General features: G+C 47.6%; 1 protein-coding gene across 1 annotated transcript; it reads right to left on the minus strand.

Moving 5' to 3' along the window:
- Positions 1–3,535: 3,535 nt before the first annotated feature.
- On the minus strand, positions 3,536–32,945 carry WNT11 (Wnt family member 11). Its single transcript, XM_057408564.1, is given in 7 exon segments — positions 3,536–4,518; positions 16,456–16,748; positions 18,200–18,477; positions 19,172–19,407; positions 28,453–28,580; positions 28,582–28,678; positions 32,402–32,945. Coding segments are annotated over 7 exon segments (1,329 nt in total). The 5' UTR covers positions 32,524–32,945; the 3' UTR covers positions 3,536–4,343.
- Positions 32,946–51,730: the final 18,785 nt, after the last annotated feature.

A 51,730-nucleotide genomic window follows, 5' to 3' on the forward strand; every position in this document is an offset into this window, starting at 1 on the left:
ATTCCATTCCATTCCATTCCATTCCATTCCATTCCGTTCCGTTCCGTTCCATTCCATTCCGTTCCATTCCATTCTGATTTTTGCCTCCTTTCCTCACTGCCCTTCCCCTGAGCAAGAGCTTTTGTAGCTGCTTATGAAACACTCATGGGCTACTGCTTTAGTGTGATTAAGATACTTTCCATTTCACGGACTAAAACATCCAATGGGAGTTTTCTATGATGAATATCATTTGCCTACCTTAGAGAGAAACCTAAACGATATAAAACTGGAAGGGGGTGAGGACTGGACGAGGAATTCATCTAAACATATAAATCCAGCTGGATGCACATAAGGTTTAAATCCTCAGATATAGAAATAGAATTAAGTCCAAACTGGTTTATTAAATTGTGGCTATTTTTTCAAGTGAGTAAATGCTACAAAGCCACCGATGTAATACTTCTTGAGATAGCTTGTCTTCTTCCCTCAGGGCTAATACTGTAATAGTTGGAAATAATAGTATTTATGGGAACATATCAGCTGTATTTTCCCAACTAATGTAAATCAACAGAGCTGCGTAGCAGGACATGGGCCTTGGCCAAATTATACCAGCTATTAGGATCTGATAGGGGAATGTTATAAGAGAGAGAACTGCAGCATCACCTGAGACACTCACAGTAATTAAAGCCATTTCATTGAGAAGCTGAAAGACCTCAGCGTTTCTAAGCAAAGGCTTGAAAACTGGTTGCTGAGGGGCTGGGGGAGTGAAGGAGAGTGGTACATGAAGGTCTTGCCCTGCTGTTAGGGATATATTTTCCTTGCAAAACTGGGTTGTGACAAATGTTCTCCCAAATATCTTTCAGACCACACAGAAAATAACTTGGCAGCTACGGCCTGGAGTCCTGTTGCAGTTAGAATCGCAATTGAGAGCAAAGGCACCTCTCTTCTGGTCTCTCTATGCTTTGGGAGGAAAGTATCAGAGCAAGGTTGCAAGGAACAAGATGCACCATTAGACCTTCCAGAGTATGGTCTCGTGATATCGACTCTGTGTTATAGACTCTCTTTTTATGCCTAGTTTCTATTCAAAGGAAAAGAAAACAGAAAACCCTTGTCTTCCTCTTATACAAAGCTATTTTCTGGGCAAAATAGAAGGTGCCAGAGCATCAGGAGGGAGATGACCCTAGTTTGCAGGATGAAGCAGGGCTGTGTAACAAGGGAAGCTGCGGTTTATCATCAGACCTTGCCCTGTGCATTACTCTTGTCTTGGTAAAGCACATTGTCAATGCAGGGTGCAGCTGCTTCAAAGAAGACAAGGGCTCTGAAACTTAGGATTCATGGGAAAAGGGGTGTAACAATGTTAGTTCATAGACCAACAGCCTAGAGTATGGGCTGGGGACACACAGTGTCAGCTCAAAGCACAATTCAGATGAAGCCTATGATTAGTTATTTAGAGGAGCAGGTAGATTTTGAGCCTGGATGCCCCAAACTGCAAACCCCCAAAGAGCACAGCATTTCAGTTCAGCATCGAATCATGGAATCATCATAGAATGGTTTAGGTTGGAAAGGACCTTAAGGTCATTCAGTTCCAGCCCCCCTGCCATGGGCAGGGACATCTCACATTAGACCATGTCACCAAGGCTCTGTCCAACCTAGCCTTGAACACTGCCAAGGATGGAGCCCTGTGCCAGCACCTCAGCATCCTCACAGGGAAGAACTTCTTATCTCCAACCTGAACTTCCCCTGTTTCAGTTTGAACCCATCACCCCTTGTCCTATCACTCCAGTCCCTGACGAAGAAGCATCCTTGTAGCCCCCTTCAGATACTGGGAGGCTGCTATCTTCAGTAACAGACAGTTATGGGCAGAGGCAGACATAAAACATGAGGTACCACCATGGCTCAAGGTCTGCTGAAGGGTCATGTCCCACCAGATGGACCTGCAGATGCCTGGTAGGCTTCCCCAGATCTTCTCATGATCTGCAAAGTTTCTTCTGACATGAGAAAACCAGCTGAGGAGCACAGCTCTAACACAGGAGGAGCGAAACACAGCTGAAAGCAATGTGCATATAGAGCATTTCTTCCACCTCACTGCTTTTTTTTCGCCAAGCAGAAAGACTCAGGACATCAGCAAGGGAGCAAGAAAAGGAGTCATTACAGAATAGCATTGAAATGCTCAGATTTTTCTTTGCTCAGAACATCCCTGCCTTGCTGGCTCCATCAGCAACTGGAAATAAAAATTCCTTAGAAGAATGAAAGTGGACCGTTTCTTTACATCTCAACTGAAGCCAAGTCCTGGCTTTGGAGAGCAGTGGGATTTGTGCCACCAGCCTGTCTGCATGTCAGCCTAAAGACACCCACCGCTCATCACACCACACTGCAGAGACGTTTTAGTCCACCAGCTTTTATGGGGTGACAATAACACAAACCACTGACAAACTACCAAAGGCCTCTTTTTGCCTGCTCGTGGCTGGGGGAGGGAAGGAGGCGAGGAGACCAAATCCATTACAGCAAAGCAAAGTAGCTGAGGAGAGCAAAATATCTCTAATGTTGCTCTACAGCCAGCAATGCTTTTCTCCTCCAGGTCTCAGGACTGCTCAGGTTGATGTCAGAGGCAGTTGCCTCCTAGAAGGCAGCTGGGTGAGGGGGACAGAAGGGGATTTGGATGAAGACTGCAGTGTTATGGACATATTTCCCCATAGAAAAGAGCCACTGTTTCCCCTCATTTCTGTAGGAGTGATTTTCTGGCTGTGTACAGCACTTCCTTAGAGAATGGGGTTCCCAAAATGATCTGAAGAACCTCAAAGGCTCCACTGCCTTCTACTCCTCTAGCAGACACCCTCCTCCAACGTCCCCTTTCCTAAGAGGGACACAGAGCTGGCTGCCTATTACAAGAGTAAAAGAGCAAGGAATGGAACCTAACCCCTGCACAGCACCTTCTCTTCACACACAGGAGCAAACCACCATGAGATGTATTAGTCACGTTTGTTATCAGGCTCCTTTGGGGGCACTGAGGTGTTTTACTGATGACAATGATGGCTGATGCAAAGCAAGAACGGTGACTCTTACTTTCTGCAAGTGCTGTGTTTCCTTGCCTTGACTGTATCTTGGCTAATTCCATCTCCATCCTTGGGAAGGAGAACCAGGGTTGCTTTCCAAGTAGGAGAGTGAAACATAATGATCTAACATTTTGCTGTTGCACCAGTAACTTCAGCATTTATTTCATACTATTGTTAATGCTCGTTTATAACATAGCGATATATTTATGTAGGAAGTAGAGTAGACAAAAGCAGGAGATATAAATATTTCTGTATGTTCTCATACAAAATATGTACAGCCACAGATAGTGGTTCTCTGGTGTCTCGAGGCAGGGCCACGTGAAGGACTGACACGTTCCCATTCCTTCCTGCTGGGAATAGCTGCTGCCCTGCTCCCTGCAGCCGGGACCAGACTTGCTCCGCTCTCTGCAGTTTCTTGGGGTTGGGACAATAGTTTGTATAGGGAAAAATGAGGCAGCGACATAATTCCCTAAGGATTTGATAGCCCAGTGTGGCCCAATGTGACTAAGGGCATTGTACCCAGAGGGCAAGATAGAAAGAGAGCAGGAGCTGGTTTTGTTTCCACTTTCCCACTGGATTTTGCCTTCGCTTTGATATTTTATCCTAATGTCCCCACTACTATCTCACAGACCCAACAAATTCCTATTCTGCCTCCGTGATCCCAGGGGATTTTTTGCATGGCTGAATTCAAAACCCCATCCAGCCTGGGTTAACCAAGGACAGCTTTTCCTGCAGCAGTGAATTCAAAGTCTCAGACCTGTGTAAAAGAAAGGTTAAAATGAATTGTTCATTTCAGGGGATTGACCTGAAATTTTTCCACCTTTATCATCCGGGATGGATGCTTCCCTGCTAAAAGTCTTTGGCAACAAAGGCAGTTATTGCTGAGAAGTCGTAGCTTTATCCCCTTTGGGATGGTCCTAATGCAGACTGAGTACCTGTGCTGGAAGGTAAATGTGAGCCTTAGTTGTTTTCAAACAGGAGTTGCTTACTCCTTTTGTTTCTCAGAATACTAAGGCACTTGATGGCTGAACATCATTGGCGACCATAGGAAATATTCGGGAAGAAGATAACATCCCGAATGAGTTTTTGTCTTCTCAGAGAGCATTTTATTGGCGGGGGAAACATTTGGTTTTGGGGGTTTAAAGGGTCTTCTTTTTACTGGTGTGAATGCTTGTTGTTTTCCTCCTACCATCTTCCTTCAAGTCTGTGTCTTTACAAGATAAACGACGTCTAGCCGAGGAAATGATTTCTCTTCTCTGCATAGTGCCGGGCTGCCGCTGGCATCTCAGCTCCCGGGTGGAGACAGGAGGGATCTCACTTGCACACGTATCTCTCGACAGTCCTCTCGCACTTTTTACAGGTCACGTAGCAGCACCAGTGGTACTTGCAGTGGCATCGCTCCACCACTTTGTCCATGTAGGGGTTGTAGCCTCTGCCGCAGCACATCAAGTCACAGCTGTCGCTCCCGTTGGAGGTCTTGTTGCATTGCCTGCAAGAAAGAATAGGCAGTAAGCAAGTGCAAAACATAGAATGGTTTGGGTTGAAGGGACCTTAAAGCTCCTCCAGTCCCAACCCACTGCCACAGGCAGGGACCCCTTCCACTAGCCTCCAAGCCCCTGTGTCCAACCTGGCCTTGAACACTGCCAGGGATGGGGCAGCCACATCTTCCAGTGCCTCACCACTCTCACAGTAAAGAACTTCTTCCCTACATCTAACCTAAATCTCCTCTGTTTAAGCTTGACCCCATCACCCCTTGTCCTGTCACTACAGTCCCTAATGAAGAGTCCCTCTCCAGCATCCTTGTAGCCCCCTTCACACACTGGAAGCTGCTCTGAGGTCTCCATGCAGCTTCTCTTCTCCAGGCTCAACAGCCCCAGCGTTCTCAGCCTGGCTCCATACAGGAGCTGCTCCAGTCCCTGCTCATCCTCGTGGCCTCCTCTGGACTTGTTCCAACAGCTCCATGTCCTCCATATGTTGAGGACTCCAGAACCGGACACAGGGCTGCAAGTGGGGTCTCACGAGAGCAGAGGGGGAGGATCACCTCCTTCAACCTGCTGCTCACACTCCTTTCCCTGCAGGGCTTTCCAAAGCACTGCCTCGTGGTGGTGCTGGGATCTGACAGCTCTGCAAGGCGCTGGGTGAAGCCAGCACAGTTGCATCTCAGCTGCAGCCAGCACATGGCAGGGGTGAGCACCCAGCCAAGCAGCCCTTGACACCTTCAAAGGAGGTGGGGAGAACCCCAGGGCTCCACTCACATCACCAGCTCTGACACCCAAACTAACATTAAACTCCTGTTCTGACTCTCAGTTCGAGCTCAGCAGCATTCAGGCTCCCTGTCAGGCAAGGCAAGACCCAGCTCACGTACAGGCAGACAAGCAAATCATGATACCTCCACCAAATCAAAACCTCATAGTCCCTGCAATCTGCATCCCCAGGCAGGCTCCAAAGCCGTTTGAAAGAAGCTAGAAGGAGATGATACCTTAAAAACCAAACACCGGTGTTTGTCCAACACTACCTAACCTGCAAAGGATGGAGGAGAAACCCTGCAGGCACAGAATATTTGCACAGGCTCCATGCCAAAGATTCAGGGCTGGGAAAGCTCCCAAACAGGCTGTTACAGCCACTATCCAGCCCTGACACTATCAGGGAAATCACGACCGATACTGGCAGGGTTGGACTCTGCACTTTCTCCCTTCAAAGTGTCTCCCAGCACGGTAGAGCAACCGGGGAGCTGGCACTATAACACCCCGAGCGCTGACCCAGGGGCAGGCGGCACAGCGGGAGCACGGTGTAGGATGACAAGTCGCCAAATATCACAGGGACCTCCACTGCTTGTTTTGCTTCTGCTTTTAATTAAAGCCAGATTCATCGGGATAAGTCGCCCGTTGTGTTGGGTTCCCTCGCTTTGTTCACTTGCAGGTGGCTGGGTTGAGGGTTGCAGATGTAACTTGTGGATTGAGGATTCCCTTTCACTGGTCATGGATCCACAGCCATTCCTAGAACTGATCCATCGATCATGGATCCACAGTCATTCTCAAAAACCAGCTATTTCTTTCCCCTAAAATATGCGAAGTTGGGTCATTTGGACCCAACTTGGCATATTTTGACCCAGCCTTACTCAGCTGAGTCATTTGGATCACACTTGACATGAAAGGTCATGTCAATCATAGAATCATAGAACAGTTTGGATTGGAAAGGACCTTAAGATCATCCAGTTCCAACCCCCTGCCATGGGCAGGGACACCTCACACTAAACCATGGCACCCAAGGCTCTGTCCAACCTGGCCTTGAACACTGCCAGGGATGGAGCATTCAGAACCTCTTGGGGCAACCCATTCCAGTGCCTCACCACTCTCACAGGAAAGAATTTCCTTCTAATCCATCCAACCCATTTCGGATGCAATGACGCATGTCCTAGAGATGCTGCTTCTCTATGGGCTGTAAAAACAGCCCATGGTGGAAGTGTTCTTGTTTGGTCAGGTGCTTGGCTGGACACTAGCACTGTAGAGTAACAGGTCTCACTATGCACCCAAGACCATGGGGCTGTGAAATCTATGGAGTCTTGAAACTACTGTGAGAGAGGTGGGATGGAGAGTGGAGCAATTGCTGACATAGAATCATAGAATGGTTTGGGTTGGAAAGGACCTTAAAGCTCATTCAGTTCCAACCCCCTGCCATGCGCAGGGACACCTTCCACTAGATCAGGCTGCTCCAAGCCTGTTAAACCTGGCCTTGAACACTTCTAAGGATGGAGAAATCTTGTTCTGCATGGCTATTTGGCCAGAAACATTCTATGTCTGGTTCAGGGGCAAAGAAAGGAGAGAGAAGCATGAGCTGAGCACTCCATCAATAGATGAAAACAAATCCATGAGATTTATAGGAATTCCTCATGAGGTAATGCTTTAGGAGAAGTTACGGGATTAATGAGGTGTTGAGATTTTGTTCTCGTTCTTCCTTTCTTTTCTCCTGACTCAGGCGGGCCTCCTGTTTGTTATTCCTGACTCGCATTCCTCTCCAGGTTCAGCGTCTAAAGGCCCTCCCCTTTTTGCTCCCCCTCTTTTCGGAGCTGTGTAAATATTTACCAACCTTTGAAAGCCTCTGCCGAAGCCGAGGTCTGCAGCCACACTGAGCGTGTTTGCCGAACGCTGAACCAAAGGCGTTGTTACCGCCCCTGCGAGCCAAGGCCTCTCCGCCAGGAAACCTCCAAATGACTCCTCATAAATGTATCAGTAAATGCATTAAATATTCAGAGCACAGGTTCAAATATGGGCCTGTTGACATAAGGAGAGGGGAGGGTATTTGACATCCTTACTCAGCTTTACCGGTGGATGGAAAGGTGGATGCCTGGCTCTTCACCTAAGGAGGATGGGGAGTCTGCAGAGGTGTGGTGGTGGATGTGCAGTGCATCCGTGCCACCTCCTGCTGACAGCTCATTAAAATGGCCAAGAAAAGGAATAGATTGGAGCGCCTCTCGTATGAAGATAGGCTGAGAAAGCTGGGGCTGTTCAGCCTGGAGAAGAGAAGCAGCCCTGCGGAGAAGGACTTGGGGGTGTTGGTCCATGAGAAAATGAACATGAGCCGGCTTCAGTGTGCGCTTGCAAGCCAGAAAGCAACCGTATCCTGGGCTGCATCAAAAGGAGCGTGACCAGCAGGGCGAAGGAGGTGATCCTGCCCCTCTGCTCTGCTCTTGTGAGACCTCACCTGGAGCATTGTGTGCAGTTCTGGTGTTGCCAATATAAAAAGGACATGGAACTGTTGGAACAAGTCCAGAGGAGGCCACGAGGATGCTCAGGGGCTGGAGCAGCTCCTGTATGGAGCCAGGCTGAGAACATTGGGGCTGTTGAGCCTGGAGAAGAGAAGCTGCATGGAGACCTCAGAGCAGCTTCCAGTGTCTGAAGGGGGCCTATAGGGATTCTGGGGAGGGACTGTTCATTAGGGACTGGAGTGATAGGACAAGGGGTAACAGGTTAAGATTGAAACAGGAAGTTTAGATTGGATATAAGGAGGAAATTCTTTCCTGTAAGGGTGCTGAGGCACTGGAATGGGTTGCCCCAAGAGGTTGTGAATGCTCCGTCCTTGGCGGTGTTCAAGGTCAGGTTGGACAGAGCCTTGGGTGCCATGGTTTAGTGTGAGGTGTCCCTGCCCATGGCAGGGGGGTTGGAACTGGATGATCTTAAGGTCCTTTCCAACCCTAACTGTTGCATGATTCTATGATTCTATGGGTCCATTCTGACTCCAGTTCACCACTGAAACATTCATTTCTCAGATGCACAAAGCACCCAACAGTCAAATTTACCCTACTCATGGAGCAAAAGTCTTCTACATGCTCTGTTGGGACCTGAGAATCTCCCTTTCCTTGCACCCACTCCTGTAGTTTGTAGAAAATGAGTGGATCTACTATGAGATATTCCTTTCCATAGATGTCTCCATCCTACCCAGCCTGAAAGAAAAATAAAAAAAACCCAAACAAATCTCACTTTAAAATCCACAATCTTCCCTCAGTTCTGGATAAAAGAACAGGGACATTCTGGATGGATGGGTTGAATAGGCAAAACAAAGCTTTTGACCCCATCCTGAACCTCAATGGGCTTCTAGAAGACTTTCCCTACAATGCCACTCACCAGAGATTGTGTTTTCTATTTTAAAGTATAGGCCTGGATGAATTATCTTTATTTGTTCTTTAAACAAGCTGAAACAGAGTTACTTTCTCAGCTGTATCTACACACACAAAAAGCAAGTGGGAGAAGACAAAGGAGCCCAAAGACCAGAGTTTACCCACAGAAGCTGCCCTCGAGCATCTGCTTTCAGAGCCCGCGGCTGCGATCTCACCAAGCTCCCCGCTGACGGGTTAAGTTCAATCTCATTTGTTTTGGGCTTGGTCCAGCACGATTCCAGCAACTCAGAGAAATGCCCTCCTCCTGAGCCCCGGAGAGAAAACACGAAGGCAGGCGATTGCATCTTAACACAACACCGTAACCTCTACGAGCACTTGGAAGACCGGTGAAAAATGATGCTTCAGGCATAATCCCAGCCAAGGTTCTGGCTCAGGAATAGGCTTTCACATTGTCACAGTGCGTTTTCCTTCTTCATGTAAGAAGGGAGGAGGTCAGCCCTGCTGACTGGACAAATCCTACTCAATAGGCCTGTCCAAAATCAACCCCCTCCAGCCCTCATTTGGAGAAACATCATAGAGCATCATCATGGGGTGGCTCCTCAGAAGAGATGGGGAAGGACATCACAGCACTTCTAAGAGTCTTTCTCCAGGTGGAGAAGATAATCCATCTCATAGTTACCTCCTGGGGGATTTTCATTTTAAAAGCTATGGGGAGATCATAGAATCATTGAATGGTTTGGGTTGGAAGGGACCTTAAAGCTCATCCAGTTCCAATCTCCTAGCATTGGCAAGGACACCTTCTACTTGAGCAGGTTGCTCCAAGCCTCCTTCCAGCCTGGCCTTGAACACTGCCAGGGATGGTGCAGCCACACTTAGTTTTGCTGGGGATGCCAGTTCATTTCTGTCCCACCAGCAGATATAAGAATAGAGTTTTTTGGTTGCCCATCTGGCATCTGAGAGCCCCACTGAGACCAGGTCTGTAATGTTTCACCCAAAGTAATGGGCCAGATGTCCACTGGGACTTCATCCTACCAGTCCTATTGCTAAGTGGAAGCTGCTTATATATATACCTATATTTATATATATGCATATGTATACATAAAACTCATTCTGAATCACAATAACTGCCTGCCTGGCCCAATACATCTCCCAGTGTCTGTGGGAGAAGTTTTTTTAGGGAGGAAAACACAAATCCAGCTGCTTTCTGTAGTCCTTTTCCTCATACATCACCGGCACCTGGGCTGTTACATTAAGGATGATAGAAAGTATATTCCTGCCTAGGCATCTCAGTATCCCCTTGTGGACGACTTGGCCGTGGGCTTGTTTCATCCCTTTCTGACCTCAGGGAAACCATCTGCCTCCATGAACTCCAGCAGCCACAAGTCCCAAAAGACAGTACTGCTGCGTAAAGAGGTAATTCACTTTCTCTCTTTTAAATCAAATTCCTATTCATTCCTTTGGTGCCCCTTGCTCTGGTGATGTCAAGTCTTACAGCAGTATATAGAAGAAAGAAAGAGAAAAATAACTCAAATGTCCCTGGAGACGTGTAGCACAACGGACAATGCTAAAAATACATCAAAGTGTACAGCTTTACAGAAGATTTTGAGGGCAGAATCTTAACTGCTTTTAAATTGCTCTCTCATCCACAAGGAATGCCTAGAGACTGATGTTGAACAACTGTACCAAAGAGAGTTATCAATAGTACATGTCAGCGAGGAGATGTCGAGGGAGATCCGGGAACCAGGCTGTATTTTCATTAATGAGGAGTAGAGAATGAGCTTAAAAACTTGTGGATAAGGCTGGGGCAAAAGGAGCTGAGAGCATGGATTAAAATGCAAAGTAAGCAGCACAGTTTGAGAAAGATACAGATAAATGTGGGAGTGTTCCCAGGAGAACCAGAGGAGCACAGGAGAAAGAGGAAAAGGACAAAGGAACTGATGTAGGGAAGTTTGTAAGATGCCTCTTCCCATCTATAAAAGATCATTGCAAAAAGGAGAGAATAAATGTTCTTTATACGCAGAGGAAAGAAGACAAGAAATGAGTTTCATTTCAGATTAGTTTGAATTCAGATTAAGAAAAACGTAACTCTAAGGATAATAAAACCCTAAAACAGGCTGTTTGGGGAAACTTTACAACCAGAGTACACAAATATCTTCAGTAACTAGGTAATCTCAGTTCAGTCTTGCTCCTAAATAAAATCAGGCTTTGTGGAAAGGCATTCCTAACCCTGATATTCCTTAACTCTAACACTGGTTCGATGCAGAAGAGATTTAGGAGAGCTGGCTGCAATGTTTTGTTCATTAATTCACTGCCCACTGTAATTTTACCTTGTGAAATTACTCTTTCCACTGCTAATTTTATGATTCACCAATCTGTTTGGGAAACTTTATGGTCAAATCCAGGTCTCTCAAAGTGGGAAGGATTCAGACTTCCCTAGGGATTAACTACAAAAAGCCCCCAAAAACACAGCTGGCCCAAATACTGAAATGGGCAGTGGCTATGAGCGCATTGCCCTGGGAAAGCAGAAATAGCACTGCAGGTGGGAGGAACAGAAAGCTGCCTGTTTCTGACTTCCCTCCAGTTTAAGCTCCTAGGACACTCACAGAAGAGCTATTTGCTATTTGTTACTCATCATTTGTTGGATCCCATGAAAAAAAGGTAGCACACATGGAAACAGCTCCTGAAATGACTAAATCATCACACATTATGAGCTACTCAAAGGCAAAGCTCATCGCATCACTTCTTGCGCCCGTACTGAGGGACAGAAACTGAAAGAGGCTGTAACAAAAACCAAACACCAAATGCTGCTGTCTACCCATAACTACCACTATGTCGCCTAAATATGAGTGCTTCTGCTAAGAAATTCTATCACCCGTGCAATGCAAAGCATATCTTTGAGATGGCAGTGAACAAGTGGTAGCAAGGGCTGCCATCGAACTCTGAAAACCACCATTCTCTGCAGCATTTGACCAGCCCCACTGTTGGGGCCACCAAGATGCCAAAGAGGTACCAGCCATGAAGTCTTTGCAGTCATCATCAAGCACCAGTTGCATGCTCATGAGTGTTCCTATACAAGAAAATATACCAGCCTAAGACAGCTTGGGAGGCACTTAAGACTAATAATGCTGCAAAAAAGGATGAATACATAAGCAAGGAGCAACCACCAAAGAGCAGCCACATCCGTTGTCAGAGTGAATCACCTAAGGAGTGGTGGCTAACCAACCCAGATGAGCTGCAGCACAAGGTTGCAGCCCCATTTCTGCAGTGTAAGAGAGCTCCTTCCCATCTTCAGCAGGGAGGAAACAGCATTCACTTGGCTCCAAGGCTGCTCTGGGAAAGATCAGTAATAAGCAGCTTGGTTATCTCTGCAAGGCTTTTGCATGCATGGCAGAATTTCCCTTGCCTTGGATCCCTTAAGGGACCTTAAACAGCCTTTGAAACATGATACATTGCACCCAACTGATAAAGAAGGTTAATACTTTTGCTTCTTTTCTCACACAAGAGATCTCAAGTTTATAATCTGCTATTATAGAATCATAGAATCATTAGGGTTGGAAAGGACCTTAAGATCATCTAGTTTCAACCCCTCTGCCGTGGGCAGGGACACCTAACGCTAAATCATATCACCCATTTAGGGCAATAAATTACTATTTCTCATTTACTCAAAGCCAGCAGCAAAATTTCCAGGCAGGAGAAACTGAACTACCTTGTTAAAAGGTGAGCTATAGGGAGATTCTATCCAAGAAAGCTCTGAAATGGGAACATAGAATCATAGAATAGCTAGGGTTGGAAAGGACCTTAAGATCATCTAGTTCCAACCCCAGTGGCTAATTTGTTGTATGGGAATCTGTACAATCCACTCACTGCTCTGCAGATCAGCTCCTTCAGGTTTTAATCCAGACCATTCTTTCTTTGGCTGTGAAACCTTGATGGTGGCACAGAAGCACAAGGAGTTTGGCTGGAGTCGATGAGGGCTGTGGTTGCAACAAGCCTGTTTGCAGGAGCCTTGGACACCGGTTGCAAAACTCAGCTCCTTCATCAGATTTTGAGCACTTCAAAGAGGCTTCAAATCTCAGGTTTGGGTCCAGCTCCCTGACTTTGGAGTCTGGGTGCACCCCAAGTGCTTGGAGGCAAGCGGATTTCCAAACCATTTCTAATTTCAACTGATTGAGAAAGGGAAAGGCATCTCAGGAAACATTTCAGGCTTGCTCCAAAGAAGACTTTGAAATCCTCTCAGCAAAGAGCTCTGAAAGGCTTTTGTGCACCCAAGTGAACCTTTTCCAAGTGGATTTTCACGCGATCCCACTACAAGGTAACTCAATTCCCTTTCCTGCCTGAAAACCACACAAGTCCGCACAATTCAAGGGATAATTGCAGAGATGGAAGCTACCAATTAGATTATCCCTTCCACCCACCTGCCAGTGCAGGATTGTTCCCTGCAGTATACACTGAAAAGCAATATGTCTGAGGTGTTGCAACTGAGCCATCAACCGCTGTCTTCCTTCCAGCGTGCTTTGAGCAAGCACCAGACCTGGGGGAAAGGGTGGAGGGAAAGGACTTTATATGATGTAAAACTATCCATTTTTGAGGACAAGAAACAAGAAAGCTGGAGAGGGGCTTTGGACAACGGATGCAGGGACAGGCCAAGGGGAATGGCTTTAACCTGCCTGAGGGGAGACTGAGCTGAGCTCTTAGGCAGAAGCTCTTCCCTGGGAGGGTGCTGAGGTGCTGGCACAGGGTGCTCAGAGAAGCTGTGGCTGCCCCATCCCTGGCAGTGTTCAAGGCCAGGTTGGACACAGGGGCTTGGAGCAAGCTGCTCTAGTGGAAGGGGTCCCTGCCCATGGCAGGGGGTGGAACGGGATGAGCTTTAAGGTCCCTTCCAACACAAACAATTATATGATGACTGAGGTTGTTAATGGTGTCTCCTCCCCTCTGCCCCCCATCGAAGGCAGAAAGCGGGACTAAAAAGATGCTGGAGATGCCCAAACCAAAGTCTCTTGGACCGTGCTGATCAGGGTGTGCTCTGTAACACCCTGTGAGCTGATCCCTGCACCCACGCTCATGGCCAGAACAAAGCCGAAGAGGGAATAGGCAGGTGGCGGAATAAGAGAGAAAAGGAACTGAGGGACCACTACTAAAAAATCCCTTTTTGATTGCATTTGCCATAAAAGACCTTAACAATCGGCCTAGTAAGAAGCAGCAGGATCTCCCCACAGAAGAAATTAATGTGCACAAGGATAAAGTGTTAAAATGCCTCTGGGACTTTACTTATAAAATAAAAACCTGCTTGGGTTATTTCCATGCAAGTGTTTTACTTAGCAGAGTGAGCACGAGCCGCATTTCCCCCTGCCCTCTCTAACAGCATCCCTTTTGTGTTCCTTCTTCCTCATCCCTGTCATTAGGCGCTATCTGCAGCCCCACGGCTGGCTGGAACAAAGCCACTGCATTTAAAATACATTTAGATATCATCTTCATGAGAGAATAATTGTGAAGGGAAAAAGGCATCCATGGGAGGAGAAGGTTAGGGAATCATAGAATGGCTTGGGTTGGAAGGGCCCTTAAAGCTCATCTAGTTCCAACCCCCTGCAATGAGCAGGGATACCTTCCACTAGACCATATTGCTCATATCCACATCCAGCCAGATCCCCTTCTTCTTCCTGCACCCCTCAGAAAGCACCAACTGATCTGCAAACATGTTGTGTGCATTTTACACTTACTCCCTCTGCTATTTCCATGCAGAAAGGAGGATGCTATGGCTCGTGTTACTCATGCCAATTCGGAGACACCAGGCATCTTCTCAAGAGCCTGCAGATGCACTGTGATGAAAATGAGCGTTAACTACAGATGACCTTAAAACTTGGCCTGAGAGATGCCTGCAGCTCAGCACAGGACTATCTCACCCTCCTCCCCTCCCACAGCCATCATTGTCTTGAACATCAGGAGCATTTCTTGACAGGTTCCTTTTGAAAGCCATCCTCTCCTGCCTTAATATCTCGGGCCTCTAAATCCTCACTCAATCTCACTTCCTTTGGACCCTCGCCTGGCAGGCTCACAATCACTGCTGTCGCCCAGCTCAGGATAAACGGATGCCTGCAATACACATTTTCCTATCCTCAGAAGGGAAAAGAAAACAACACATCAGTCAAGAACTTGACATAGTTTTCATCCTTAGCTGGGATAAAAAGGCAGAAATCTGCAGTGAAATGAAATTAGATGAAGAAGCAGCCATGCCTCTCCCTTGAAAGGATTTCAGCTCATGGAAAATGTTTAGCTTGGCGAATCTGGAATGGATTCGGTTTGGTTTTGACACAGTCTGTTGATTTCACACAATTCCTATAAAATTAATTTCCAAATGACCTCCACAGCTCTTTTCATTGCAAAGCACACAACAAAGAGGCCTTTTTCGAGACACAAATTTGTCAAAATCCATACAAATCTACAAAAACACAGCTTCCACTCAGATTACATTTTTCCTCAGAAACCCCGGGTTGAACACACATATTTTCCCTACAGTCCTCAGTGACTCATAAACATCTTCACTTGCTAATCACTGCTCCACCACTGGGCTGGCAATGAGCATCAGCCTGGTGTTCCCACCACAAAGCTGCCAGACAAGTGCTGTTGTAGAGCAGTCAAGCCAGTGGTTTTTGGAGGATACAAAACTAAAACTGGCCTGAAACATCAGACAACATAAAGGAAACACTTGTCTCACTCAACTGTCTTCATCTCCTTATCAGTTCCAGCAGTTAAATGGTGATATATTGTCTACAGACTTGCAGTTCCAGATTAAATAGCCATTGCCAAAACAATAGCTTATAAAGTCCCCCACTAAATACTTTCTATGAATCAAAGATATCCAAAAAGTATCTTTTCTTCATTTGGGTCGTTTACTTCATTTTCACTACAGCAAAGCCTTCCATCCACTGAACCAAAGCTGTCCAATGACCACAATATCCAACAAGAGTTAGAATGAAAACACCCCACAAAAGGGCAGGCACATGCTCCTTGCATCTGGACTGTCCAAGTCTCCACCATAAAGTAACACTATGAGCAAAGATGAGTTATGAGAACTACGTAAAGAAATCCTAGCCAGCAGATAGCAACTAATGGGACATCTTGAAAACCACAGCTATTTGGCAGTCAAAGGGTCTGCTGCCTACCTAGAAACGCTCAGGCTGCTGAAGCATGGAAATGGTTTGTCTTGGGTGGAATTAAATGGATCATGGAAGAGACAAGAATGTCTGCTGCCTGTGAAAGGAGACAGGACCGTACCCAGTGGAGGCTGGGTAGGATGACCTTAAATCACTAATATTAATGAGATGAAGAAATTCCTCTGCAGAGACATAAAAAACACAAACACACCTGGATTTTTTAAATTAAATGGAAAAAAAAAAAAACCTAAAAAATAACCTTTGTAGTTATCAGGGCTTTTTAATGATGTCAAAGGGTGCTGGTCATAATGGAGTCAACACTTGCCTACTTAGAGGAGCCTTACAGTAGAGTAACAACTCATCACATCAGCAGTGATGGAAGGAAATGACTTGGAGAGTCATCTGCTTGATCATTATAAGCTGCTGTGGAGGTGTGTGGGATTTCAGAAGGTATCTTGTGCCTGCCTGTATAATGCAAGGGATTGCAGCCCTTTTTTTGACCACAGCCATCACTTAGGTATCCATAGACCACACCATGTGCTAGAGTTACCCTTGACCTGCACGCATATGGATATTTGCCTCTCACCCATACATGTTCCCCTCTTCCCCTTCCCTCTTTGGGCCTCAGAGCACAGTCAGCACCCACTGCAGAAACCCTCACCTGTCCTGGGTCCCGTGCGAGCCCACTTTTTCATTCTTCATGCAGAAATCAGGCGAGCTCTGCAGGTAAATCAGCTCTGTCTCTTTAACCGGCCTGATATCAATATCCTTTGGCACGAGGTATTTGCGTGTGCCCATGGGCCTGTGAACGACCTTGGTGGCTGATAAATACTTGTTTTTGAGGTCCAGTGCAATGTCTCGCAGCTCTTGAAGGCCTTTCCAACAGGTCTTGATAGAGCATGACCCAGAAACTCCATGGCACTTACATTTCATTTCAAGAGAGGCTTTCAAGACCTGCAAAAAGGAATGCAGGAGTTAGGAAATGCCCTTCTCTTACCTCCAAACATCTCACAAGCTTGCTAAAGAAAGCGCTTTCTTAGTAGAGTGTGCTATAGAAAAGGAATGCTGCTCTGATTTCTGCACAGTCACTCTAGAGTAGCTCCTGCGCAAAGGGAATGAGATACCAAACAACTCCTTGGCGATCGCTATCATGGGATCATGGAATAGTTAGGGTTATCGCAATACTGCTTTCACCAAGGTACTTTTGCAGCCAGCAGACAGAAAGGCATTTGAATTTTGATCAGATATCTACAAAAGGGCTGCATCTTCCCCCCTCTAAATTCCTAAGGAGCTGGAAATCAAAGCAATCCATTAAATATGCCATTAACATCCATTTCTGCCCCCAGCAGCTCTTTGGGAAAAGATGTCAAGGCTCAGATGAATTCAGGGCATTCTCACCCCTATCTTTCTCCTGGCTACGGGGCCAGAAGAGCCTTTTACTTTGGGTCTGCACTGGTTTAATTGTGGTGGGACACTGCTAAGAAGGGCTGAATCCAGCAGCCATGGCAATGCTATGCCCCAAACGAAGATTTTCCCATTGAAAATAAAACAAAAGCTTAAAACATTATGAAAAATAAATCAGATAGAGTGGGAATGGTAGAGTAAAACACCCAGAGGAGGCAGGTTTGTCATGGTTGTGCTCTGCAAAGGTGAGTTCAGCCTGTTGCTACACAGGAAGCTGCCAATGAGCTTAACATGCTCCAAGGTTTATCCTCTCCAGTGCCCTGGAAAGGTCCAAGCTGTGTGGTAGGACCAGCCTTGGGAACCACACTGCATCCCCAGAGATGGGTGCAGGGCTCAGCTTTACAGCCCCCTACTCATTTCTCCACTGTGTGGAGGGCTGAGATAGGGATTTACACCTCGGTGCACACCAAGCGCTGCACATGGTAAGCATTATCCCTCCGCTGGATGCAAGCTGTCAAAAGCAGCTTCTGCCAGATATGGGAATAATCACTAGCAAAGCAGTTTGGAAAGGAAGACTCATCCCTCCTGGCTGCAGGGGATGGCTGGGAGGGAGGCAGCTGCTGCTGCATGCATCTGGCAGATGATAATCCTCCACGCTTACACAGCACTTTGCCTGTGCAACGCCCTTGGCAGAGCACAACGAGACCCATCCCCAGCACGCCTCCTGGGGTATAAGCAAGCCAGAGCCATCCTTGGCTGTGGAGAGGGTGGCAGTGAGACATCCCACCCATGGTTCTATATTATAGGGCTGATAACAGCATTCAGGACCTCCTGAGTCCCAGTGGGGGTTATAGCACCACAGTCTTCAGCAGGCCAAAGGAGTTCAGAGCAATGTGGGAGAAGCCTGCTTCTTTGCTAGCTGATAGAGACACTGAACCTCACAGAGCGACCGACCACTACGGATGATTGTACAAGTACAATAACTCTCGTGGAATTGTTACCTGTCTCCCTACTTCACTGTTGTGCAGATGCATCAGTTTATTGGCTTGTGATCCTGATTTTTTCATCTTCATGGGAGCATCTGAAAATTTGGACCCCATGATAAGACCATAGTTGAGGTTGTCTGCACATCCTCCCCATCGATACCCAGGTCCAGGTGTCTCACCTGGGATGGGACCACAGGAACAGCCAGGGAGGTCCCCGGTGGTGCAGGCTCTGGCAATGGTGTGGCTGATGGCAGCAGCAGAAAGGGCATACACAAATGCTGACTCCCTTGTGCCTGGAAGAGACAAGAACAAGCTCAGCCTCCTGGGACAGCTTTAAGTCCCTCAAAAAGAGACTCACACAATCTGTGCCCCACAAAGTAGTAAACACACCAAGTCACTGCAGCTGAAACCTCCCATGGCATCATTAGCTTGAAGCATCACCTAAGTGAGCTCTTCAACATCATGCAACATCCCAACAGGACAAGGAGGCACATATAACTTGTCCGTCACGGTGTGATCTACTCTTGGAGCCGCTCCATGGACTCTCCTGCCTCCTTTTGTCACTGTGATGGATGCTGCTTGCCAGCAGGTCATGAAGCTAGCATGAAGCTAGTATGGGAGGCTACAGAGCTGCAGCATAAGCATGCAAGGATGCTCTGACCCATGAGATCTGACTGTGCAGCCTGCTGCTTGACAAGCCTGCATGCTCTGAGCAGCAGCTGCAAGGCTGTGAGCAAGAACACCATGACTCCTAGTGAGATGAGCAGACCAAGATGGGCCTGCATGCTTTGTGGAAGACTTTGGACTGGAGACCACCTGGGCATGACTGGCCCCATAACAATGAACATGGTCTCAGAGAACAGGACAAGGAGGCTATGGAGTTCCTCAACATCCCCTTGGTAGCAAGACCCTACCAGCTCCATCACGCATACACACACGCACTGACTCTACTCACTCATGTCCCCAGCTGACAGCAGTGCTGTTTACCTCTCTCTAAGTCCAGCAGGTAGTTAGGAGCCAGCTCAATGGAAGAGCAGTTCCACCTCATGTCTGAGAAGGTTTTACGGCAGGTCTTTATCACTTCCCGTGCTGCCTGGATGATGGTCTGCATTAGCTCCAGGTTGCTGCGGCACAGTTGTACCTGGGAAACCACCAAGCCTTCGAGCTGCTTGCAGTGCTGGGTTTGATTCAGGGCCAGAGCTGAAGGAGTCTTGGACAAGGCTCTGAGGAGGCAAACACATGCAAAAAGGCATTAAAACCTGCAAAAAATCCCAGTTAATCTCCAGGTCAATGTGAACTTCTCCATCACCTCCAGTCTAGTGAGCACTTCTCCATCACCTCCAATCTAGTGAACTACAAATGAAGTTCATCTGACTTCATTTTAGCTACCTGCAAATAGGTGTTCAGTTTAAGCTGGTGAGAAAGATAGGCAACTATGAAGAGTGATTTACCTCATCTAAAGTAGGTATTTAAGGTAGGTGGGAAGAAACACCCTCTAGAAGTGCACTCTCCATCATCTCGGAGAGCCTGGACAAAGCTCCTGGGGCACATGCCAAGTTGATTGAACGTGTAAATCCTTATGGGAAGGGTTTTTGCTGAAGAATGAAGAGGACAGACCCCCCAACAGAGTGAAAAATGACCCCTCATTCCCACGATAACAGAAAGCTGGAACTTCCAAGACTGTGGCATTCAGAGGGGGGAGGGACAGTGAAGTTGGTGTTATCAGGGTTTTGCATTCAGCATCTGTCTCACTCACTCTCTGAGGATTATGCTAAATGTCATGTAATTAATTACAGAGAAAATCCCCTGCAAGGCCCAGGGAAAAGCCACCACGTTTGCAAAACAGATGCTTTCCCTTAGCATTAACGCCAAGGGCCTTCACCAAATCCATCACTGCTACATGTAGATAAGTCTGTTTCTGTAGGCTCCAAAAACGTAGTGCGGAAGCACAACGAGAGTATGTGCAGGGAAAGCACATACTGAGGAGGGATCCACTAGCACCAGGGAAGAAGCCAACAGCACCCCAAAGACCTCACTGGTTCTTCCAGTGTGTAATTGCCAACGTTTCCAAGTGAAAAAGAAAACAGCAAATGCTGCCATGCATGGAATCATAAAATCACAGAATGGTTTGGGTTGGAAAGGACCTTAAGCTCACCCAGTTCCAACCTCTCTGCCATGAGCAGGGACACCTCTCGCTAAACCATGTCACCCAAGGCTCTGTCCAACCTGGCCTTGAACACTGTCAGGGATGGAGCATTTACCACTCATGCTCTTCTTCCCCAAGCACCCACAGTGAGCAGCAGAGGCCTGGTGTGTAACTCTCTTTGTATCTTTATGACCTGCTTAGGGTAGTCATAAATGTTATTCATTCCCATAAAACAACTTTCTAGCTGGCTGCATCAGTAACTGGCATCTGATCCTGGCAACACAAGTGCCTTAACACATATTTCCTTCTCTCCTTGTTAAACGTGTTGCCTTTCAGTTTCATCCTAAGCCATCTTGGTTAGTTTGGCTTGTTAGCAGACACATTTCTGGGTGCATTTCACTTTATTACTGTAACATCCACATCCTTCAGAAGTTAAATGAGATGGAAACGGAGCTAAAATTGAGCCCTAACCAAGACCGTGGGTATTAGCTCTGATCTCCGGTTTTCAGGAAAACACATCTATGTTCCACCAGCTCCCTCAAGCTTGGCTTGAACTAGCTGCTGTGTATGTTGGAGCTCTCTCTGGGCTGCACATAACTGCTAACCCCAACCACTATTCCAGCTGGGAAAAGCTATGATCCTTGCTAGGGCTGACTAGGTCTGCACTGACAAATTCCCAGGTGGCTGGAGTTTGGCTTTGTTGGCACTAGATGATCAGGTACAGACTTGGAAGGGAAACCACCACTCTGCTAGCTATGCAAATGTATACATCATACGTGTATTTAAAGAGGTCCATTAAATGTACAGCGAGCAGAAGTTTTGGCCAGTGAGTTTCAAGGGGAAGGGAAAGGGGAGTATTTAGTTGCCCTGTAGTTCATCTCAGTCCCTTGCTCACTGTTGCCCATGCAATGCTCCCTTACCTAAAGAGGTGCACCTTCAGAAGGCAACTCATCCTGCCTTAGATGTGACCCAGTGCTGGACCTGAGCTCATGGAGATGAAACCCACTAGGGACATTCTGGATGCTCAGGTATCTCAGATATATCATGTCCTTCAAGGTAGAGCCATGAGTCTTTGGACAATGTGAGTATCACCTAGCTGCAAAACTCCATAGTTTGGACCTCATGGTAGTCCTTCAGGGTCCTCCTTCAGCCCGTGGAAAGGAAAGGCCACATCTAGAGAGCAATCAGCTTGATGTGCTTTGAAGATCTACAACAGGATAGCATCATGCCCTAGGAGTGCTCATTTCTGCACTATAAAGGGAACCCAGGCATCGAGCTCGGGTGCAGACATCTGGACTGTATAAGCGCAGAGCTGGGTGAGATGTGTCCAACCCTTAGCACTTGGCACCATCGACCTGTGAAAACTTATCCCAGAAAGCCTATCAGCAACCCTCAGGAATGGGCTGAAACACAAACCAGGCAAGAGGCCAAAGCAGCTCGTCACCAATAGAGTTAAAATGACAAATACTCCAGCACAGCTTGTCCCTGCAGCAAAATAAGCAGGCAGAGAAATGAGAGAGCTTCATGTTCTGAGCTCCAGGCACATGAGGAATGCTCTGGGAGATGCTGTGCTACAGGGCACCAGCTCAGTTTTCTAATCAGAGGTACCAAGTGATGCTTTAGAGGCCCTGGGATGTTCCTCCTAGGTTCTGCACTACATTTTCTAGTCCTGCATAGATGTCTTCAGCATCTTTAAAGGACCTGGGAGCCTACATTGAGGCACCTGGATCTCATCATTACAGACAAGTCTGGAACAGCAGACATAACCACTGGCAGGATGGAATGAGAGCTGAATTCAGACTGAAACTCATCCCCATTGTGATAAAAGGGGACGTGATACAACAAGATCATGTTATTACAGATGGCCTGAAACGATCACCATTACAGAAGCAAATACATAATGCAACAAGAAAGAAATTTGCTTCATGGAAGAGGGAAAATATCTGCCAGCCAGTAAAGAGAGGAAGGACCATGGCCCCATTGAGGAGAGCTCACTAAATGGCAGCAGTGGCTTTTTCCCATTGAATGAACTGAGCTCCAGGGAATCCCCCAGGAACAAAGATCCAAGAGGCAGAAAGGTGTTTTCCGAACATCCCCAGGCCTGACCTTCGTGCCTTTGCTTGTGAGAACCTATAACTGGAAACATCTCCAAGCGTCAGGAGGAAAAAGTAAAGGGTGATGGAGATGGAAAAGAAAACTCACAGTTACTGCAGGCGCTTGCCGAGCCCAAAAAGTGCATCGATAAATCATGGATCAGGAATGCGAGAGGCCTATTAGGTCATCTGGTCCATGCCCTGACAGCACAGGTTTGCTCAGTCTCTGTCCTGCACTCAGAAATGTCTTCTCCACTCATTGCCACTCCAAACCCTCCCAATGGAAAGGCACCAACCCTCCCTGCTCCCCACATTCTGGCAGCACCATAGAGGGATGCCCACCGCCCACAAAGGACGTTGATGGGGAGCAAAGTCCATTTGTGGGGCAGTGTAAAGGAAATCATCTTCCCCCAGATAAGGCTTGTCCATGGTGGTATTCAGTGGTTTCTATCCTATCTCTACCCAGTCTCCATTGACCACCATCGATGGAAGGGGAACTGGAGCCGATAGGGCACAGCCAGCCTGAATAAAGCAGCCCTAAAGGGCATAGTTTGCAGAATACCCTTTAGTCCTCCATCTGGTGGCAAAAAATAACCTGCTAAATACCTTTATCTGGACTCAGACTTTTACCTGCCACCACCCTATAAATGCTGTTTTTTCACTGTTTCCTCTTCTTAATGTCATGATCTCCTCCCTTGATTCTCGTGCCCCATCTTTCATTCTCCAGAAAGCTGAGGACACCGGAGGAGATGATTGGGCTTTTTTATACACACATATTTGACCCATCCCTTTAAATAAACAGGCCCCAAGCCAAACATCTCCTGCTTTATATATAGCATAGCAGAGCTTTCAACTGAAGTTATGGGTACTGACAGCAAACCATAAACGTAATTACAGAGGAAACATGATGCACGGATGGATCATGACTTTCATTTACTCTTTTAATTATCTCAGCCAGCTAATAAATTCATTCCGAAACATGAATGCTCCACAGTGTCAGGTCCTTTGAGAGGTATGGGCCCATTCCTGCACATCTGGGCTCTGTGAGGAGACTATTCATAAGAGCAGCATCTTGGGATAAGTACCACCAGATCTGAGCAGGTATCAGTAAAAGCCATACTTTATTTGGTTTACAAGGACCACTGTGAGCACGAAACTGTTCCTGGTCAAGCCAGATGGAGGAAGAACTCCTTGAATTGAGCAGTGAAGCACTGGTGCCCTTTAAACCACCCTTAAAGGGGGGAAGAACCTTCTCTCTTTCTAACGTGGGCTCTCTCTGGAGGGCATCTCCCCTTCCTCTCTTATGTGATGTGACCCAAGAAAGGCCTCACGGAAGGACTGTTAGTGAAACCATGAACTTCTCCTCCAAACTGTCCACTTTGTTTTCTGCAAAGACACTCTTTTATGCCTATTCTTAAACAGCTCGATCTTGCAGAGATTTGGGTGGGAAAAGAAAGATTTAAGCACAGTGAACTGTGCTATAGACTGTAATAGAGGCAGAGATTGAGTCTGTGGGTTTCTCACATTCGATCTCATTGAGGGTTTTTAACCTGCAGAAGCCTCATTTCCCAAGTTTTCAACTGGAAAAGCCTTGCAGAACTGCTACAATAACCTTGTCCTGGTAATCAGAGGAAGCCCATGCTCCTGCTGCCCTGCCCTGCATCAGTTCTGGTCTCGGGACCAACAAGCGCTGGAAAAGCCACCACATCCCACTGCATCTGCAAAGAGTTTTTAGACAGAGCAGCAAGATTTATATAGAAAAAGAGGGGAAAAAAAAGAAATAAAGGGGGGGGGGGGGGGGAACCAACCCAGAAGTAAAAGCTTAAAATAAGAGCTGCTTTCAGACACGGTGCCAAACCCAGCGCTGGCAGCAGTGGGCACAGGGCTGTTGACTTCCCCCCAAGCTCCACTGAAGTGGATGCCAGCGGCGCGCTGGCTCCCCGAGCGTTGGGGAAGGCCATGGAGCTCTGTCAAGTTTTCCTGAGCGAAGAGCAAACTTCAAAGCCGTTGTGTGTTGTCCCCCCCCTTCGTCTTTCCCTCGCTCCCCGTCCTGCAGTCCTTTCACGGCAGCTCATCTAGCAGCCCCTTTGCCAGGCAGACGGGCTCCTCGCAGGCGCCCGTGCCCCCGTGTCCCAGTTCCCCCCCTTCCCTGGTTAAAGGAGAGAAGCAGACAGTGTTGGGAAGCACAAACCCTTTCCATTCCCTCCCTCCTTGCTTTCTGCTGGCTGCAGAGAGGTGCTGCTCGAGGCTGGGGAGCTGGGGGACATCCTGAGTTCACCAAAGTGATCCCGAAGTGCAGTGATTTAACCATGTGCAGCAAAGCTGGGCTGGCTCCAGAGGGCATGGGGCATGTCCAGGGCACCACAACAGGGGCTTCTCTCGAAGTGGCCAAGCTCCATGCATAAATGATGGGGTTCCTAACACCACCAGTTGCTGTTGTGGGCTGATCCCAAAAGCCACACAACCACTTGCTGCAATGGGCTTCTTTACAACCACTATTGTACTGAAGGTAGTTGACACTCAATACAAAGGGACAGTCCGACCTGTGTCCTGAACAGAGGAGATGCCAACCCCTAAGGAGACAGAAGTGTCTCAAAACCGACTTGGTGCCTGGACATCCCAACATCTGCAGACCTGTGGCGTGCACATCTGGCTGCAGCTCCCTCTAGCGCTCATCTGTTTGTCAGATCTAACCAAAATCGTTGTTTCAGCAACCTGCTTGGCCAAACCCAAGCCCCCCTAGGAAAGCTAAAGGGGGTGCAAAGGGAGGTGGGTAGTGTGAAAAGAGTCCCTACAGGCATTGGCACTAAGACGTGTCCCATTGAAACCGATGGCTGCCTCGCCTCCCTATGCAAAACAAGCCTTGAGGACCACAAAGTGATGCAATAAAACTCTGCTCTAGGATGGGAAAGTGGCTGCAGAATGCAGCATGCAAAAATAAGACTCTGGGTCTTATATGCATCGAATTGAAAGGCTGCCTCTTCATGACAGCCCTGATCTTGCAAAGATCTGTCCATACTCCATTAGTTCCCTGGATTTCAGATGGAAGGGGCCAAAATGCAATCTCTCCAGCAGCAAGAGCACATTTATGAGCTGCTCACCATCCATGCACCACGCTGGATGCTCGGCAGTGCATCTGTGGCAGGGAAGGGCACAGTGGTGATTTACAGCCATGGGGGTCTGGACCATAGAACTCGTAAAACTAAGCCAACTAAAACAAAACAAATAACTCCCTTTTAGCTTCTCCCTGCTTCTCCTAATTTATGGGGGGTAATTGCGTTACAGGGAAGCACTAAACAGCTGAAGAGGGTGTTTTTCTTTTCCCTGCAATTACATCACACCCTGCATCAAAATTGAGTTTCCTATCGCCTCTCCTATCAGTCGCTCCCTCTTCCCCAGGCTGGCAAAACCCACCCCCTTATCTTCCCCCCTTCCCTCCCAAACCCTCTTTGAAGCTCTCCCTGGCACTGTGCCTACAATAACATCGCAGCGGGCAGACCGCTGAGACAAGCCTAAGACTGAAAACATCTCGTAGCGCTTTCCTCCCTCTTCATCCCGTCCCTTTCCCCCCACACCTCCTTCTCCATCCACGAGCATTGGAAAGGGCAGGGTTTGATTTGTGCAGCACCCAGCATGTGAGTCCAGGGCTGTGATTGCAGCTCTGAGGTATTACTTGAGTAGCAACAATCTCTGTTCCGTAAGAGTTTACCCAGGGGGTTCCAAGGATGGTACCCTAGCCCCAGTGGTGGCAGGCAAAAGAGAGTGATGGGGAGGAGGGGAAAATTGGCCCATGTTTCCATAGAAAAACAAGGGTGGAGAAGTGAGGAAAAACAGCAAATGAAAGCAAAAAACTCAGTGAGATCCCAACTGGCAGCATCCCAGTGGTGAAGTGCCCTGGGACAGGGAGTGCAGGTCCCTGCCAGGCTTTAAACAGGTGTGAGCGGAGCACATCTGGATGCAGTTCGTGCTTCAAATGCCACTTTAATCCTCGCTTTTATCTTCCCCACTCGCTCTGCAATAGGGGGGATATGTCTGCTGGGAAGGGGAGGAGCGGCAACTGCAGAGTCTTTCCTCCAACTGCTTCTCCCCCATCCCCAAAAGCAACTCTTGCACTTAACCACTTACCAGCCAAAAAGCTGCTTCTGCCAGCAAAGTAATGGGGACCCTGCGCTGCCTTCCAGCCTGTTTTTCATGACTATGGCTTGTCACAATGCTATCAGGTTCCCTCTGAAGCTCATCTTACCTCTGCCCTTTGGGGAAAACCCAGGCTCTTTGCTCCGGATTTAGCATCTTGCTTATGTGTGACCCTAATGGCAAGTGCTTGAGAGAGCCCCTCCACTCATTTATGGGTCTGTATGTAAGTGCCCTGAGGAATCAGGGTGCCACGAACCAGCTTGATTTCTGTGCTGCATAGAAATAAAGGTTCTGAGTGAGTCCAGGCTCTGCCAGCTTATGGGCATGGTGATGCCCTGCAGAGAGGAGATGCCCACCCTGTGCAGGGTGCTGGATGTATATATATCTATCTCATATTTTAGATAGATAGATAGATAGATAGATAGATAGATAGATAGATAGATAGATAGATAGATAGATGCAGAGCTGAGACCCTAAATACTTAAGGAAGCTGACAGAAAGAAATAGCTGGGCTGTGTAATTTAGCCATGGTCACTACTACAAGGTGTAAAGCAAGGACAGTGAAGAGCAAATCAGATCCTGACTCTTCTCTATTTCCAAGGTGGTCCTTAGAGTATGGAGACAGCAAGTGAAAAATGCTCTAAAGTAGGCTGCCTATTCCTTCCCCCCCCAGTCATGTGCATTTAAGCACTCTACAGGATTCACCCTGCTTCTCTTTACACATATAATTGTGGTCTCAAGCAGCTCCCTGCATCTCTTGATACTTGTGCTGGATGTCTCTCTTTGAAGAGGGTGAATTGACACCTGGAAGGTCATCTCTCCCCTGACTGCATGCAGGGCATTGAAAACACTGGTTCCAACAAGACATTTTAATCTGCAGATATCCAGATTTCAGAGAGCCTTTATAAAAGGTGACTCCAGGAGAGCCTCAAATGACAATGATCGGAACAGTGAAATGGGAATGAGAGGTAGCACAGGGCCAGTGTCATAAGGAGAACAAAGCAGGGACCTCTCATCCCCGTTTCTCCACCTAAACCAAAGATCTTCACCTCGGCACGCTATACCCTACACAACAAACTCTTCCTGTCATTGCATTTAACTGGGCTTTTTCTACGCAAGATGCTCATTTGGGGCTAGCCCACATCCCCTTCTTTATTCTGTGCACAGCTTCAAACCCAAGTAGAAAAGACAGATCACTCATCGAGGCCACGAAACCAGATGGGTGCTGGAGGGGCTTGTTTGTTTATTTTGCAGCAAGCAACTAATTGATTGCTTGCTTAAGCAAAGAAATGAGATAGTGATGTTTTCACTTTGTTTGCAGTGACATTACCTCCGGGGAAACTCAATCCAGACTTGGCCACACTCCCTGGTATTTCTTCACCCTCCTTCCTCCCCCCTGCGTCGTTTTTAACACCCTTCATGAAATCCAAAGGTTAAAAGGTCCACAAAAAAACACCCATGTTATCTGTCAAGCATCCCCTGTGGCTGGAGATTGGCGGCATTATCTTAGCAGCCGTCCCTATTGCTCTCATCTCCTACTCAGCACGACCAGCGGTCCCGGAGGGAGAGTTTCCCAGCGTGGTAGGAGCTAATGCTAGAAACTTCATGAAGTAGCTCATGTGAGCACTCAAGTGTGTGCTTTTCCTTGGGTATCAATGAGGGGAAGATTAAAAGAGAGCCTAAATCATGCATATTTTGGAAAGAAGATGGAGACGTATTGTTAGCACAAGCCCCTAGTACACACACACTTGAAATCAATGAATGCCTGGAGAGACGCAGCGCTCGCTGCTCTTTAAACAGCTTCACAGCGTGCCTCAAATAGCAAAAACTGGGGAGGAGAACAGCAATGCCTACAAAGGCTTTAAAAACGCAGAGAGAGATAGGCAGGTACTTACATCCATTTTATCCCATGGCAAAGCCCCGTCTGCAGAATCAAGGACAGAAAACCAGCTAAGAAAAATCGCGGATTCGGCTTCATTTTCTCCACTTTCCCCCACTTGATGAAGGAAATCGGCTTCTCCACAGGAAAAACAATAACACAAAAAAAGGGGTTTTCCTGATTTTCTGCACAGCGTATTTCCCTTCAGTTTGGGTGTCGCTCGTCCTTGGGGATTGAGCAACCTGAAAGGAGAGAGAAAGAGCACGAGCCACGGTTAGCTCCGAGGCTGAGCGAGCCGTCGCAAGAGAGAGCTCTATTATCCCAATTGCAAAGGAGTGGTTTATGAATCACGAAGAGTTTGGATTCTCCCCTCTCAGTCCCCTCCCTCGCCAAGCCTTGATAGAACCTTCCGAGTCAACAGACAGACAAACCGTATGGCTTGAATTACACCCTGAGTTATGGTCTGATTGTGTGTTTCCATTTAACCCTGCACATGGCAAGGCTTCATTCGCTGCTTCAGGTTTTCTATTCCCCCCTCTCTCTCCAAAAGGTTTGTGTAACAAAAAGAAAAGAAGATAAATCCTTAAACGAGCCCAAATTCATCTCTCCAGATTTCCCTCTTTATTCCTCTCCCTTCTTTCCCTGCAGAGAAGACAAATGATGGGGGCAGCACGGCCCAGCTCAACGCAGGTGCCCGTGCCCTGCAGATGTTTCGGTCTGATCTCTTACAACAAAATGCCTTTTGCTCTTTTCCCTTCTGCTTTCCTTCTCACCTCATTAACTCTGCCTCTCACTCCTTCCAAGTCCTCGGGCACCTGGAGCTCACGGAAAAGGCTGCAACTCCGTAAACATGAAATCACGTTTCTGGCTCTAGGGAGCAGCCAGGAGGACACAAAAGCTCTCAAGGATCCTTCCTCCCTCTGCCTTTTACTGTTGTTGTTCCCTTCTTCAGCCCAAACACACAAACAAACCAGGTGCAGGGCTTAAATTCTTAGAGAGGGGTTCCTCTGTGTCTCCAGGGCACTGCTTGCTTATTTTAGCAGTGGTATTAATAGCAGTAAATGGGTTTCCCTTCACTTACTCACTTCAGACACCGCTCCGGGCTGCTCTTTGTGGTCTTTGCGGTGATTTCCCACCCCAGCTGAAAGCCAATACTACAATAAACAGAAACCCCTGCCTGCCACATTGCGCCTCGGGGGTCGCACTGCATGCTGGTGTGCCCCCTCATTGCACCCTCAAAGGGGCTCGGGATAGGACTGGGAATGGCTGGAGCAGTCAGCATCACTTCAGCGAACCCCTTACCCTGGGAAAAGCACATCCCACCTGCCCCCAGGCTTGGGATTTGTCCCATCTGCAGCTTTTTGCCCCTATAGCTCAATTTTGGGAGCAATTGGGTTGGGGGAAGGCATATTTTGGGGTGTTTTCTCTGCTATCTGCAGTGTATTTTTCCACTCAGGCTCATTTTTGGCTACCCCAATCCCAGCGCCTGATGTAAAGGGTTACTAGAGAAGTGCTGTTATTACAAAGGATTTTAATAACCTCTAGGGGCAAGTTCCCTGTTCCCTTGAAGTCCGAGACAAAACTCCAACTGACTACAAGGGAGGCAGGATTTCATCACTGTGGGTTGTTTTTCCTTAATGCCTGCTTGGATTTGGGTTCAATGTGTCCCTTGCAGGCAGCGCTCCCGCGAGCATCCAGGCAGACTCCTTGTTTCAGGGTATTTCTGTATCTCTTAATCTCTGGAAGCTCTTTTCTTCCCACCCCTCCATGAGCACACTGGAAACCTTCAGCCCTTAATCCTGCCCATGCCTTTTAGTGTCCATTTAGATATTTCAGACCCCTTATCTCCCTCTGCTTGAATTGCTGAACAACACAAGAGTTGGGTGTAAAATGTCTCAGATGCTCTAAAACCCTCTCGCTAACCCTGACCAGACAACATCACCCTCTGCTTTACCCCCTACCTTAAAGAACACACATTCTGGGGGGTGTTTCCGACCCCCAGGAAGGAATAGAAGTGATGTACCCCCCTATGCCCATTCTAAGAGCAGCAAGCTTGGCCTGCAATCACACCCCTGTTACTTGGGGAGGTAATAATGCCTTTTTCCACTCAGCCCAGCACAGGTTACGTTTGCAAGAGGAATTTGCAAGGGGAGGGGAGGGAGACTCTTAGGGGCAGACGTGATGTTTACAGCTCTGGAGAGCTCTGGGTCACTGATCAAACCAGCAGCAAGTGGCCTGTGGGCTCCTAAAAACTGGAGCTGGTTTTAACTCAATGCTCTCTTTTCTCTTTACCCGAGGCTGTCTGCAGCCAGTCCCACTCCTGTGCACTGAGAAGGCTCCCATCCAACACCTCCAAGAGTCTGATCCCAAAGATAAGAATAGGCAATATGAATTATATAGAAATGTGTGAGTATCCATCTCATTTTTCCAGCTTTCCCACCCAAGAAGGAAAGATCTCCCTGAACCTGGTGCCACCCTCCAGTTCTTCCCCAGGGGTAGCGCATCCCCAGTTGACCTGCAGTGAGGATGGGGAGCAGGGACAAGGTGGTGGGGCTGATTCCAGCCCACAGGTCTCCCCTCTCTATGCAGCCTCACCTCTCCTTTGCAGCTCCCAGGTCTCCTCTTTCCATCTCCCTTCTCCACTGCAACCCACATGTGTCCCTTGCACCCCCTCCCTTGCAGCCCCTGCATTTTAGGTGTCCCCACACCCTTCTCCATCTTCCCCCTCTCTTTTAGCCTCCAGCTCTCCCCTCTCACTTCAACCCTCAGATGGGACCTTTGCAACCCCTCTGCCATGCAGCGTGTCCATCTCAGGTCTCTCTACACATTGTGGGTCTCCTTCTCCCTTGCAACCCTTAGATCCCCCCTTTCTCCTGCACCCCACCAGGTCCCAGGTTCCTGAGTCTCCTCCCTCTCTTCACCCCCCTGGTATCTTCTCTCCCTGTATCCCCCTGGGGTCTCCCTTCTCCCTTGCAGCCCTCAAACCTCCTAAATCTGTGCATGTCCCCGGCTGTCCCTTTTCCTTTGCAGCCTCCAAGACCCACCTTTCCCTGCATTCCCCTGGGTCTCCCTTCTCCCTGCATCCTCCCTCTGCAGGATCTCCCCTCTCCTTTGCAGCCTCCAAACCTCCTATACCCCTATATCCCCTTTGGGTCACCTCTTTCCTTTGCAGCCTCCAAACCTCCTATACCCCTATAGCCCCTTTGGGTCTCCCCTCTCCTTTGCAGCCTCCAAACCTCCTATACCCTTATATCCCCTTTGGGTCACCTCTTTCCTTTGCAGCCTCCAAACCTCCTATACCCCTATATCCCCTTTGGGTCACCTCTTTCCTTTGCAGCCTCCAAACCTCCTATACCCCTATAGCCCCTTTGGGTCTCCCCTCTCCTTTGCAGCCTCCAAACCTCCTATACCCCTATATCCCCTTTGGGTCACCTCTTTCCTTTGCAGCCTCCAAACCTCCTATACCCCTATATCCCCCCCTTTGGGTCTCCCTTTCCTTTGCAGCCTCCAAACCTCCTATACCCCTATATCCCCTTTGGGTCTCCCCTCTCCTTTGCAGCCTCCAAACCTCCTATACCCCTATAGCCCCTTTGGGTCTCCCCTCTCCTTTGCAGCCTCCAAACCTCCTATACCCCTACAGCCCCTTTGGGTCTCCCCTCTCCTTTGCAGCCTCCAAACCTCCTATACCCCTACAGCCCCTTTGGGTCTCCTCTTTCCTTTGCAGCCTCCAAGATTCACTTTTCCTCGTATCCCACCGGGTCTCCGCAATCCCTGCACCTCCCTCCCGAGGTCTCCCATCTCCCTTGCATCCTCCAAGCCATCCCCTCCCTTTACCCCCCCCCCCCAGTCTCTTTGCCCTCTTCTTGGCCACCCCTTCAGCGTTTCGGGGTGCTCCATCCGGTCACTCCCCGCTCCCCCATATCCCAGCAGCGGCTCGAACCCCCCCCATCCCGCTCCCCGCTTACCTGCACCCGTGCCGGGGCTGCGCGGGGGTCCGGACCGGCTCTGGCGGGGCAGCCCGCGGAGCCTCCTTATATGCGGCCCCCTCGGCTTTGATATGCGGCGTGATGTCAGCCCGGATTAGCATAACAAAGGGCTCCGCGCCCCGCGCATCCCCCCGCGGGCAGGGCCGGGGCTCCGCGGGGTTTGAGTTATCCCCCTTTGGGGATCGATTCCCCCCCCCCTCCTCTGCCTCACCGAGGGGCCGGGAGCCGGTGCCGCAAGTGCTACGGGCGTTATTGTAATGAGCGGTTAATGATTAGCAGCAGAAATAGCTCGTTCGTGTGGTCACCGGAAACTTTCCGCCGTTACCTCTCCCGAGGGCGCTCAGCGCTTTGCTGCGCTCCGCGATTACAGCACAAAGATAGTTTTCATGCCGTCAGGTGGATTTCCTTCTCCGGGCATTGAGGAAATCAGTGCCCTGCACTGTCCCCGCGGGGTGCGGGTACTCGTCCTGCCGCGCCGGGTGCTGCCGCAGCCTTCGGGGTCCTCAGCCTCCTGCTCTTTGATCTGGCTTTAAAGCGGTGGGATAGTTCAGATGTTGAGATTGGGGGTTTGATTTCACGGCAGGGTTGGGGATGGGGGTTGCGTGGTAGAGGAAAAGGAAGAAAAAGATAAAATTGAAAAGAAGGAAAGGAAATAAAAAGGAGACAGGGAAAATGAGGAAGAGAAAAAAAAAGAAAGGAAAAAAAGAGAAAATGAAAAGGAAACGGGAAAAAAGGAAAAGGGAAAAAGGAGGAAATAAAAAGGAAAAGAAAAAGAGATTAAAAAGAAAAAGGAAAAAATATAAAAGGGAAAGGGAAAAAATGAGAAATGGAAAAGAAAAAAGAAGATAAGAAAGGAAAATGAAAAGGGGGGAAAAGGAAAAGAAAGAGAATAAAGAAAAAGGAAAGGGAAAAGGAAACGAAAAAAGGAAAAGGAGAAATTAAAAAGGAAAAGGAAAAGCAAAAGAAAAGTAGAAGAAAAGGAAAAGTACAAAAGGGAACAGGAAAAGAAAAAATGGGAAAAGGAAATGGACAGGAGGAAAGGAGAAAATACAAAAGAAAAGGAGAAAGGGGAAAAGAGAAAAAGATAAAGAGAAAAGAAAAAGAAAAGGAAAAAGAAAGGCTAAGAAAAAATACCCTTAAGAAAGTAAAGCACAACTGGCTCCTCAACCTCAAACCTCATGAGTCTGTGTCAGCTGTGGACTGCACTAACGGGTGCTGGTTGCGAAAGCACCGGTGTCATTTTGACCACTGAGTGTAACTGTGACTGTCAGGTGGAAGGAAAGAGCAGAATAAACGCTTTAGTCCCAGCACCAAGAGACCCAGAATACATTTCCTAAAGGTCTATTTTGGGAACAGCTATTTATACAGCATCGCATGTTTATGCGTGTGTCCCTGTGCCGGAAAGATCGTGTTCATATGCACAGGTCGCTAATGGGCTTTCCTATGTGAACAGCAAAGAACGCTGTACACACAACCCCAAGCTCCCCAAGGCTCTATATTCCTTATTTAAGACCCGGTTTTGCCAGCAGCTTTGCACAGTGTGTCCATTTTTCTATGCGTGACAGCTGCCCATAAGTGCTCAGACTGCTACAGACCCCCATTTCCACCCCAGTGCCCCCCAGATACATGTACCTACAAGGAGGAGGTTTTGTCAGGGTTCTCCAAGGAGGACTTATTTACACTGCCTGGAATACCGATTGCAGTGCAGCTCGCTCTGCAACTGCCCTGATTTCTGTACAAACAGCCTTTTTCCATATTACCTTAATCTTTAAAAGGGCTGCTGGGGAAATGAGGTTGTTATTAATCAATAGGAGCAGAAGCAGTGAGTTGTGGTAGTCATAATAGTCATGATCTTGCAGGAGGCACCTGCTGTGCTTGGAGCTGTGCAGACACAACACACCAAGGCAAGTCCTACCACCAGCCCTCCGTGGTCTAAATATGAGGGCTCTGAGCTGAATGGCCCAAAATGATGGTGTAGAGGAGGAATGTGAAAAGGAGGAGATGTTTCTGCATGGTTGTCTTGAGCCCTAACAGTTTGTTAAGGTTTCTTTTGACAGGACAACACGCTGGGGAACCATAAATAATGGCGTTAGGAGCAGAATTATCTGCTCCTTGCAGTGCTCATGAGAGCTGCTTGTCCACAGCGTTCATCCGGACAGAAGGATGTAGGAGGCAGAAGCCAAAAGGTGGGATAAAGGGTAAGAAACCAGAAGGCTAGTGAGAAAGGATGTATACATGAAAGATATTACCACAGAATCATAGAATGGTTAGGGTTGGGAAAGACCTTTAGATCATCTGTGCTCTGGACTAACCCCATGCATATAGTGGCTATTCAGGAAGAACTTTAGGAACTGTAAAACCAACCAAAACCTTTAATCTGAGACAATTTTGCACACAGAGAAGCCCCCAGGCCCTATGCCATAAAAATTTCAGCACATCTTTAATTCCTTTTAATTCCTATGTGACAGTGTGTGCTTTAAGTGCTTTGATGAATCAGGGATGCCCATAACTGAAACGTTGCAGATCTTTGTCTCCTGCTCCTCATGCACACAGTGGCGTCTGGTGGCAAAGCAAGGATGCTTTGGGGACACCTGGAAAGTGAGGAGATACATACGGGGATACATCTGGGGTTTCATTTCTAGCAACCATTACCTTTCCCACTGCTTCTATGAGTCAAAGCTATTACAGTTTTCACCATTAGAAGATAACTTGATTCACCATATTCCAGGCTCTTTCATGAAAGAGAACTCACCACACCGGTGTGACCATAAATAAATCAGGGCTGGGCTTTCCAAATGCATTTAACCCAGGGGATATGAGTGGTTGCTGAGCAAAGAACCCTTTTTGGCTTTGCAGCTCCACGTCCCTCTTGTGCTGCTGCCCCAGAGCTGGATCAGGTCTGCAGGGGGGGGTCTCTCCAGAGCACAGCAGAGGGGCAGGATCCCCTCCCTGAGCTCTGGGGGTGCAGCCCAGCACACGGGGGGGGTTCTGGGCTCAAGCGCTCACTGAAGCCGGGTCATGGGGAGCTTCTCCTCACCCAGCACCCCAAGTCCTTCTCCTCAGGCTGCTCCATCTGGTCTCCCCCAGCCTGGGTTTGTGCTGGGATTGCCCCAACCCAGAGGCAGGACCTTGTCCTTGGCCTGGTTGAGCTCCATGAGGTTCACACAGTCCCACCTCCCCAACGTGTCCAGGTCCCTCTGGATCCCGTCCCTTCCCTCCAGTGGGATGACATGCTGAGGGCTCATATTGCATCCCTAAACCCACAGGCCCACCCATGCTGTTTCAGTGGCATCATTTATCAGTCATTTCTCTGCACGTGTCTCCTCACCCTTTCTTCTTCTTCCATCCTGCCTAGAGGAGAAGGCCCTCTATGGATGACTCAGGATAACATTAAACATATGCAGAGCTGGGACTGAAGCATAAACTCTCCTGGAGCAGGCTGCTGCGCTCCTTTATTTAACAGATCTCTATAGAGCTGTGCCAAGTCGTGGCACTCTGCAAATATTTATCAATATGACATAGTTATGTGCGCTGTGGGCTGTGGTATTAGGGTTTTATCAGTGAGTTTCAAGGTGCTGTGAGCTATGAATGAGCTATGAAAGCCATCACACCCACAGAGGGGTTAGGATAGCACTTCACCCAGTGTCGGGGTGTGCTCTGCATGTGAAGCTCAAAGGAGCCATTGATAAATGTCCTGGAGGGGGGTGGTTTAAATCACAGAGCTGGGAATGGTGGCTGGAAGGTGCCATATGACAGCATAGCCAGGGACAGGATGCCATTCCTCCCTTTTAAACAAGTATTCTGGCCATCTTCAGACATAGGCTTCAGCTATAAATATAAATAACTTCAGGCTAATAGTCATTTACCGGCCTGGTGCACAACTGGCATGGGAAACTAAGCTCTGGTACCCAAAACAGGGCGATCACATCCACACATTGAGAAATATCTACCTTAATTCCCCCAAGCCCTGCCAGATTTTACTGAACAATGCCTATTAATGATGAACTAGAGGTCAGTGACGGGTCTGTGCTCTTGACCCTATTCAGTTACTGGTTTCACAGAATCCCAGACTGGTTTGGGTTGGAAGGGACATCAAAGCTCCTCCAGCTCCAACCCACCCCTACAGGCCCTTGTCCCAAGCCCCTCTCCAGCTTTCCTGGAGCCCCTTTAGGCACTGGAGCTGCTATAAGGTCTCCCCTTTCTCTTCTCCAGGCTGACCCAGCCCAGCTCTCTCAGCCTGGCTCCAGAGCAGAGCTGCTCCAGCCCTCGCAGCATCTCCATGGCCACCTCTGGACTCGCTCAAGCACTCTGGACTTAAGGAGTGCTTTCTCTAGATTGCCTTATAGGAAGCATTGATATTCCTGAGGGGTCAATACAATACAGGGGGTCAATACAGGGGTCAATACAATACAGCCCTTCCTGGTCTGTGCAGCATCCAGGGGGAAATGCCACATGTCTGGAAAAAGGAAAACAGCTCCTCAGAAATGGATTATTCCCTTTTTAACATCAGGTTGCTCTGAGGCCAGCCAGGGAGTTAAAACAGGAGCACACCATGGCAGGTAACGGGGTGCAGCGGAGCAATGTGTGAGCATCTATCGCATCACTGCTATGCATGTGGAGGGGATGCAGCTCCAGTTACACCTCGGTGGTACACGGCAGCTCTGAGGGAAATGATGGAAATGGGGGTTTTGTCCCAAGAAGGTGCACTCAGAGGGAGGTGAATGCTCTGTGGCTCCTGTAGAGCCTAAACCCTGGTGACAGAGGCCAGATCTTACAGAGCCCATAGACAAACTCCTTTGTAGCTATAGCATGGACAGCTTTAAAAGGGGAAGAGGCCACATTTTATCCTCCTCTGACATGCAAAGCCGTCCCTATAAAGTAGCAAGATTGCAGCAACCTGAGGTTTCTCCCCCACCAGACACCTTACAGAAGATTATAGCATTTCCCAGGGTAAAACGCAAGCCTGCAGCCTCACAGCTCTGCTTTATTCTGCCCCTTTTCTCCTCCTACCCTGCCATTAAGTAACAGAGATTTTCGTGCACTAACACCCTGCTTACCTGCCTGTAAAGGGATTGCATTCAGACCCACAGCCACAGCTCATTTTCCCTGTATTTCAGTGCTGTTTGTCTCCCTCACCTTGTCTTTAATACCATCACTCATCACCTATGCTGCAGGACTGCCCAGTCCCTGCCCAGTCCAAGCCACGGCAGTGGCCAGCTCTTGTCCCACTGCACCAGCCCCATTCCCATCACCATCCAGAGGAAAACCAAAGCAGAGCTTCATGACTCTTGCACCATTTGGCTGCAGACCACGCAAGCCCGACCTTCCAGCCCTGGGACTGAGCAGAACACGCTTCCCTTCCGGACCAAAGGTCCCACCCCTACCCCAATGCTGCCTTTAAAAGGCCTCTATCCTAATAAAAACCAGCTGTCAGCTCCTCTCTCCAAAGCTGAAGGATCCCTTCAGGGTGGGGTAGTGCTTTCTCTTCCCTATGAAGCCCAGTAACCCCTCCTTTGCTATGGTGCTGTGAGTCCTCCTCACATGGGGGCTTAGCAGTGGGTGCATAATTAATAACAGTGATTTGCAAGAGTGAAGAGATGGAGACTGACTGGAAAGGATAAAATGTCTGAATAGCCTGTTTGGAATAGAGGGAATAGTGTTAAATATTCAGGGGAGCATCTGCCATTATGGTCCCGGCTTTGCAAATGCTGGCCGAGAGTAAAAACACCTCATCTGTGAGCAAGACATTTGTTAGACATCCCTATTTCTGCCCATTTTTAACCTCGTCCCTGATCCCAACATCCATTCTGACTCTGTAGTGGGAAGCAGGGACCAGGAGAGAGCTGCGCCAGGTTTTGCTCTGACTCAATGGGTCTTGGGACCACCTCATGCAAGGCAGAATGAGGGCCAGGTTATCCAAAGGGCTTTTGGAGAGGCTTTCAAGCAAGTTTCCTTGCAGGAAAGAAGCTGGACTTTATGCTGTTGAAGCTCCTGGGAAGCTATTCCAATGCTGTTCGTGTGCACATCCTTCAAACCCAGCTGTGATCAAAGGGGCTGAACACTCCTAAAGATCCAGTCATGACTTTGCTGATGGGACACATTTTCAGACAAGGCAGAATAAAGCAAAACCAAGATGAGACACGGGTCGCTTTGGTTTATTGCAATCCATGGAGTGAATGGAGAACCTACAGCACCCAGAATGCGAAGGATCCCAAAACCGCATCTTAGCCAAGTATTTCTATTTGTAACTGTGAGAAAAAGTTGTTTTTTTTGATGGAGATTGGGGACAGAAAGGGAATTAATGGCATAATCACATCGTGACCTAATTGAAAAGAGCTGGCAAGGTACCAGGCAAAGTACAATGCTTTGAAACTCAGCCGGGAACCATTTGGGCAAAGAAAATCTGTCCCAGATGACTCTGCTTCATGGATTCATGGAATCCCAGACTGATTTGTGTTGAAAGGGACCTTAAAACTCATCCAGTTCCAACCCCCTGCCACAGGCAGGGACACCTTCCCCTAGAGCAGCTTGCAGCTTGGTCTCTTACTTTCTTAGGCATCCTTTAAGACATCCCTCACACATTCTTAAGCCATCCCAGCTTTAGCTATCTTCCAGGTAGTTTTATTAAGGAATGATCTTCCAGGTACAAAATCCCTTCATCCTTTCCCAGAAACACACAGACTTGGTTGTTTTGTTCTTAACTAAAACTACCAGGAAAACCCTGCTGGAGGTGAATGCTTTTTGTTGAAAGCACTGATTTCTTTTCCTGAGCGATTTCTTCCTGATCTTGGGGTGATTTCTCTCAGATTCCACCTTCTTGGTTCAGATAGGCTTCCTGTTTACTGACAAACACCTGATTACAGGCTTTGGTTCATCTTCCATGACGGAGCATGTCAATCATGAAAAGTCTGTGAAGTAAGTACTGATCAAGATAGAGTACTTTAGAACCATAGAATTATAGAATCATAGAATGGTTTGGGTTGGAAAGGACCTTAAGATCATCCAGTTCCAACCCCCTGCCATGGGCAGGGACACCTCACACTAAACCATGGCACCCAAGGCTCTGTCCAACCTGGCCTTGAACACTGCCAGGGATGGAGCATTCACAGCTTCCCTGGGCAACCCATTCCAGTGCCTCAGCACCCTCACAGGAAAGAACTTCTTCCTCCTTATATCCAATCTAAACTTCCCTTCTTTCAGTTTGAACCCATCACCCCTTGTCCTGTCACTACAGTCCCTAATGAAGAGTCCCTCCTCAGCATCCTTATAGGCCCCCTTCAGATACTGGAAGCTGCTCTGAGGTCTCCACGCAGCTTCTCTTCTCCAGGCTCAACAGCCCCAACTTTCTCAGCCTGGCTCCATACAGGAGCTGCTCCAGCCCCTGAGCATCCTTGTGGCCTCCTCTGGACTTGTTCCAACAGCTCCATGTCCTTTTGATGTTGAGGACACCAGAACTGCACACAGTGCTCCAGGTGAGGTCTCACCAGAGCAGAGAAGAGGGGCAGGATCACCTCCTTCGACCTGCTGGTCACGCTGCTTTTGATGCAGCCCAGGATACAGTTGCTTTCTGGGCTGTGAGCGCACACTGAAGCCGCCTCATGTTCATTTTCTCATGGACCAACACCCCCAAGTCCTTCTCCTTGGGCTGCTCTGAATCTCTTCTCTGCCCAACCTGTAGCTGTGCTCAGGATTGCGCTGACCCAGGTGTAGGACCTTGCACTTGGCTTGGTTAACCTTTTGAGGTTGTAGTATGGATTCAGGGCCTGACTTTGCACTGAGTTTCTTGAATTTTATTCCATAGCTATTCCAAGGGTTAATTATAGGTTGGCATAAAAACACAGGCATTTGCTCCTCTTGCCATTGCTGCGCTATCGCTTGGACATCATTTTGCTCTTGGAAAACATGGGCTGCTCCTTATCGCTTATTCACTTAATTGCATGGAATCTCCAGAACAAATACTCTCCAAGCTATTTTAATTGAGGAAATCTGCAGGGTAAATATTCACAAAGCTCCTTTTTCCCTCAGCAAAACTCAGGGCAGATCTGAAAGCCATTTGTCACTTCGCTCAAAAAGTCAAGGGCTTGGCAGGAGGGTGGTTATAGGGAGTTCATTAAGGTGAGGTAATGGGAAAGAGAAATAGGGCTTTGTTTGAGCCACCTTAGCTGACCCTTCCCTGGCAGTGTTCAAGGCTAGGTTGGACACAGGGACTTGGAGCAACCTGCTCTAGTGGAAGGCATCCCTACCCATGACAGGGGGTTGGAACTGATCATTCTATGATTCAGTGATACCCGGGTACATACCCCCGTCCCACCAGTGCTGTTGAGCATGAAAAGGAAGGCAAAATACAAGCAGACCTTTCCCATGCTGAGTTACATGCCCAGCATCCACAAAAGCCTGAAGACAGCAGGCAAAATCCTCTCTTCTGATCCCACCTGCATCCCAGGTCCCCATCAGGCCCTGTGAGATGGGTCTAAGGAGGATTCTGGATGCCTCCAAAGGATGTGTGTGGCAGAGTGTGGCTACGTTGGTATGACCTAGTTGGGAGTATAGTGCTGTTTCACCAGCTCACATAGGCTGTGTCCTATAGAGGACATCCCATCCCACCTGCCTAACACCCCATTTTCCCTGGGAGTCAGGATTGTTATCCTAAATTCAGTAAGAAATAGTGCAACCAACCTGCAAGCAGTCCCCAGATCTGGTCTGTAGACTGGACTATAGCAGCGTGGTACACCAGAGGGTACAAAATCCCTCTTATTATATGCACACAAGTTCCCTGGCACAAAGCAAGCCAGGGCTCCCAAACACCACTGCTGCAATATAAATAGTATTCTTTATTTTTAAACACAGATATAAAGGCATCAGGATGCTTTGAATTATCCCACTCTGTCAGATTGGCAGCTTCCTAATCCTGCAGAGCCACATATACCATGCCTGGATGTCCACATGCTTTAACAGGCATGGCTGGGAAGGACCACGCTGTCTATAAACCCAACAAGTTTGGATGCCATCCTAAAGGATGCATTTCTGCTCGCACAGAGGTTTAGGGCTTGATGCTTTGGGTAGATTCCCTGTTTCTCACCATTCTGGAGGTCTAACCAAACACTTTCTTCTTGTCTTTTAGCTTCTGAGTCCAGTCCTCACTTGACTCCGTGTAAAAGCTCTATTGATACCAGCAAGGCACGATCAGATGTGAAAAGCCACAGCCTTAATAAACTATAATAATTCATATTCACCAAGGAGCTGATCCTCCTTCTCACTGCTCCTTTTATCCCTCCCACAGCTGTGATAACAATAAGTCTTTATGCTAAGAGAATAACCCCGAACCTGCTACTTCCATGTGAAAACACAACAGCTTCAATTACTGACTCATCTTAATCCGCTGTGGGACAACTCCTATATTTTTCCATGCTTTTAACATTTTGTGCTGCTTGTTTCTTCTTCTGCACCAAAAGAGCACGCAACTCTTCTTTGGCTGTTGGGGTGGTGTTTTGTTTTCTTGCTTTTGTGGTGGTTTGGGGTTAGTTTGGGTTTTTTTTGAACTGGAGAAAGTAAAATATAGGGGCGAAGGGAAGAAGCTTAAGAACGCATTCAGGCAGACACTGGAATGACAACCCAGCGGTTATCCAAGCACATGTGGCAGAAAGCATCCCTGAATAAACAATAACAAGACAATACTAATAATGCTAATAAAAGCAGCAGAAAGCTCTCTCCCATCCGACCAGGCCAAAACAAATCAAGGTTTGGCAAGGAACAATCTGAGAAAGTGTCTGAAGAGCTGCAAGTAGGTTCCGTATCATCCAGAAGAGCCAAAAATGTGTTTGGCCACAAACAGCTCGTGATGCATTGCAAAACGCTTCATGAGGAGATATTCAGAGTGTGGGATGGTTGGCATGGAGAGGAGAAGGGGGAGAGGCATTGCTGCGGGAGGAATATCTTCAGCCTTCAAACAACAGCCACTAAAACATCCCGATGCTCGGCCTCCCTGGAGGGGCCAAAGGCTGGGAGTTTTGTGCAGAATGGCTTTTGTGGGATAATGTAATCGGGTTTAAAGTGAATTTTGAACTGCCCCTTTTATAGTGAGAAGGAAAAGCCCAAAGATAGGGCCCGATGTAGGGATGTCAGTAGGCTTTGGATTAATGGGTTTTGGATTGGACCCATGGTGTAAGAGGCTGTGCTCCAATCTAGCCATAAATAAAGAGCCTTCCATTAACATTTATATTTGCTTGAATTTATTTAACCAAGAAAGTCAGCAGAGGCCCATAGGTCTCAGTATTAAGAATGAGCTGGCCAAGACAGCAGCAGATAAAGCTTGCACCAGTGTAAATCAAAGCTTCCATAAGTCATACTCAAGAAACCATGCGTGAGTAAGGCAATAAAATGTGAGTATTTTGTTCTTTATTGTATCATACTCTCTGCTGGAGCCTAACATCATTTCTGCTCCATAGAATCATAGAATGGTTTGAGTTGGAAAGGACCTTAAGATCAGTTCCAACCCCCCTGCCATGGGCAGGGACATCTCACAGTAGATCTTTAAGAGGTCCTGGAGACGATGAACCAAACTCATTGCAAACTCAGCATCTAGAGCAGGGGTTCAGAAGCTGGGATTTGCAAGCAGCTCACAAATGCTTTGCCTCCCTTTATGGCCCAGATAATAATAAAGATGAGGTGCAGAAGCTTTATTACTTTTTGCTTTTCTACTTTAATGTTGGAATGATCTTAAGGTCCTTTCCAGCCCTAACTATTCTATGATTCTACGAAAAGGCTGAGCCTCCACGTTGTTAGACCCACATTATGAAAAATCACTGCAGTCCAGCTTTTCTTAGCCCAATATAATTTGAATTTACTCCCATATAGACAGCCATCCATCCTGGAAATGGACATGTTTCATTTTCCCTACCTCAAGGGTGCAAAGAATCACCATGAGCCCTGCAAAGAGGCCAGGTCAGCATCTCACCTCCCTCAACACAGGGATACAGGGACACCATGGACGATGATTTGCACCAGGGAGTAGATTTAATCCTTTAAAGTTCATCTTGGCAAGCAGCCCTTTTCCCATCCAGTCATGGCACCCACCCCCTCAGAGGTTTTGTGGGTACCAAGTGCACTTTAGACGCCTTTATTTCCTTTTACAATACCCTACAGGACAATACCAGTTTACGACTGTGTAAGAGTGATGCTGTTCCTGCTACTACAATCAGGGCTCTGTCATGATTTCCATTATAAACCTCAGACTGGACTTTTTGGGGTATATTTCCTTCTTTTTCTGGGGTCTATAATTTGATCATAAAAAATCTCATGCTGGGCTAAAATTCAGCTGCCAGGTCTTGGTTGGATACCAAATCTGATTTAACCCTGAGAATGCTGAATTGCTTTTGGGTAGGTGAGGGTTTTGGGGTGCTAAGCGTGCCAAGGTGAGGGAGATGAGGGCTTAGGGCAGCAAGGAGGGGTGGTCCACTTTGATTTGTGGTATCTGGAGAGCAAGATACAGGGAAAATCCAGGTGGGCAATGCTACATCCCAACTACCATGGCCTCTCAGCAACTCTTGGACTACAGACTGATAAGCCTTATTCCTTTGATTGACACCTTTATTCCCCATCTTCATGGGTGCCTCATGTTTGATCTATTCCTGAGGTCTTCACACTGAATTTCTTTATGCAGCTAATGCATGCTTTCATACAAAACCCCAGGCTTATGAACTTACTGTTCTATGATTCTATGTACGGCACTCAAAAGCACTTTGTGCCCCTTGCTCTACATCTTGCTCAATCAGGCCTTTGATCAGCCCTTGTTTTCCAAGCCCTCCTCAGAAAGACTGAGTATTCCCAAAAGGACCACTTAAGTTCAGGTGGTTTTCAGGTCCGACACCAGCTCCAGTACACCAGAAACTGCTGGTTTCTGGGGCCAAACTCATGCAGTCAGTGGCTCGGATGTACCAGCAGCTCAGAAAGCTCTTCAGGGAGGGGATTCTCCCCCTCTACTCTGGGGCAACAACACAAGAGGGATGTGGAGCTGTTGGAGTGAGGCCAGAGGAGGCTACGGATGTGCTGTGAGACACTGCATCAGGGAAGGCAGAATGGGAACCGCTGATGTATCAGCTGCCCACAGATCCCTCATCTCTGTAAATGCGAATAAACAAGTGCAATGAAAGGGATGACACCATCTTGCAGTTTCAGTGAGATGGAGCAAGACACTTCAGGGTCATCCTCCTTCTTTAGATGCCTTCTTTAGGCTGGAAATAAACCCCTTCTGTCCTGGGGCCTCCCTCTTTCTCATTTTTTTAATCTCAGCACAATTCTTCATTCTTAAGGAGCTAGGTTTAAATACAGCTAAAACAGCATGAGGTGGATTCTGACAGCAACGGGTGAGCTTTGCACCCACAGATGCTGCTGCCCTAGCTAGGTCTGCAGCACCCCAACGGCACTGATGCAGCTCTGACCATAGGAGCTGGTGGTGTAGATGTGTTCAAGCTCCAAAATGCAGAGCAGATGGCTCACAGGCTGAGATGCTACGAGGCACCCCTAGAATCCAGATCCAGCCCTGATTCAACCTGGAGAAAAGGCTGTTCTCCTCTAGACCTGCATATCTCTCCCCATTGCCAGGGATGGAAGAGAAGGAGAAAGCACTCTATTTAAGCAATGCATCAGAAACCTGGGACACCATGTCCTCATCTGGAAGGTGGGTGTAATAGCACTCTCTTAACCCGCAGAGGCACAGTGAGATGCTGTTGAAGAGTTTTACATTGATCAGATACTTCAGCCGTGAAGGCTCTTCTGGGAGCTTAAAATTGATGGGATGAGGCATCACGGCTGTACAAGCCCCTAATCTATCAAAGCAATAATCTATGGAAGAAAGATACTTTACAACGCACTTGCACAGCAGATGGTTAGTGACTTATGATGTATTCCACCTCTCGTCCGCAGGAAAAGAGTATTAATAAAATATGCTGACATGACAGATTAATAGCTCAGAACTGCAGGCCAGAAGAGGTTAGGACAAGCCTATTCTTCCTCTGGGGTTTTTAACAAGAAGGAATTAAGCAAATGTTACAAACCGAAGATTATGTGCAAGCAATACTGAAGTGAGGCTTTGGGCTGGATGGAGGCTGTAAAATGGGTATTGTGGGACTCGACGTTTATGGTTCTGTGGTGACACTACCGTAACTTGGTGTGGTTTACAAGTAAAGCACAGCTCCTTCATGCTGCCAACCCACGGTCCCAGGATTTGAGAAGCCAGATGTGCTCCCCTGGCTACAGCAGTACCTCTGGCAGCATCGGGAGCCCGATCCTCTCATCCTTTACATCACTGCTGTGAGCACTCTCATTCTGAAAACACGACAAAAACACACAAAAATGTCACAAAAATGTCTTTTTCATCATTATTATTATTTATTTTTTCATTGAGCTTTTTGGAAGTGAAACACAAAGTCCTGCTGAGCAACTTGGTGGGTTTGGTCCTGGTTTAGGAATGGAGGTGCTGGGACTTTGGACAAGGGCCTGTAGGGCCAGGCCAAGGGGAATGGCTTGAACTTGCCTGAGGGGAGACTGAGCTGAGCTCTTAGGCAAAAGCTCTTCCCTGTGAGGGTGCTGAGGCGCTGGCACAGGGTGCCCAGAGAAGCTGTGGCTGCCCCATCCCTGGCAGTGTTCAAGGCCAGGTTGGACCCAGGGGCTTGGAGCAAGCTGCTCCAGTGGAAGGGGTCCCTGCCCATGGTGTGAGGGTTGGAACTGGATGAGCTTTAAGGTCCCTTCCAACTGAAACCATTCTGTGAAGGAAGGAAGGAAAAGAACAAAAGAGAATAAAATGAAGAAAAAGGGAAAGGAAGGCAGGAAAAGCAAGGAAAGGCAAGGAAAGGCAAGGAAAGGCAAGGAAGGCAGGAAGGCAGCAAGGCAGGAAGGAAAGGAAGGAAGGAAGGAAGAGAGAGAAAAAAAAAGGAAAGGAAAGGAAAGGATAGGAAAGGAAAGGAAAGGAAAGGAAAGGAAAGGAAAGGAAAGGAAAGGAAAGGAAAGGAAAGGAAAGGAAAGGAAAGGAAAGGAAAGGAAAGGAAAGGAAAGGAAAGGAAAGGAAAGGAAAGGAAAGGAAAGGAAGAAAAGAAAAGGAAACGAAGAAAAGAAAAGAAAAAAGAAAAGAAAAGGAAAAGAAAAGAAAAGAAAAGAAAAGAAAAGAAAAGAAAAGAAAAGAAAAGAAAAGAAAAGAAAAGAAAAGAAAAGAAAAGAAAAGAAAAGAAAAAGGAAGGAAGGAAGGAAAGAAGGAAGAAAAAAAGAAAGAAAGAAGAAAGAAAAAGAAAGAAAGGAAAGAAAGAAAAAGAAAGAAGGAAAAGAAAGAAAGAAAAGAAAAAGAAAGAAAGAAAGAAAGAAAGAAAGAAAGAAAGAAAGAAAGAAAGAAAGAAAGAAAGAAAGAAAGAAAGAAAGAAAGAAAGAAAGAAAGAAAGAAAGAAAGAAAGAAAGAAAGAAAGAAAGAAAGAAAGAAAGAAAGAAAGAAAGAAAGAAAAAGAAAGAAAGAAAGAGAAGAAAAGCAAGGAGAAAGCAACCTTTGTTCTTTGCTACATTAAATTTAAAACATCATGCTGGTAGTAATATATTGGCTTCATTACACAAGACTGTAAAGCCCAGCTAGCTCATAATTCCACCAATAAAGATCATGATTTGCCAATAAAAATTAGGGCAGCCACTGATCCATAGTCTAGATTTCCTGCTTGGGATGGAACTGTAAAATATGATGATCAAATTTGGTGCAAAACCCAGCTAATGTGCAAACTAAGCCAAACTAAAGTATTCCCCTCTTCTCGCCACTGCCATATGAACCCAGATGGGACCAGGTCCTTCAGCAGAGCACCCCAACCCACCTACAGCAGCTGCGATGAGGAACCTCAGTTTTTAGGCTCTATGGAAAGTCTTTGCTCACCATTTTATGTGGAACTCTTTTAGCAACTCCCAAAAAGAGTCACGGAGAGGCTTGATTGCAAACCGATGACACAATGGAGCCCTGCTTTGAGCAGTTTGGCATGCAGCACAAAAGCATTTCTGAAATCCCTCCAGCATCTAGAACTGTACCTGGAATGCTTTTAGGGCTAATATTAAAAATGCATGGCAGGCTTGAGGCAGGTCTACTCAGAGCGAACATCAAATGAGTTCCCTTCCTCTCTATCTGTGAGCGATAGAAAGACAAGAGTCTTGCCTGATATATTTTGCCTCTGGGTAAAATATGCCTTGAGAAAGTGCCTTCAACCTAATTCCAAACTATTTTGTTTGGTGTTTTCTCCAAGAGCATTAAAAACCCATAAGCATGGCTACGGGTCTTGTTCAGTCAGCTCCCAGTCCTACTCAGAGCCCTGGTCTTCCAGGAACACCTTCCAAATAAAGTGTTTGGGGAAAAAAATCCCTGATGTGGTCTTCACTTAGAAGTCTTGAGGGTATTCAGGTTGTAAATCTGTTGTGAAGTGTGTGGCAATGTGTATTTATTCACGATTGATTATTGTCTTTGTGGAGGTTTCATCCGCGTTAGAAAGACAGAAAGCACTGATAACAGTAAATCCATAATGCACCTTAAAGTAATAGCTGAATAGACTCAGCAAAATTCATCCTCAGAGAAAAAGAGATAAGACATTCATTGTATTACTGAAGATGACTGGGGACATTAACAATAGGACAAGGGGTAATGGATTTAAACTGAAACTGGGGAAGTTCAGGTTAGATATAAGGAAGAAGTTCTTTATTGTGAGGGTGGTGAGGCACTGGAATGAAATGGTGAATGCTCCATCCCTGGCAGTGGTCAAGGCCAAGTTGGAAAGAGCCTTGGATGACATGGTCTAGTGTGAGGCATGGGGGGTTGGAACTGGATGATCTTAAGGTCCTTTCCAACCCAAACCCTTCTGTGATTTTATGATTCTATGAATAGTAATGGCATTATTAGAGGGGTCAAACGTAAAAGCTAAATGCTGGGCAGACAAAGATCATATGGACTTGGGATCTGAGATGGAGGTGAGACTCTGCAGGCCAAGGTACACCTCCCCAAGCAAACAGCTTGTGGTCTCACGATGGCTGCAAGGGTGAAGCTGCCTCTGGGGAGCTTTGGATGACGTTTTCTTTCAAGTTTCTGCTTTTATTTGAACTTCAAAGCTGAAGCAGAAGTCAAAGAACACAGACTTAAGGGGGGGGGAAGCTTTTCCTGGTCTTCCTCACCATCGCACCTCTCCAAGGGGAGGGCCTACATCTCCATTGATGTTTCAGCTCACTCTTGGGGAGCACCTACCACATGCCAACCAAGAACAAGTCTACAGGACCAGAAAACCCCTCTTTGAAGTGTAGATCTCAAGTCTTCAGCACTTTTTCACTTCTCAAAGCCTAGTTTTGTGGGTATGGCCAGACATCTTCACCCAAGGAGCCATAGTTAATGTTGAGGTATGCATGAAGATCATATAAAGAGACATGTAAAGACTCATAGGTCACAGTTATACTGCCAAATAAGAGGGGCCTAGGAAGTGTTCCTGGCCCTGAGGCAAGGGCTATGGAGCAGCGGGTGTCCCTTTCTGGAGCACATCCCCCTTACACTACACACAACGACAGCTTTCCCCCAGCTCACATGTTGCCCCTCTGGCCCCAGGACATAACAACTGTTTTGTGTGTTTTGGCCAAGTTAAGCTGTCTGAAATACAATGCGGGTGTGCTGCAGACCACCGGAGTGGTGGTTTCTAGCACGAAACTGATGCTTGAGGGTGTGAAGCCTGCTGGGATAATGCTATATAGGTCTATGCATCAGACAGAAGGCGACAAAACAGGTTCAGACTCACACTCCCTGCTCATGAGGACCCAAGTATGTTCACTTCAAACTGAGCAGGGGTTAGGGGGATAAGGAGTGTGGCCCATCAAGGTGGTCTCAAACTCATCTTCTAGTGTCCTCCTGGTCAGCAATGCAGACAAACCCACTTTGTCTTGGTGGCTCTCAGCTCAGGCTACCCAACATGGGCAACAGAAGAGATGTCCCTTTTGTACCATGCATATACAGGCTCCTCTCTTTACTCCCTCCCTTTAAGAAACTCAGATCCATCATGACATATGCAGGTCTGGAGGGAAAGTTGGAAGAGAAACCCACTCTTCCACTCATCAAATTCCTCATCCCTTTGAATATAAACCACAATAAAAGTGATGTTAAAAAGAGACTAAATAAGCATTCTTAATGAGTGCACCACACATTTCTATGCATGGGGCAGGAGACACCTGACCAAACACATTCAACCCATGTCCCGTCCCTCTGAGGTAGTCATGTCCAGCTTCCATTATAGTCAGCACAGAAAGAGTAACACATTGACACACCTCTTCTAAATGCAGCCATGGGAGAAGACAGATGAACTGCTTTCCGATAAACTCTCCATCAAACACAAAGGCAGCTCAAAGACATCGGGTTGCTGATGCAGTTGAGAGAAATCCATGTCCAGAAAGGACCTAGAGCCCTTTCATTTACCACACTGACTCAACTGCTAGCAATTACAAGTAACTGAGACACGCAGGACATCCTTCCATGGGGATGAAGGTGGGATGGGTGACCTAGCAGAGGGTTTGCAGGAGGAAGGAGTGCTGGTAAAGGAGATTCAGTAACAGTGGAAATACTTTGGGTCAAACCAGCACCTGTATGCAAACAGGAACGCATCAGCTTAGACAGCAGAAGCTTCCCAGCACCAAGGAGCAGCAAGCAAGCCCCAGGAAGAAAAGATGTGGCAACTGCTCTATTTAGCTAGCAAGAATAATAAACCTCTCTTATTTTGGCAGGAACTCCTCATTGTAGGCATGGGGAAAGGCAGCTCCCTTGACACCATCATCCAACTCACTATTCACAGCCAGCTGGGATGCCCCAGCCTCTTGGCAAAGCCGTTTCTGTAGCCACAATGGCCCATAGAAAGCAAACCAACCCTGCTGCAAACCCACTGAGCTCCAAAGAGCAAGCGCTGGCTGCCAGGGGGTGATGCTCTGGGACGTGTGTTTGCAGGATCCAGCCCCAGCAGTGGAGCAAAACGCAGCGAGAGGCCCGTAATTGCCTTCAGATGTACCTGTCAAGATGTCACGGACACAGAGCCGGGGATGAGCAGCGCGTTATTTGCTTCTCATAATGGAACAATTATCTTGTTGTAAAAGGGGGCTCTCTCCCGCGCTCCCTATCTGCCTCTTGTTTTTCCTTCCACGTTCGTTCACACATTATTTAACTTTTGACTCGGACACAGCAGGTAAAAGCATTTAACAGCTTGGCTGCTTGTTCAGACGGGGCTGGGAAGCAGAGGGGAGGAGGAGCAGACAGTGATTTTTTGCCTTATATATTCATGTTTTCAGCGCTGCCTTTTTCTTAATGGGGAGGGAGAGAAGAAGAAAAAGGGAAGGAAAGAAGGGGGAAGAAAATGGCATTCCACAAAGACAGAGTCACATTTTCCAGCATTATAACACGCGCTCCGCTGTCCCCTCGGCCTTCGCTGAGAGACGCATTCCCTGTCCACAGAGGAGGAAAGGTCAGCTGTAAAAATTGCGCAGGAACTCCATCATTGCCCTCATGGGACGTGTTCATCAAGGAGGAGAGAGCTGGGCGTCTCGCTCTGTCGACAGAAATCCACATCACAGAACCTATTATTGGGCAGGGGGAGAGGTGGGGAATGGGGACCCACGGCCAGATTATTTCCCTTGGCTCTCCGGATACCCACAGAGGCAATGGAGGGGATGGACAGACGGACGTTTGGCTGAGCAAATGATAAAGGCAGGGGTGACAAAAGGGAGTGGATGTGATTTAAAGGGCTGGAAAAGCCTTTGCCCCAGGGGAAAGCTAGCTTTTAGTTTATGTAAAGGAAGGTTTAACTCTGCGTTGCTGCCAGGTATGTATCTACCTGAGCTTGCGCAGAGCAATTCTAAGCAGCCGAGGGGATATAACAGCGTTTGCCCAGTGGTAGTTACCAAAGAGAGTGAGATTTTTAATGGGGAGTGAAGCCGATCATTGCAATCATAACTCAAACTCCTGGATTCACCCCAAAAGGAGATTGGATGCTGGAGAGGGTGGGTTTTGCTAGGAAGCACACATAGATGTGGGGCAAGGGAAGGGGCAGATCCATCACTGTAGTGATAGGACAAGGGGGAATGGGTTTAAACTGAAACAGGGGAGATTTAGGTTGGATATAAGGAAGAAATTCTTTACTCTAAGGGTGCTGAGGCACTGGCACAGGGTGCCCAGGGAAGTGGTAAATGCTCCATCCCTGGCAGTATTCAAGGCCAGGTCCTTTCCAACCCTAACTATTCTATGATTCTATGAATCCCAGTACTCCCAAACAACACAATTTGTCA

Source organism: Pezoporus wallicus, unplaced genomic scaffold, assembly GCF_028554395.1.
Source record: "Pezoporus wallicus isolate ANWC-B61680 ecotype Strahan unplaced genomic scaffold, APGP_CSIRO_Pwel_v1 contig_7461, whole genome shotgun sequence".
NCBI lineage: Eukaryota > Metazoa > Chordata > Aves > Psittaciformes > Psittacidae > Pezoporus > Pezoporus wallicus.